The sequence below is a fragment of the Copidosoma floridanum genome, unplaced genomic scaffold (genome assembly GCF_036245765.1).
Source record: "Copidosoma floridanum isolate Cflo_tuat_1 unplaced genomic scaffold, Cflo_Japanese_pri ptg000029l, whole genome shotgun sequence".
Classification (NCBI taxonomy): Eukaryota; Metazoa; Arthropoda; class Insecta; order Hymenoptera; family Encyrtidae; genus Copidosoma; species Copidosoma floridanum.
Genome location: NW_028321906.1, coordinates 4,675,732 through 4,747,820, shown reverse-complemented (window position 1 = coordinate 4,747,820; position 72,089 = coordinate 4,675,732). Strand labels below are relative to the sequence as shown.

Here is a 72,089-nt window from a genome sequence, read left to right as displayed (position 1 = left end):
AGATTAAAGCTCGATTCCTTAAAATATATGCAAATGTATACCTTTTACGAATCCAAAGAAATTTACATAATTTAAGTAAAAAATAAAAAAATAAAAAATCAACCGATTGATGTGATGTACAGTAAACGTAAACATCTTCCACTCAATATGTAATACAAGAGGAGCGGTTATCAGTTGGTTAGATGCTGACCCGAGGGATGGGTGGTCTAGTAGGGCGGAATCCCGGCCAGGTCAACCGTGTAAAAGACGAATGTGGCTGGGATTCGTTCTCGAGACTTGAGGTTTAAGGGGTGAGTATGCAAAGAGGGGCACCAAAAAGGGTTGGTCGGGGACAGGGGTGATGGAAGATGGGGTATGGGTCACTACTCTGACTTGCGAGCACAAAAGAGTGGTTAAGGGGTGGAGGGTGTCTGCAAAAATCACATCACGAGTAGATGCACGAGTAGGAAAAATGAAAAAAAAGACGAGAACTAGAGAATAAGGTGTCTATATTACATATGTTTTGCAATTTACGAAGAAGCTTGTATTTTTCCCTTAGAGACATTAATTGCTGTACCTGCTGTTGTCATAGTTTGTGCCGATTCACGAGCAATTCAATGAGAGGAGGTGCCTAACGAGAGAGGAATCGTTTAATGAAATCACCCTTGTTGTAAAAACGAGACTCTAGATTACTGCACGCGCGTGAGGAGATTTTTGAAATTTTTGCAGTGAATAAAGAGGCCAGTATATACAATCATCACGCTGACGCCGCAGATTTCAATTTCAGAATTCAATAACGGCTCGTCGGCGAATCCCCAAGGATGATTATCCAAAGAGGATGAGTCCGATAACTGCGTAAAGATTGATGGATAGATTTCGCGCTCTCTCGTGAGCCTTTAGTCGTGATGGCCCACTCGAGAGGCAGATTATTATTTTATCGGTCTGTTATTAATTTAGCTTTTCCTGGCGCTTCATTTCCAAAGAGTGTCGATCCCCGCCTGTAACCTATCGTGTACAAACTACTGTCTATCAATTAAAAAAGCAATATACGTTTCATCGGCGAAATTTACATTTTACGACGCGTCCATTTCCCAGTAGACAACTGGTTTGTTTTTCTTTTTCCTACTTTTCTTCAATTTTACCCAAGAGCCCGTGGAATAATTGATAGTAAATACCTTCAAAGAATCTATACATACTTACTGAAATACAAAGTCAAGGGGGTTTTTAATTAAATTTTAAATAAATTTTCCTGCAAAAACTAATTTAATAAAAACGAAACAAAACAGTTTTATATTTTTTCTTTTGAAATTATTTCTTTTTTTTTTTATTTTGTAACAACAGTACATCTATTAAATGCACGAAAGAAGTAAATTTGAGTAATTCCATCCATCCAACTATTAAATCGTTCTCAAGATAAAGTAAAAAAAAATAAATAAATAAAAAAAAAGGATTTTAAAAATACGTACAAAAGATTTTGAAAGAAAACAAAATCCCCGTGTCTCTCAAGTTAGTATCATCTTTTGTTCTTTTGATCGTCGTAAAGCCGAGCGGATATTCGGTAAACCCGCAGCTCACGGTAATCGGATTATATAACAATATACCGTTCCATTACAAAGCAGTTACGAGAGCACAATTCATTGCATGAAAAAAAAAAAAAAAGAAAAAAAATTCCAACCCACACGGACGAGATAACGAAAGTCAAGCGAAGGATTGAAGCGGAGAAAACAAAACCACTTTGTTTGCCCTATACATGTATAAGACTCGCGAAGAGCTCAGTGCAGTAAAAAAGGCTCGGTGTTGGGTGTCGAACGTAGAATCGACGTAGCAAAACGAGGTGAGATGGAAAGAAAAATTTAACAAAGTACCCCGATGACGCAGGTGAAGCAGATAAAGGCACGTAAGAAGGTAGCGAAGATGGTTATGGCATTCGTGGCGGTGTTCGCCGTCTGTTTCTTCCCGCAGCACGTGTTCATGCTCTGGTTCTACCTGAACCCAAACGCCCAACTCGATTACAACGCCTTTTGGCACTACTTCCGGATCCTCGGCTTCTGCCTGGCTTTCATGAACAGCTGCATCAACCCCATCGCCCTCTACTGCGTCAGCGGCACTTTCCGCAAATACTTCAACAGGTAAGGGCTATATATGTGTGTGTGTGTGTACAATGCGCCATCCCCGTGTACGCGTGGCATGTATATACGCCTCCGTTTATATAACAATTATAGCGCCCCTATCCTCGGTTGTTCTCTCCGCGAGGGGGAATATCGATTTCGGCTCGGCCTGTCGATGCGGTAAATTAAATGAACACTGGCGGCCCGCCAATTTCAAAGGTAATGATCGAGCGCGTGATTGCCCTTCGGCTCGTTTGTTGTTTGTTTAGCTACCCGCTTTTTTTTTTTTTTTTTTGGTCTCGTTCTTTTTATTCGGTAATTAATCGGCCCATTGGCTGTTTGGGGTGTATTCGTTGGCAAAACTTTTTTTTTTTTCCTCTCTCTATTTCGTTTGACGATTGCGGGAAGTTTCGTTGGAACTGCTTTTTTTCGCGATTTTAATGAGGTTGAATAAAATACTCCCTGTATACAGGCCTTAATGAGTTTTTAAAGATACTCTATTGATTCGTTCGAGTACAAAGTTTGTTTTCAAATAATCTAAGCTACAGGCAGCACACGAATTTTAACGCGTTATGCTTTCACTTGGACCAACAAAGAATTTGTACGAAGTAAGAGCTATGTTGAATATACTATTTTTAAACTGCTGAGAAAACTTTTTTAAGTTTAAGGTGATTCAACAGCTGCTCTAGTGTTTCTAATTGATTTCTATTTAATAACACCGTATTCGAGTTACAACAAACAATGTAGCGCGTAGTTGTCCATGCATGTGTTATGGTGAAATTTTTGTTGGCGTGGATTTTTACGATTGAATATTATTACGAGATTGGTTTGTATATTATTTTAAGTTTTACAGTATCTCGCACATTCAACATGTTCAACCAATAACCTTTTGTGTCAACACTAATTGAGAGATGGCGTTTGTTTAAAATAGCACATTCAATTTTGATGTCAAGATGTTATTTTGGTCCCAAACAAAAATACTTGAAATTATTATGTCTATTGAATAACAACACATTGCCACACGGGTATTAAATATACTGGGTCGAGCTATTTAGATTTAAAATGGTGGTTGTTTTGTTTACAAGTAGTTTTTTTGGACAATCCTTACATCTCAGTATATTTGGAATAAAGTACTCTACTACTTTGACATTTAGATGGAATTTAAATAAACATTTATACATGTTTTATTTGAGATATCGCGGATATTTTCTTCGTAAGTAGTACGACAGTACGTATGGTCAGACACATTTTTGCTATCATACTTTTTATATATTTTTCAATAAGGTTATAACGTTGTAACATCAGTCATTTAATTTTCAAGAGTATATTTGAAAAGTTTTAAAAAAATGTAGTTAAACATTTTTTTCCAATTTCTGAAAGGAAAAAGTGTTTCCTTATTTCGTTTAATATGCTAACTTTTTTTTTGCAAAAGGAGCAAAGATGAACTTATTGTAATTAAATTATTTCAATATAAATTGGCTTACTTTTGTTTCCTTTTTCCCAAGTGGCTCCATCTTCCAATAAAAGCCTGTTTTAATTTTCTTCGGTGCTTTCTCGATTTTTCATTAAATCGATCGCTACGCTGTCTGCCCCCAGTACCTAAGGTCTTTTATTTTTTCAACAGGCAAATCTTGTTTTAAGATGCCTTTGCAATTAAATTTCACAGCTTACCAGTTTTGGAGACTCTCTGGTTTCAAAAACTTTTACGTTTAGAATAATTATCGAGTTTTACATTAAAAAAAGAGTATCGCTAATTTGTTGTTTTACCTGGAGAGAAAAGAAACGAAACTTTCATGCGATGAAAAAAAAAGTAACCATGTACTACGCGAAAAATTTATACGTCAAAAGAGCTTTTTCTTCCCTCGCGTACTCTTACTGAACCAACCAGATTAACGAATTATAATACTCCCGAATCAGGTGCGAAATTCGAGACTCAGAGAAAAAGTAATGGAAATGAAGAATCAACACAAATATTTAAAAAATATAGAAGTAAAGAAACAAAAACTTAAAATAGATGTACTGACGCGAGAAAATGACGCAGGAACAGCTATTAAAAAATGACATTTATGCAGGTGTAAAGTTAGTTTAAATTTAGTAGAGATATCAATACTTCTCTCTGTTGATCCCCCTGTTCTCTGCGTTAGTTCCCTACTTTATATTTAATTAATGTACATTAAAATATGTAAATAAATTGATTACAATTAAAAAAAAATTTATTTTGCAATTTTTATAAGTCAAATAGAAAGTAGTGTTCGGTGTTCTGAACGTTTTTCTTTTTTTATGTGATATTTTGATAATCTTGCAACACTTTTAAAAAATGTATAATCTTATGTGTCTATAAAAATGGTCGACTATATGTCATTATATATAGACTTTATGCATTCATATGTTATATTCGTCTGCCACCGAATTTAGGTTGGTCAGCCAGGAAAATCTGTCAGGAAATGTATGGCAATCGCTTTTATAAGTTTAAAACAACCAAGTGACATCCAAAGTAGCGCATAATGCAAATCTCAAACTATTAAAACCCAATTATGCCACAACCTAAACTCTTCATCTACATAACTTTGTAACATCAGAAGATACAACCTCATAACCTGTAAACAAAATTATTTACACGAATAATAAAATTTATACAAACGAGTATAATTACTTTCAAACTAAATTATGAGGTCAAAGAGCTTAGGTTACACTGTAATTGGACTTATTGAGCTTAATAACTTGAGATTTGAATCGCATGCCAATTTGTATGCCACATCCGGGAATATTAATACCAAGTCTGTTTAATAATCTTTAATATTTTTTATGCACGAGCTCACATTTTTCCTGCATCTACACATTAAGAATCAAGTAAGCTGATACTAAAGTTTTTAGATTAAATACAAGTAAGCATTTATACATGTTTTATTTGAGATATCGCGGATATTTTCTTCGTAAGTAGTACGACAGTACGTATGGTCAGACATGTCTTTGTCATAACACTTTTTATATTTTTGACAGTATGGGTACATAAAACGTTATAAAATCAGTAATTTGATTTTCAAGAGTATATTTAAAAAGTTTTCAAAGAAGAAACTAAACACTTTTTTCCAATTTTTTAATGTATTGCCTTTACCATAAAACATCATGGTGACTTTCCTTCAGCCACAATGTTTTCTCATAATTTTTCTTTTTATTTGTTTATTGTTTTTCAACTCTTTACTAAAAAAATATTTTGATTTCATTTATAAGGTATATTTGTCTTTTATAAAATAATTTTATGTTAAGCTAGAAGTCATTTTCGTCCTTATGCCATTTTCTTACTTGAATAGTAAAAGGTTATCGCAAACATCGTAGGTGTATCATGATAATTGCTTATGGGACTTATGAATACTCGTTGGTGAAGGCTAGCTCATGTTCAAACTACTATAAATTAGTTTTATAATAATTTTGTAATCTCAGCCATATCGTTTCTTTAAGGTATTATTTTTCAACCGGTAACAATGCACCATAGTCTAGAATTGCCAATATGTGTATACAGAATTACTTGAGTGAGATTGGCCTTGTATACACTTCATCCTTAATCAGCACCATAATTACTCTCACCTCTTCAGGATCCAGCGCTGGCTGCACACTAAATTATTTCCTCGTACCCCCTTATCCTGTAACCTCATGCTCGACTTTGCACCAACAGCTCTCCCGCTTGTTCATCTTCCACTTTTAAACGCCATCTTCGTACCCTCCGTCTATACTCATTATTAGCGTCGAATTTGCTATTTTGCTTAGCCTCGTATACTCGCGCAACCCGATTCCCGTGCATTTTACTTTGGAGATAAATGGTATCGATTTCCTCGTTGATTTACGGTCACGAAGAGCTTGGCTTTAACTTTGTTTTCTTCGTCTTCTTTCGTACTTCAGATTCACGTCACGTATCATGTGCACGCGTGTTATGCACGTCTAAGCGGATTTTAGTCGCTCTTCTTTATGGCTTGCAAATACAACACGTTTTCACTGATTCGAACTCGAATACATGCACATTTATCGTTTTGGAGACGCGAAATGGATGAATTTAAAATTCTTACGTAAATGTCTGTTTCCTTTATGTACAGTAACACACATGTATTTGAAAAATGAGATATAGTGACGTACATTGCACGTTTCACATTATTGTTGAAAGTATAAAGGCATCGAAAGTATCGACATTTAATTTCACGGCAAAAGCCGAAATTGATATATTCGTATCTGTTTATACCTTTTCACCTGAAATTGGCTTGGTCTTTATGATTATGCTTCTCTTCTTCATTATTTCATACGCATGGTGAACACAACTAAATCATAAACATCGAACATCAGTCACAATATTTAATATGTTACTGTAATGTACGAATAGTCCAATAACCCAAAAATGTCCTATATTATTAAATTTTGACCATTGGTATTTAAAAAAAAAAAAAGATTATCTGTACGTAAGGATATCTATAATTGCGATTTTTCATTTTAGTTTATATACACCACGCTACTTGACTTTCCTCGATAAACTTCTGGAAGATTGCTAGTTTGCTGAGCAAACATTTCCGAGAGTATCTTTTACGTAATATTAGAGAGTTCCAAGAAGTTAATCGAAAGAGGTAATAAGTACGTCTCAGTTGCTTTGGTAAATATACTTTTGTCACTTTCAAGGGATGAGTAAACACACAACTAAGTTCATAGACGAGATTTCACGTATTTATACTGGAAATTAGTAAGACACATGTTCCTTTTTACCATATAATTTCGTTACCTCAACTCACATCGAAACTCACACTACATACACAAAATCCTTCGGGAGATATCTCTTTCGGCCAACAAATGTAAAATATTGTTTGCTTCTCTAAAAATTGGAGATGAAATTTTCTTTTCTGGGCTGTCGTTATGTAAATTAATTGACCAGCAGTGTTGTATTAAATCGAAGTACGTCCACTCATGCATAATACATCATGGTTCCAAGCTTCCCGGATCATAACCCCGTTTTTCAATTACATCAGAAGACTTACTCTTATTGAGCTGTTTGAGAATTTAAATATAAATAAAATGATATTGATTAAACAAGTGTATAAGAATAATCGATTCCGTAGGCTAGATCAGAGAAATCCAGTCCGTATTATTGATTTTTATTTTCTCAGATTCTTCGGGGAGTACTTTACGCGTATGTAGCTCCGAGTGGTTGCATTTCTACGCATTTGCACCCCAAATTCCACAGTAATTGTGAAATTGTCGTAAAAAACTCGAGCGAACCGATCCAAGAATTAGCTAATAGCCATGCCCATAAGACACGATTTTTACGCAGGTACCTGCTGTGCTGCTGCTGCACGCCCACGCGCAGACGAACGTCGATCATAAACTCGAACCGCCGGTGCCAGAGCTTTTCCTTCACGACCTCGCGCAGGCACACCAGCTCCCGTCGTGGCCAACAGAGTGCCATTAACTTGCCGATTTGGAACCCTAGCAACGTCAGTGACACGCGCGGCAGAAGCATGCCCCAGGAGCAGGAGACCACCGTTACTATTTTCCAAAACGGCGTTGAGCAGCGCACATGAGGTAATCAATGTTGGTTTTCCAGGGGCTCGTATCTTGAAGTATTAATCGAAGGGTGTGTATGGGAGGTGCCGAAAATAATTGGCTGATGGCGTAAAATTTATCACTGAAGCTTTAAGAAATACAATAAAAAATTATTTTAAATATTTAAAACATTTTTTTAATATGTACTTTGCAAAGTTCAACTTCTGGTGCTTGCTGGGGAGTAAGAAGTGTTCCATTTTAGCTACACTATGCACATACATACACGAAATACATTTTTATGCACTAGTCCGCGAAGTAACAACTTTGCACATTAGTATATTTGCTCACTAATGAACGAAAAGGCCCTTGAAGTTGAAATCTATACAACGACGTGTGAAAAAATCGCTACATATATTTTTGTCTTTTATAAAAATTTTTTTTTTCGTGCTATAACAATTTAAGATGAAATAATATTATAATATTATTTTGCACGTAGATGGTTATTCGATCAAATATACATTCGCATAGATTATGTTTTATCACAAAAAATACGCTTTTTATTGGAAAGTGCATGATCTTTCAGATTTTTTTCAAGTAAATTTTAAATATAAATAAGTAAAACAAACAAAAATTGAATCTAACTTACAAGAGCTTTTATTAACCCGCAAACATAAATTTAAGTACATTAGACAATGATTGGATTTCAGGTCGGAATTCTCGAAACATTCGTTGGAGACAAGTACAAAGACACCATACAGAAATCGTTAACACTGTAGTAGAGGATAGAATCAGACTGTCGCCTCCACAGTATCAACCAAACATACAAAACGTGACAAGAGCAAAAAGAATCTTAAATAAGTGAACAACGGTGTAAATAAAATATTTCAGCTACCTTTTATTACTTGCAGTTGTAATACTTGAAAAAAAAAAAAAAAAAAAAAAAATTAATGAACCAAACAATAAGTATACTTGAGGGTATTGTCAATGAGGAAGTACTCTTGTTAAAGGAAGCAAAAAAAACCGTTGTCAATACAGTTGGAATACATTACTGAGTGTTATTATACAGTGTACATATGTATGTTACAAGAAAAACTGAACGAAAAAACTATGAAATATTTATAGTGATCAAAAATCAGCATCGTTAAATTTTTGTTGTTTCATGTTTTATATTTATACATAGATGTATGCGTAAATATACATACTTATTGTAATATTATCTAAAATGCAAGTGTTCATAACAAAAATTCAATATCACTTCTGTTTTCAACATTGAATGTAACAAAAAATAAAACATGTTTATGATATTTTTTTAACAAATTTGTGTACCAAATTATTTAATGTTTAATTTTATCGTGAATTTAAATGCAATACTTGGCTGACGTACGTTTTTTGTGTAGTCTATAACGCCAAAATTAACGGTTCTCGAAACACGGTAAGTAATGTTCCGTATGCAGATCCATGTGACAAAACTACCAGGCAACTTCATTGCTACAAAATGTCGACGAATGTTGAAGGTAATATTTTCCAAATCATAATTATTTTTTTTTAAAGTAATGAAACATGATACACAGTCAAATGTCTCATAGGGCTTCTGTTAAATGTTTTACGAGCTGAGGTACTTTGAAGGCGATTTTTTAATCGTGTAGTTTGGATGAATCGTATATGTTTGTGAGAGATAGATCGCGTATTGATAACTGCCATATCTTCGCTCTTAACTGATCACCACGTGGGTAGTATATCATAGAATTGAAAGAACGAGGTAAGAGAGGCAATTTGAATTATCATAAATGAGATTTCAATTTTTCTTCATATTACTAAAGTACACCAACACATAAACTTACGTTTACAAACACACATTAGGGCGATGTAAGGCTTTTGAAGAAGACTAGCAATGTACCGCGTTTTAAATTGATTTTTTTTTTACTCATAGAGAGATCTTATTGGTACATAGTCTTCGTTAATTAAGAAAAAAAAACATTATAATGTGAAAAAAATTTTTTTCACGCAATTTTATGAATATACGTTCATTGTTAAAGTCTTTATAAATTAAAAAATACGAAATCTTGAAATTATCGTCATATGCTTAAATACAGTGAAAAATAAATATGTACCTGTCGTGGAAGGATGCAATGAATTATAGGCATACTTACCAACACGCAAATGATAAATTTTTCAAATTTTTTGAACGCTTTGTATTGGATTCACAAGTATATCATAACATATATTATCAGTTACTTAAATTATCATTTGTCCAAAGGGATACAAGAAAGGTATGACAAATGGTAGTCAAGTACTTTTTATAACTCTAATTTAAAAATCCATCTTTATTAAACAAGGAAAAAAATGCACATACTATATTTACTAACAACATTTATCAAAATACTATAATCGTTTGAAACTCAGGTGTAATGTATAAATGCAATCTCACTTTCAGTATTTTCAAGAGGACACTAATGTATTGCGGTGAAATTATGGTAACATTCTGCGTGAATTCCGATTATTTATCCAAAAACATCCAGCTCCAGCTTTAAACCATATAGCCATTATCTACTAACTATTACAATATGATTTTATTTTCTAGAGGGGTCGAATTGGTATAATATAAACAAATACGTTGCAGCTGCACTTATTATCTGAAAAATGAATCATGATGATAATCGAATTCGTTTTTCTAAGAAAACTTTTTGTTCCCTATGTAATTTTTTAAAAACTTTTTAATGGAATATTAGATAACTTAGAAGGAATACTAACCGAAACGAATAATTTTTTGTCAATCGAAAAAACAGCCAAAGTTTCGAATTTCAGCTCTGCACTTCTGCATTGATGTGAAAATAATAAAATCTAGAAATAAATATTTGATATTTTCGTTGTAACTTTCTATAACTCATAATTCTTAATAATTATTGTCAGATTCTTACTTGATACGTTATGCGTCCGTACTTGGCATCATTGTTCTTCAATAAGCATCCAGTCAGTGTAGTTTGTATGCCCTTACTCTGTGTGATTATTTATAGTTTTGTCATATTTTCGCAGCAATAATATAATTAAAACATTAATTATGTATTACCTCTTTAATCGAAGAGCTTGCAGACTTAGTTAATGTTATGATCATGAGTAAAGTGTTAAAAAGATTTACCAAACACGGTATCAACTTATGTATTAAACTATTGGTATCATCGATACTATCATCTATCATATTATAAGAATAATACAACAAAGATGTGAAATACACGATAATGCATGGAAAGATTAACGGAGAAAAAAAATTTGCTATCTCTTGCGATGTTTTCATTAACAACATGTAAACTTTCTGCAATTTCGATATGGTCAAACATTGCATTTGTACAATATCATAACCAAAAAAATCAGTGCTTTCCGAGGGCATAGATTTATCAAAATTTTTTTTTAAATAGGTATTAATAGTTGCTGATAAAATTTTTAATAAGATAAAAATAAAAGTATATTGCACCACTGTGGCATCTATTATGATAACATGAATCACTCTTATTAATACAAATATTCGGCGTTTTGTGTTGGTATAGCAAAAATAAGCAAGAAAATTGGTGGACAAAATATTGTATAAAATGATAAAGTGAAGATTCCTTATTTCTTTTGACATCGTTTTTTCACTATTCACATTTTTTTCTATCTCTCCTATTAATTCCTTTACTGAGTTAAAGTTTGTAAAAATTTTAATGACTTTTTTTTGTTTGATAATATTTTGAATTACAATAAAATTGACTGCAAGAAATAAAATTGAGTAGTATAATACTGAATAGGCATTATCATACCGATCATTAACTGCAAATGTGGCCTGAAAATCTCGTAGGTAAAAGTGTTGCATTATAATCAAAAGTATTAATAAAAAAATATTGTAAAATAAAAGAGCATAAGAATAATGAAAAGACCAACGGTTGAAGCTGTTGTTTTTTAATGGGATTTCCTCGAAATTCATCGTTAAAGATCCGAGAATTTGATTATAAAAATAAAATAGTTTAGTGAATGAGAAGTTTAATTTGTTCGAACCAAGTCTTGATACTAGTTCAGTAAACATTGTAAAAATGGTAGTTTTTAGCTGAAAAAATTTAGGTAAGTTATTCAAGAAAAAGTGATTTATTTATTTTTTTTTTTTTTTATTGTTTACTTACATATTTTGCTACCTCAACTTGAAGATGGTTTATTGAATACAACACTTCTTTTTTAAATAATGTGATTATTTATTGTAACAAAAGTGGATGAACCTATTCTGGTATGGCTCACTTGAAGTTTCCAAGCTGACTAGCGGTGGTAGTGTTTTAAAAATTGAAAAAGTACTTCAATACCTTTGTAATTCTTCTAAATAATAAAAAGTTTATCGATTTGAAAGTCCATTACACGCTCCTACAAAAAGAAACAGTGAGATACGTTTAAGATACACGTAGTTAAAAGTATGAATGACACGTCATAAAAACAAAAATTCAGCCCTGCAATAGCTTGTCACTTTCGTTCATTGTTTACCTAATTACACACTGTATCTTGTTATTGAAGTATACAGAGGGTTACACAAAATATAAGAGGGTTCCCATTCACATTATGTTTGATGTAATCGTACAGTACGCTTTTTTGTTATTTTCATCATATTTTTATTATCTTTTGTTACTTTTCCCTGCAGACAACATACCTTTAAATAAATTTTTGTTTGGATATTATTTTTTCTCCTAGTAGGTAATATGTAGGACATCTCTCAGCTACTTTTGTAACAAACATTTATTTTAACTATAAAAAGAACTTGATCGATTTTTTTTATAGAGTATACAAAACATTACATTACCTATAACTAGTTTTATTATCCGGTATATGATTAAAAAATAAAGACTGATTTCTGGGAGGAAAACTATATTTAATTCCAATAACTTTAAAATTGATAATTTCTGGAAATAAAGTTTTTGTTTAAAATTTTTTTTCGCTTTACTGATTACAAGAAAATGGTTTTTCGTGTTATGTAATTAATAATATCTAATTTGGTAAAAAGTGACAATTCATGTATTCATGTTAGTTTTTTACTTCATTCATTTTTTAAAAAGGCTTATTACCGTCACACTGCGCATTGTTGATAAAACTTTAGATATGCCCCATTACTTTTATCATGGGAATTCCCGAAGGTAAAGATAGATCCTTCATTTGAAACATATTACGATGAAATACTATTAAAAATTTATATTTATTATAATTAATTTCTATTGAAAATCTCACTCATCGTAATCCCACAATTTATTACATCACCACTTTTACTACCAACGTTATTCAAGTTATTCAAGTTATTGCGTCCTTTATTTTACCCCTAATACTTATAAATCTGTCAACCAACCTCATCTCACATTTCATATAGTCCGTTTGGATTAAACGTGTTCTTTTTAGCTTTCTACTTTCAATAAATCAAAAATACGAATCGAAAGCTCCAATCCTAGCGATGAAGTCTGGACCATTTTTTGCCTTCAAAGACACAGAAAATTCAATCCTACTTTTATTTAAACATTCTTTAGCTCACCTTATGTTTCCTTAGAAATAAAGAACTAGTCTCCAATAAAAATAAAATAGTTTTAATACTTCATCTTTGACATCACAGCAAGCATCTTCTGTTTCACCTCACAGAACAAGACAATCTTCTTTAAACGAATTCTTTCTCGTCTTATCTTTCTCATTGAAAGTTTTTTCTACAAAATACTTCCTCGGAAACTTTTTCCCAGTCTCTATAAAAAAAAATAAAACCTTCAATTTAACTTACTTTTTTATTTTATACAATTGCATTTGCGATATTTATATGCTTTTTTCTTAATACCACTCGACTAATTACAACTTCACCAACATTTAACTTTTTGAATGAATATGTGTAATTTTGAAATTTTCACCATAATTCAAGATGAAAAATCAATGATTTCCGGCCGTAGAATTTTTGGACATTTTAACTTTTATCTCGAAGTTGTAATGTCAGACAATATTGTTATTCAAAAAAATTATTTTCTTTTATTTTTAACGAAAAAGTATTTTATGTACAAATCGAATTATTGACTTACAAAAGTTCTATCTTTCAATAACCCATCTTGTTAACCCAGGCTCTCTCTGCCCGTTCCTCGATCTGAACTTTAATTTGATCTTTACTCATTCAACAACATTTGCATAAATTAATGTTTTGACATGACTGTATGTAACATAAAATCTGAGCAAAAGGGAAATAGTACCAGAAAAAAGGAGCACCATTTAGCTGTTTTACATTTATGTTTTTATAAAAGTTTATTGAAAAACGCTAGAAATCAAGCGTCCATAGTATCACCATTCATGCAATTCTTTACCGTACAATATATGAAATGTTTAATGCTTCATGTAAGAAGTTCCTTATGCTTTACAAAATACAATATATATACATACAGAGATACGATTTATGATTTGATAATTTTCATGCAAACATTTTTATGGCAGTCTATAGGGTTCGTACTGACATTATTATATTATTATTGGTAATGTGTATATCTGTTTAGTGGGGATTATATTACTACCTCCTTAGTTTTTAACAAAATTTTTTCCAATTAGGGAGTATTACACAAAAATAATCAAATTCTCCGATCTAAAAACAGTGCGTGAACTGGTCCACAATCATAAAATCTTTAAAATATGTAGAGTAGGGGTAAATGGTACTATTGTTGACACCCTGACAGTGATTTCATATGAATATAATAAGACCCCATTTAAAAATACTCGGGCAGTTCATCACTATCTGTGTTGACAACAATTATTATTGTCAAAAAATAACTAATAACGCTCGGAATCAATACGCTGTGAGAATACGTTATCATAACTTGAATGATTTAAGCTTTTAATAGCTTGTCATGATAAAATGCGATACGCGTGATTAAGTTACGTTGAACTGTCAAAGAGTACTGTACTCAGCAACTAATAAAACAATTGAAAACCCTTGATTGATCCAAACACGAACATAACTCTAATGCTACAATATTATTGTTTTAAAAAATACATTATTCTGCTTTGGTAAAAATACGTAAAAAAAAGTTTTTCATTTTTGAAAGTAAATTTGAATTAGATTTATAAACAACAGTATTTTCCGTAGGCTGGTCCTTGATAGCTCCGAGGATGAAGTCCAAGTATGGTGAAACTTTGGTAAAGATAGCTGGCGATCCTTTTAACTCGAAAACTGAGCTGACTATTCCTACGGCAGTGCCCCGATGGAACACTACGTTGCCACTGTCTCCCTAAAAGTATTTATTCAAATAGTTTTTTTTTTTTTTTTTTTTTTTTTTTCATGACTTAAATTCGAGGAAAAAAAAAGTTTTTTAACGAGTGTATAAATAAAGATAATGTGTATACCATTTCTAGATGATAAGCTCAACTCTACTAACGAACGTGTATTCGAATTCAAGTTTTTTATGCCAAAAAGTTACTCATCATTAGTTAATGTGCTACACATTTATTGAACGATATATGGACTTGGTGATTGAAAATCATACATAAGTATTTAAATTTTTCAAAAACTTTTTTTGAAGTAAAAAATTGTTACTTTACGTTTTTTAAGAAATAGTCAAAACTATATACGTTTTTTAAATTATACTTTTGTAAAAAATTTCTTTTGTTTGGAGATTAGTTATATTAAAAAAAAATCCTACCAGCGGCGCAGTAAACGTCCAAGACTAAAAAAAAATCCCGGCTAGGAAAAAATTATTTGAGCACATATTTTTCAATTCTACAGTTTGGTAAATGGAAAAAAATTTAATTAATAAAGATTTGAAAGTAATGTGTGTGGTTAATAATCTGTACAGTTCTTTAAATACTGTTATTGTTGCTAATATTTCTGATATTTCTTAAAATGAAATTGTTGAGAATGAATGAAAAGAGTATATACATTTGAGCTGATATTCGGTTGAAAGTGTACCACTTGATAATATTTTGATTTTACCTTGCAAATTCCTACAAAATTTTCATTGGCATAATTAACTGCATATCCAAAGATCAAGTTTGGATATATATAATCATCTGTAAGTTGGATATTCCCATACCGCAGGCGTCCGTCCACTTTACCTTCAATGACATCATTGATTTTATTTTTTTTGCATGCATTTATCCCATACCCAGATAGTATTCCAACTTTGTTGTGAAATGTCTCGTCTTTGCTGGGTAACTTCAGTATGTCAAGATGAGGATTGTCTTTGATGTTCAGACTTTTTTTTAACTGTGAAATACGATATTTATGATTCACAATACCAATAAATTCTCTAAAACAAGGTACTACGTGAAACTGTCGTAGCAAAGGTTTCGTAACAATGAAAAGAGCTTTCTAAATTAAATACTAATGCAACAACTATACATTTTTTTGCAATACCATAATATTTTGTCTATTAAAAAAACTGTGCTTTAAAAAAAGAAATAAACAAAATACTAGTTTAGTATAGATATTGCGTAAATTTGAAATAATCATTGATTTTGATTAAATCTAATTATTCTCTAGGTAAAATGGCAAGATATTTTGTAAAAAATTAAATATATATAGTCCGTTTCTTCATGACCTTCACAGGACAATAATATGATATCAAAAGAGAAAGTTCAAAAAACACAACAATTTTAATTAGTATATTATCTTACAGAAAAATTTTGTACTACTGGTATTATTTGGTATAATCAGAAGACATAAACCAACAGTCGACTGAGGTATGGCAACTGTGGAATATGATTTCAATATTAATGCCAACTGAGTCGAGAAAAACTCTATGAAAAAAAATATACAAAATTTTTTTTTAATATTAATCAGAAAAGAGTTATAATTATTTTGGTATACATGCTAAATTACAACTCGAGAATTATAAGATTTTAATACACAATTAAATATTTAAGAATAAATTATTTGTATATGCAGTATTACCGTGCTTATTCGTATTTCATGCTTTCCAAAATGGGACACATTTTTTCAGTATTGATTATTCCAAAATATGTGTCGTTTTTAATTAAATATTTCATTGGTATTCACAGACACGTTTTATAGTAAAACAGTGACTATGCATTAAAACATGATGTCCAAAAATCAATTAAAAAAATGATAAAAAGACTTCTATGTTTTTTAAAATGAATTTTATGTTTCTGTTTTGACACAAAAAATTTCAGAGTATTGCGATCTGGTAAGACAATGTGAAAAATTTTATTTAATGGATCATAGTTTGCAACAGTGTCAGAGTTTAATTGTAATACAAAAATTAATATTAAGATTACATTATAAGTAGCAGTGTCTTTATTTTGTGTGCGGAATCATCTATAATTTTTTCGCCATGATTTTTCGTAAGTGTAGCAAGTTTGTAAAAGAAAATATTCAAATTTAATTGATCCTGCCTTTTTCGTGATATCGTGGCCTTTGATAATAAAAATCTCATAAGTAGGATTAAAAGCATTGAAAGTAACTAAAACTATTTATTGAGTAATAAAAATAGTTCATCCAGAAAAAATTGAGTGACACACAACAAAAAATAATTTCTGGAAAATAAGCTATGAAGTGAAGTCACCAAATCCAATTAATTTGGAATCATTTGTAAGCCTCGGTTAAAGGGTCAGCCGTTGTTCCTATACAGTTATTTTTTTCAATTTTTAAAAAATGAATAGAAAAACATCACTTGCGTCTATCATGATTTATTTTTCTGGAAGAGGTTGACGAAAAAAAATGTCATGATAAAATGTGTCAACTTAGCTTTTGAATGAAATTATAAAAGTTAAAAAATGATGGTTAGATCAGAAATAAGCACAATTTATTGAATTTGTTTTGGTTTGGATAGTATTTTTGATTTAACGAGTAAACAATCGTGTCATATCAGTTTTTTAAGAGAATTAAGATTTTTTTAATTCGTTAAATTCGTTAAATACCATAAATATCAAAGAAATAGTTCTAACGGTCTAAAATAACTCTCATTAATTTTTGTATTAAAACAATATAAAATTAATTTTTGGTAGAAGTACTGTAAATATATTTTACGATTCAATTGCCATAACCTACATTTTTTATATTTTTTAGTAGATATAGTTAGTACTGTTGTAAAAATTTCTTACCCGCAATACGGCTATATCATCAGCACAAAATCCTTTGAGAATTGCTTTGAATCCTTTGACAAAATAAATTTTGTCGATACTACTCTGTCTATCAGAATTAACCTCACTTGTTTTTATTGACCCACTAAAAACCTCATAACTTTGGTCCAAGAATTCTTCTTTGTCATAAAAGCAATGTGCAGCGGTTAAAACAATATTATCGGCAATCAGTGACCCTCCACAAATAAAATTACCATTAGCCTTAATGGCAACATTGTGCTTGAACTGATCGGATTTGGCAAATAAATTTCCTTCAATATTTTCGTACTCAAGAGCTGTCATAAAAAAAAAATTTAGAAGTGTAAGACTTAACATTAGAAAGTTTTGGTATAGGTTATTGGTAACTCACCGTTGGCCGTAAAAAATAAGCAAAACACAATAAAAGGATTGATACATTTTTTAAATGACATTTCGAATAGGATGTAAAATAAAAGTACAATTTCACTTTGTAAACCTTACTTAACTAGAAGGTATCTGTACGTCTGTTTGCTGAAAAACAAGAATTTAATTTATATTGTACGGATCTTAATTGCGTATAACATACGTACGAGCATATATATGAACTGTTACACAACTTTTTGATAATAATATCAAATTAGTCAAGCATAAAAATAAAATTTGAACACATGTCATTGCGAAATCTTTCCTTTTATGTATAATAACTTCTAAATGTAATCGTATATAATGAGGTAAAATATCATTGACTTTGATGTTTTTATTTGAGAAATCGGAAGGCATTACATAAGGATTGAATAATTTAGCAATTATTACTTTTATTTATCTTCAAAAGAAATTTCATTAAATCAAAAGATAAGATTTAACAAAAGGAAAGATGGAAATAAATTAACGGAAGTCACTGCTATATTACGTCTTTAACGCGACATAAAAAAATAATAATAGGGGCTTTTGTTATTGAATCAAGTATACAGATGATATCTGTATACAGGTTGAAGCGGTGAATGCATTATGAATTTTACGTAGTTCTTTGTTCGTGGTTACGAACTTATGTGTGGTAAATAGCAAATAATAGCGATTAAACTAAAGGTTATTTGACCATAAAATGGAATAAATCTAAGCTCCTCACATAAGAGTGAATAAACCTCTAAGAGTAAATACGTAAAACATATATATAAATATAAACCTACATCATAAATCTCGTGTCAATGTCGGATTTCCTGAAAAATCTAAGATCAAATCTTCCCACGTTTCTTGCCGTTGGCAAATTCAACGCTTTACCGCCAATTGCCCGGAAGTGACGACTGAAAACGCGAATCGATATTTTCGATCTCAAGGAAATAAATTGACATTTTCGAAGCCAGATTGCAGCGAACGCAAAGATTTCTAGTAACCCAAGGCAGACGCACAGGAGTACCGTCTATCAAATATGCCATAAATACTGAGATAGAATCACACTTGACGTTTGAGGGGTGAAAAAGCTATTACGATGGAAGTGAATCGCTAGAAGCACTTTTGGTCTAATATTTGTTGCCTATTTTACAATCATTTCAGTTGTCATTCTATTATTATTTCTTGCAGTTACGACACCTCAGTGTGTCTGGTATTTTGTATACCCATTAATCTGCATGTAAATAAAATAAGTATTCAAATCTCGTAGTATATTCTTTATTTTAAAAAAATTTTATGTCTATAATAATATTTAGTGTTGTTCACTCAACAAATATTTGATTAATACGAGTACTCTTGCTAATGTATAAGCGTAAATTTTTTTTTTTTACATTACTTTTAAATCATGGATTTCCTACATTCTTTTTATTATTTTAATCTGTAATTGAAAGTAATGTGAAATAATTTTTATTTATACGCAATAACTTGTTTTAAAAATAAACTTGATTTTTCAAATTTACACATTATTAAGTATCTTAAAAACTATATTTGTTTATTTCGTTAAACACTATGTATGGGCTGTGAGGTCTTTTAGTTTACGGTTTACACTTATGATGCCCAGAGGTGGTCACTATTTGATAAACTTGAAATACTCTAAGATACTATATTCGAAGTTTTAATTAAAGTTATGTGAACATTCAATTACTTTATTTGAATAGAGTATATCTAAATAAAATACTTTTTTGCTATTGTATTAAAATAGTAGTTTAAATAAAATTATGTAACAAATTTTTCGTTTGAATTAAGTTATTTTTAAATGTACACATATGAACGTTTATTAACATTATTAAAGAAAATAATATTTTAGATTGTATTATTTCAAATTAAAAATTAAATACATTTATATTTTAACACAAAAAAGTTAAATACAATTTCTGAAGAGAAGTATTTATAATACTTTATTTGAAATATTTTAAATGAAATTCTTTTGTACTTAAAATACATTATTTCAAATTAAATTATTTAAGATCAAAGTATTTTAAATACTTTGCTGAAATAGTACTTAAATAAGTTATTTTAAATATTTCAATAAAAGTACATAAAAATATTTTCATTAAATACATCATTTTTCAATTCATTGGCTAAATATAATTGTATTTAAAAATTAAAATTTTTTTTTATTGAAAATATTTTATTACAAATATTTCATACTGTACGTGACAAAAGTATTTGGATTTGAAAAATTTTGCTTTGTATATTTCAAACATATTAATAAATATGCTACAGATATTTATTAGAGTACGTATCAACTACAATTTAATATGGCCGTATTTTATTTAATTAATAAGATAAAAATTTTTTTAAAATAACAAGTGTATCTTAACTTTTTAAATGATAAATACGATTTGGCCCAGGTCTGATGATGCCATATTTTTATAACCCAATTCAAAAAATTTTTCATTATTTTATTATATGTATGGTATTGATTATCAATCAACATTTGTCTTTGGCTTCGAATCGGCCCTTATACATATATTTTTTTCTAAAATAACTTAGTGGCTAATCTGTATTCATTTCAAAAGGATTCTAGTATCTGTACTTTTGCTCGATGGCTCTACCATTATGTCTGGATTTTTAGTTTTCTTTTTTGTCTTTATACTTTGAAGTTTCCTGTTACCATCAATGAGTTTTCTCCGTGTGTTTGAATGTAGCTAATTCTATTTTATATTCGAGATGCTAAATTTTTTTTTTATCAGAAGTTATGCTGTGATTCTATTACATACAGTTAGAAAGTCAGATACTCATTTCAAGAGTAATATTTCCGAAACACTGTAGCTAAAACTGTATGAAGTAGTGAGAAATATAAAATCTGAAAAGATCGATTGACATGTTACTGAAGCCTTTTTATTTGTTGTAGGATTGGTTAAGACAGGTCACGTGATTTGTATGGCGGTGCTTTTCAAAAAATGAACTGAACTTAACTGAAATAATATTTAAAATAAAATAATTTTACACCGTAGCGATGATCTGGTCTAATGCAATTTTGTTTATTTATCCTTTTAAAAGAAATAGTTAGAGGTATTCAATCGAGGTAAGGAATCACAAAATCTAGAGGCTGTTGGAAACATTTGGGAAATGGAGTTTGCAAAGTAGGTGTTATTGGTCTAACTAATGATCAACCTTTGATACAAATGTCTCAAGCCAAACGAGCATCACACTTAAATTCTGCTTTGAAACATAATGTACCTACGACCAAAATTTCCTTGGAGTCCATTGATCCCACAGTGAAGGACACACAAATTCAATTTTCTTATTGATTAATTTGTATTAATTTTTAGGTCAAGGAACAAATAAATAACAGTGCATAAGCTTCCATTAACCGGTTTTATTACACGTTAATTACCACTTACAGTAGATCTAATGTGTAAGTAAAATAATTGTCATGATCAATACACGTTACAGCATCAAGGCAATGTTTAGATTAACATTGTCTCTCCGGTTCAGTGACAAAAGACCCGAACGAAAACAATAACGGCTTTGCACTTGAATCCAAATTGTATAATAACATACAAATAAATACACGAACTTACGTTTTTGTTTTGTTTTTTTTTCTTTGCCTTACGTTAAGAGCTTAGAGTATCAGAGATTCTTCACAATGACAGTTTCACATCTTTATTAATTATTATTATTATTATTATTATAGTTTTTTTTTTTTTTTTTCAAATTACTTTTAATTATGTGCATTTTCTCTTTCGCTCTGCTTCTTTCTCTTCCAAATAAATTCTACTGCGCTTCTCAGAGAGCAAGACTCGTTGCAGCGGCGAGCTTTTGTCCACTTTGACAGGTATATCTTAAAAACTTACAAACACCCTCTTCGGCAACGCTCCAACAGTATCGGGAATACACTGTTTCGAGTCGACATCACCAACGCTGTTGTCATGAAATCCCGGCTACAATCCGTTGGATAGGCTAGATACTAGATTTTTGTTTTTATCATTTTTTTTTTTTTTTTTTTCAATAAAAAATCATTAGTAAAAATTGCGATTCGTCAAACTTTCAAGTTCGAAAGTCTCGATCGCTAACTTTACGTATCATCTCTCTAGCCTGTTGCTGTGGTAACAACAGCATCTTGGAATGAATATCCATCCAATATTGACAGTGAATTTCAATACTGTTGCAACGTTGCCGGGACGTGTTGCGGTAACGTAAACAAAACCTCGTATTCGCAACAAATGCCACAGACAAGCCGTGCTATCTAGGCAGCATCTCGTAAATGCGCGTAATAACGTTGTTTATATTAAATTGATGCATATCTGCGTATATTCATATACATAACTATTTATATATATATATATTTATAATTAATCATTATCTCTTTTACAATTTTCGCTTTTTTTTTCTCTCTCGCCTTTTCTTCGAAAACAAAACAAAAAAAAAAAAACAAAAAAATCATACCGTCTCTGTGTCACAACATAATAATTTCATCGACTTCGGGAGGTCCCACTCATCAGAACTTTCTCGCCATTAAATCGACACTCAAGTATCATTATCACCTGCCCTAACGCGTTTTCCGGGGCGCATTTCCAACTTTCGCTCTCTTACCCTGTCCGCCACCAATCGTCGAACTCGCCCGCGCGCCCAGCCCTCCGCAGCAACAAAATTTCACGCGTCACGTTTACAGTCTCGGTAATGCGACACGTGTCACAATATTGCTGCAATCGAATAACAAAATAAAACTATGTCTATAAATATATTCAACGTTACAACAGTCAGCAAGCGAAATTGAGTTTTGCACCGGCAATATAGCTCGCGTTTAGCTTTTAATATTATTAATCGTCTCTACGGGTGCACCTGCCCTCCCCCCAAAATCAATTGCCAGAGGTATGCGGTGTTTCGAGTCTCTGGGTACAACGCTAATTTCGTTTTTTCCGTTCCACACCTCCAATAATATTCCATAACAATCACACACTCGATATTTCGATCGTCAAGATCGGGATAAATCATACGAACGTCTCCTTGACCGAACATTAAAATAACGAATTAAGAAAAGTTTACACACGGTATTACACAGCCGAGTGGTCCTCGCAATGTTCACCACGTGCAAACTGTTTCGACTAGAAATACATGACATACTATTTATTTCCCTCGAGTCCCATCGTAGCTCTATAATAGCCGACGAGCCATCATAGGTGGGGCTCCTCAACGGGAGACTTTCAGAGTAACCGTACCATGTACGCTTCGAGCCAACAGGGGTTGGACGTGCATGGTCTTTCGTTCCTTTCCCTCTCGGTGTCGGTGACACGGAAATACACGTGGGTATACGTAATCCAAACAAACAAAGCGTAGCCGTCGAACACAACGTACATCAGAGTAACTCGACACGAATGACCGTGGGCTCGTTTCGATTCGGGTGTCTCTGTTTCGACTTTCGAAGCTCTCGAGGTGGCATCGCAGGGTCAGATCACAAGCGAATCATTCGTCATCACGTTTTATCAATTCTCACTTTCATGTCATACCAATACAACACCGCGTGAACGTCCTTCCAGTACTTCCCGTTTGCTCTATAGCCTCCGGACACATTTGTCTTTTCTTTCGGTCCCTCGCTTGTCGTGCTACACGCATATATACTCACGCACGCACATACTTTTCTTTTTTCTTTCTTTCTTTCCTTTTTTTTTTTTTATTTCTATTAATTTGGTTTGCTTAATGCATGCAAAGAGAAGCTGCGTGTACTCTACAACTAGAACGTCAAAGGGACAATGTACGGTTTCGTTTGAAATACCAAAGCATACGAATAGGGGATTGTTTTTTTATTTGTTTCTCCTTTGTTTAATATCAATGGGTTTGGCTCGCAAGTTGTATGTATGTTTTTTTCTTCTTCTCGAGATTCTTTGGATAGTTATTTTTTTTTTTTTTCCATTCCACGCACTCGACTGAAAACTGAAAAAATTCAAATGCGCGCAATTTTCCTTTCTCGCTCTCTCACTCTTTGTTTTTTTTTTTTTTTTTGTTTATTGCATAAAATCATTGTCTGGAAATCCCGAGATTTTATCGCGACTCACTGGCCGGGAGATTCATGCGTCCACGAATCAAGTGTCTCTCATCGTACCATATTTTCGCCCTCGCGTGAGAACACATCTCTTCCTCCGTTTCATCGCTAGGAGCAGAAAAAAAAAAAACCAAGTACAACGACGCGGATCAAAGACGACGAAGACAGTAGAGAGACCAGGCGGTGTTACGAGCGGAAAAGGCTGTTTGGAAAAGCAAAAACAATCGAAAGATGAAAGGTAAAAACAAAAGCATGAAAAACCTCACGAGGGTGCGCAATGAGGCGACGACTCGCTCTCAATGTTCGTTTCGCGACACTCCAGTGCGCGCAATCTTCTTTCTCATTGCCATGTATAGGGTCCTGTGTGGCGCGTGCGCGAGATGCGATGGGTTGGGTGTGGGTGGCTCTGCCCGAACAATTGTCTAGCGTTTCACATCGAAACGCCCAGCGAGCCACAAAAGGACGCCTATGGATCTACAAAGACCCATAAAGCTGCTTGGTGAGTGCAGGGAGTTCGTTGGTGACCAATGGTTACACGTATACGTATATATAGGCGGTAGTGGGTGAGTGTGAGCGGTGCATCACGCGGGTGTGGGTGAGTGTTGAGTTTGTGCGGCTCCTCTGAATTCACGTCAAGGATGGTTGATCAAGGCTACATTAACTTTTTATGTGTATGCGTGTGTGTGGTCGATTGGACAGGAGTGCGCACACGTGTTGGCTGGGCGCGCGCCCACTCCCCTCGCCGTCGACCACCTCGCCCCTCGCCCCCCCCCTTTTTTTGTCTCTTCTTCGTTGGCCTTCACTCGAAAATAATCGGAAAGCCAAATTTGCAGAAATTTCGCGACTCGAGAGCAGAGTGCGAGCGGTTCAGTACGCTCCTCGAGACTTTGGCTACGGCGCCCATCATCTCGGCCAGCGAGTCCGCCACTCACTTGGCTTGGGCCTGGCTGTTCACCGGCCCACCTACCGCTGTCTGTTGTTGCTGCTGCTGGTGGTACTGTTGTTGTTGTTGTTGCTGTTGCTGCTGCGGTGTCAGGCTTATGGAAATACCCGTCAATCCTGGACCCTTGCGTGCGAGCTTCGACCTGAAAAATTTAAATTTAAACGTGTTTTTTTTCTGTTATTCTTGTAGCTCGCTTGCAAAATTGTATCTAACGACAGCAGTTTATACTTTATGTCAAAAGGTGAAATTCGATATGTCGTATCAACAGTACTACCTTACAGAAAAAATATTTTGAGACGCGATAATGAACGCTATCTACTTTAAGTAGTACAAGTTTAGATGTGGTCAGACGTGATGATCAACGCAATCTATTGTAAGTAGTACGAGTTCGGATGTGGACAGACGCGATGATCAACGCAATCGATTGTAAGTAGTACGAGTTCGGATGTGGTCAGACGCGATGATCAACGCAATATATTGTAAGTAGTACAAGTATGATGTGGTCAGACGTTATGATCAACGCAATGTATTGTAAGTAGTACAAGTTTGGATATGGTCAGACGTGATAATCAACGCAATCTATTGTAAGTAGTACAAGTTTAGGTATGGTCGTACGTGTACTGTAGTAGGTTGTGAATTTGGAATTTCGTTTGAAGAAAAATGCATTGTAATGTAAGTACTCTATGTAATACCGGCTAATCTGTATAATAATTAGGTGCCGTTTGAAGCCGTGAAAATAAAATTCGGGTTTTTTTTTTTTATAACAGTAAAAAAAGCTCTGTCTTTGTAAACGTTTTAAAGCGGTGCCATGTATAATGAGAAAAATCCTAATTTCTTTTCATACACACAGTTTGGGAATAGTATTAATACTAGTATAAGCGACCAAAGTTGAAGAAAATAATGTCCAAGATAAAAAGATACCTCTATGCATAGAATATGAAAAAAACACTTTTAGAACTGATGAGTCATGATGGAGACAAAATATGTAAACTATGATTATACAAAAAAAAAAAAGTATTATTTTATATCAAAGACGTAAAACTACTTGCCTGATCTGACCAGCCAACAATGGGTTGATCGCGTACAGCCAATCGTAAACTTCCTTATCACCCAACGTTTGGAGGAGATAACCTCGGTGTTTCGTTACGACGCTAAAAAAATGAAACAAAATTTAATGTCATGCTCTACAAAAAATGAAAAATACAATCGACACCTACCTAAATGTATTAGGTACTTTGACCATAGCTAACTGGTCCTCTGAATATTCTACTTGAGCAGTGGCTAAGTTAATCAGTGCTCTCTCGACGGGGTCTTTTTCGTCTCGGAAAATAAAAACGTACGGTCTGCGAACCGACTGTAAGTGATTAAAAACGAAATTGAGTAAAAAGAAGCAATTGTAACACGAAGAAATACAAAATATGGAGCTCTAAAAACTCACCACCCATCGTTTCTTCCAGCCATTGGTCTTGTGCTCGAGGACGTTGAGGTAACCCTTGCGAGCGATGACGGGGCTGATGCGTATCTCCTCGACCTCGGGCACGTAGAGCACCAGGTGTTCGCTGTTGACGGGCGAGATCGAGCCAAGCGGGGCTGGAGCCACCGAGCCGTGGCTCGCCGACTCGCCGGCCATAATACTGTCCTGCAACTCCTGCAGCCTCGCGCGCTCCGGCGAGCTCAACCTAAAGATGCACGACTTAGACCTGCTCGTCACTATTAATCCGCCGTACTGCAAGTAACACACACCCTCTCCTGTACAACCTGAGACGCGTTTTCTTACTGCCTTAATTTTCCTCTGTACTCTTTCCTCGTCAACGCCTCCTCTCAGCGAGGATTCTCTCTTTCTACTTCAGCGGTTGTCTATCGTTAGAGCAAGCGTGACTGATGATAATCATCCGCACTTTTTTTTCCCTTACCTCGATCTCGAGATTTAATAAGTGTAAGGGTGAAAAATTGTGGTTGAATTAAAACTTTGTGCTCGTGATTTCGAGTAATTTTTTTTACAATAGCGTGCGATTACTCTAAGCTTTTATTGATGAGTTTTTTTTTTTTTTTTTTTCAAGTCGAGTTGACGAAAAAATCATTACAAAGCCTAATTTGCAAGGAAAGTGTCAGTCTTGGGGATCTCGAGTTTTTAGTGTCAAGACGTAAAAAAGAATTTTGACATTATAGTGGGTCATCGAAACAAATGGAAAAATCATTTTTAATGCTTGGATATCAGCTATATGGCATTGAAAGGATCATTTATTGAACGTAAATAAAAATAAAACTTAAATCCCGTCAATGAAACATAAGTTTTCTCGTTTGAAATTCTCCATTTGAAGACAAGCACCAAAGTCTACGTTAAACGTGTGTTTATAATACTAATGCGTAATCTTTTAACTTTGTTACAAAGTCTTTTTTCATTTGAAGTTTGACTTTAAGTTTGAAAAACCATAAATATCCACGTTAGAATTAAATGTTCAACTGATGGTATGCTATTGGTACTACAAGCGGCAAAAATACATAGAAGCACAATCTACATCTTTTGATGATTTGCCACGTTTTTTAAACAGCAAGGTGTTGAACGATAAGAAACTGAATTTCATTCGAATGTTTTGATAGGAAGAAATATACTTTTAAAAGTTTGACTAAAATCTACAACCTGCAATTCTGACACATTCTTTGTCTCAAAGATTTCGAGTAGCCTCGTTTCAGGTCCCCGTTGCATACTTTTTAAAATCTTGAAAATGTAAATCTAAAGTTTAAATCGGTACACATCGATCAATCTATCATGAAAAGTGTCAAAGTTGCTGTTCACGTGTTTTATATTTCTTTGTGCCAAAATATGAAAACCAAATTGAAACTCCAGATATGGATAAAAATTAATGTTGTAACTTGAAGGTTTTGTTAAAAAGTGACGAAAGATTTAAATCAGCTGGCAAAATCCATGGCAAATCTATTCACGGTTTTACATGTGTAAATTTCACTTTAGCTTTTATTAAAGTCCGTCCAAGTCATTTTACTAATTCCATACGGTTGAAATTCAAGTACTCGAGATACATTCAATACGGTTTGATGACCACAACTTCGGAGCAACAAAAACATACAATCTTATAAAGTGCCGTCAAAAAAATGTTAATAAAAAAAAGTAATATCCCAAAGTTTGATCCACATCCCTGCTGACACTCCCTTTATCAATTGATAGTTTCCAAGCAATGTAAGGTGATTCGTGAAAATTTGATGGGCTGAACTACAAAAGCTGCTCGAGCTGCTTGCCACCACAAAAAAAAAAAAATGTGCACAATAGACATGTTCACCAAGTAAGTAAGATGCAAGCTGACACGTACGTACGTGCCCAAAATTAATGTGTGTATATAATATAGCGCATCGACCATAGACGAAGACAACCGCTACGGGGCGTTTCAGGCCATACGAGGATTAAGTGTCCTTTACCTGCTCGTGCTCGATTAACCGAGTGTATACTGACTCTTGGGACGAGGAGGATACGACCGAGGACATCATCGAAGCGCTCATGTCACCCATCGTGTCGTCGTTCGGCGAAACGTCCGACAGGACGATGGGCTCCTTGTTCGGTATTCTCCCTTGTATCAGCTTGACGTACTTGCTGGTCAGCTCCTTCTCGCGCTCGGTCATCTCCCACGGCTCGTACGTGTCCTTGCTGGGCGCCTTTTTCACCTTTACCGGACTTGCGTGGGACTCGTTTGTTGCCTTTGCCACCATGTTGCAGACCTCCTGCGCGCGGCACAAGTACGCGTGTTTTCACCAATCACAAATAATTTGATGAAAAATTGGGTAACCAAATATTTATGTCAATGGTATTCGCCACCTGCAGGAATTTCAAAACAACGCCATCCGAATGGGAAACGCGACCCTTTAACTAATTATGGCCCCCAACAATAATGTGTCTTTGATTTAGTGTTTGGTGTTACTTTTAAAACAAAAAATACCTTCCTTGCAACAAAAAAAAAAAAAAAAAAAAAAAAAAAAATGTTCTTATAACAAAAAGAACGGCAGTTTATCCCGTGGGTGGCGCAGATTGAGATCACTGCACCGAGCGAATAGTATCGCAGAAATTTGAAAGTTACAAGACAAATCAAACGACAGTCATGTACATTAAACGGCGCAAAAACCGACCTTCTCGCTTTTGGTGAAGTCGTGGGTGGCCTTGTTGCAGAACGTGTTTTTGTCAATGCCAAGCTTTTCCCTGAGAAGTAGGGTGTGCCTGACGCGCTCGACCTCCTCGAGCCTAGTCAATTTCTCGAGTTCCCATTGGTGGTCGAATATGAGGCTGTCGCCTCGAGGTCGCCAGCCGTCGAGGTTCTCTTCGCCCCTCACGTAAGTCGAGCTTGTGTCGAGCACGCGACGCTGTCGTCTTTGCACGCCTGCGAGCAACCGCAACCAAAAACCAACTCGTCAACCATTATATGCAATGTCCCTTACTTATGGAAATAATTTTGATCCTTTTTTGGTGTTACTTATTTCCGTACGTGTATCGAGAAAAATTGAATAGTAGCAACCGTTGCAATCCATTTTCACAAAGTTTTGTTGAAAATCAAACAAACGGATGACTTTCAAAAATAGTATTTCCATCAATATACACATCAATTAAACGATGAGAAGGATGATGGAGGGCGGATTTGGCTTGAAGGTTGTCAAACGACGGAAAAAAGGATGCATGAAAAAAAAAAATCAGCCCCACGCAATCACAACACCGATGGCTAAACTAGTGTGGTCGAGCTTACCTGCTTCGGAAGAGCGACGCAACACGAGCTCGTAAACACCGCTGAGCCGATTCGCCTCCTGGTTGCGGTAGCTCCCGCTAAACAGATGCTTCAGCGAGCGCGGCCCGACTCGCGCGTCCCTCCCGTAAATGATCATGCTGAGGTCCTTGGTAATGATGGCCGGTCTGCCGCAGTTCTCCAACTAGAAACGAACACGCAGAGTTAAGTACTCGCAACGAGGGGGCCAGTGGTATTCTCGTCACACCGTATACCTCGAGATAAGCAGAGATGGTCATGAATATTTGCTCGCCGTACGAGGTGACGCGGTTCAGGAGCACCGAGTTGTGGAGCGAGCTGTCCCAGGCGGCTTCGAACCTGAACATGCACCTGTCGTCCCCGGGCACGTCGAGGCACTCGCCAGGGAACAGCCCAAGTGACAGCACGCTCGAGTCGTTGTCCTCCTCCTCGGGCTCGGGCGTGTTCCGGATCCTACCCACCACGAGTTCGCGCACGTCCTTCCAGCGCAGCTCGGACGCCTGCTCGTGGACAATGGTGACGCGGATGCGCCGCTGTATGCCCTGGTGGAGCATGAAGAGACCCCGGCAGGGCAGGTCGTCGCTGTGGTCGACGACGCAGGGCACGTACTCGCCGTTGGGCGCCAACTCGCAGATTTCGAACCAGACGAGCACGTCGTACTTGGCGTGCACGTGCGAGGTGCTGGGCGACGGCAGCACGCTGCTGAACTTGGGCGAGCGGACCGGCTGGCTTATTGGGATTGACGGTGGTAGCATGCGCTTCGGTGGCTGGCGTACGCTATACGTGGACGATTGTTCATGGGTAATGGCATGTGTAATTTTTTTTTTTTTTTCAAGCAGCAGAATTTGTAAGGAAAAATGTGGTAGAATGTCTATCTTTTGTTTTGTAAGGGATATAACAGTTTAGTATAAGGGATTTGGATGGTTCACAAGAGTGGTATATAGATAAACAACTGATTGGCCTTACTATTCGAGTTTGGCGTCCTTGTGCAGAGGATGTTGTTGATAGTGGCCAAAGACCTCGAAGACTATCGGCTGCGTCTTTATGTACTCGACAAACGATTTGGTAACTGTGACGGTAATCTAATGGAAAAGAAGACGTAAAATAAGATTACTGGGGGATTTGCTCACTTTGGAGGGTCAATGTATCAGCTGATGATGCAATTACATTTTGTACGTGGTAAAAGCCAGGGGGATTGCCTTTGCCGGTGTTCTTGACGGGCTCGGTTGAGAAAGCCTCGTCGTGGCGATGCAAGAAACTACAATCGATAAAACGAATTTTTAGTTTTTATCAAACGATCAACTCGAGTAAAATACAATCAAAGAGCTGAGTCAAGTGCTTTGTATAGATTTTAAATATAGATTTGCACGTAGATTCTACGTGGATTTCGCATAGACTGCCACATGATTTCCACGTAGATTTCACAGGGAGTTTACATAAAATTTTTACGAAGCGATAAAAGTATCGCTATAAGATACAAATATGGAATAGTACACAGAACGTAGATAACAGAGAAACCAAATTATTTTGTATTCAGAAAAAAAGGTCTTTTCTAGGTAATCTCTGCGCCATCAACGTATCTGCATGGTTCCGTGGACGGGAAAAGGCTTGGAGTGAAGAAAAAGCTCACTTGAATTGACAGAAAATATCAGCGTATTCGGTAGCAATGCCCACGGCCTGGAGAACCGTCACGCGGAAGGTGAACTCGACGCCCGGCTGGAGGTGCTCAGGCGCCTCCTCCTCCTTGGTATCGCTGGCCACGGAGCTGTCCCCGCGGCCGCTGTCGGTGTCCCCGACCTCCTCATCCTCCTTCCCCTCCTTCTCGCTCTTGACCTCCTTGTTCTCCGAGTGGCCCTCGATGACCCGCTCCTCCGCCAGGATTTGATGCTGATGATGGTGGCCACCTTTCTCCATGCCCTGGGCGAGCAACGCGTTGCGACGGTTTTGGCGCTGAGTCGCGCTGCCGAAGAGGTCGTCGTCGAAGGAGATCCGGGCCGACTGTCTCACGCCGCACGAGTACTCACTGTTTTCCTCTTCTGGCGGAAAGTGTTCGTTAAGATTGGGCTCTTTTATATCTTTAGTTTGCTTGTTCGGTTCAATTCCAAAGGGTCTTTCATGCACCCAGGAATTAAAAAAAAAAAAAAAAAAAAAAATCATGTGTATCAATACACCGAACTAAAATCGACCGAGACGTACCCATGACGGCTTGAACGGCGACTCTGAGGTACCCCTTGACGTCGCCTTTCTCGTTGACAATGGCCACTTTGTGGATCAGAGGGACGGGATACAACAAGTTGCTCAGGTATATGAAAGATCTGCAAAGTGCCATTATTTTTTTTTTTGGTCCCTCGTCGGTTCGTTCCCACGAATATGGGATATACACATATATGAGACTCCCAAGGAAACATCGAATTACCTGCCAACCATACGGAACCAGGGGAACCGATCGTAGAACGGGTCGCCACCCGTGATGCTCTCGATGTTGTAGTCCGGCGAGGTTGGCGACAGCTCGGCCTCGTTGTGGTACATCTCGCGCATCAGCTCCAGTCTTTGTCTGACGGAGACACGGAAAACGTTAGTTATATTTTGATGCGCGGCTCGTTTTTGTGCAAGTACACCTTATTAATTACAACACGATAAGAGTCAACACTGCATGACATGCTGACACAAACGCTTCTGCGTGAGAGGTATACATTTCGCATCGCGACGTGAACTTATTATCACGGTGGTACACGTGCGTGAAACGTTTCTTGTCCGAACGCTGGCCTGTATATTGAAATCGTAGTGATATCGGTAATTCTGCTGATTGTTCGCAATTTTTTTTTTCCCCTCGTACGGATGTCATATGATACATGTTAATTATTTATGAAAATTGGAACTTTGAAGAAAATCACGCGTACAGGTTTAGTGTAACTAAAGTGCGATTGAAACACCCTGGATCATATAAAAAATCTTACTGTATGCCTACTACTTTATGCACAAATAATTATAGAAAAAAATCAAACAATCACGATTAAATCTGCTCGCTAATTATCTTATATTTTAATTCATACGTTGTGCGATAGTATAAAACGAGGGAGCGTGGTGAGCCTAAAAAATTAACGATGTTTCTATTTTAAAAAAATCATCATCAATGAACAAAAGCAAGCTGAACAGCTTGGGGAATCGTGAGTCGGATCTTGACAAGTAAAATGAACAAGTAGTACAGATAAACGTTTGGTCAGACATTCCGTCGTACGGTTATCGATAGCCATAGTAGTTACAAATGTCATATCATCAAAAAATGAATGAGCAAAGTACTTTGCAACGATTTTAATGTTTCTCGTAAATTATCAATTGGAAATATTTTCACTGAAAATAAAACCTCCAGGTCTACTGAAATCTCCATGGCAATTAATACGGAATACTGATTGTACTCTGTAGTGACGTTTATCCGATGGACTCGGTATTATAATTAATACTAAAGTTTTTAGATGGTCTAATATCTATTGCCAGTGAAATTTCTAATGTACATGACAACTAAATAAAAAAAACATTGGCACTTAAATTAAAAAAAATTGTTTTTGCCAAAAACACTAATGAAACAGGCTATTTTTTGCCACGTTGAGCAACTATGCGCAACAGCTTTTCAGCAGAAAATAGCCAATAGACTTAGCTAGACATTTTTTAGGATTGATAAAAGTTGACGAACGTTAATTTTTGTAACTAACACAAATAACGCAACCACACACCCGTTGATAAAGTTACCAATACAATAGAACAGATGTACTTGAAACAGTTTAAAGAATTATGTTTCAGTCATGATTAAATTTTTAAAGGAGAATTAAAATGTTGGTTCATTCTTTACAAAAGTTGTATCAAAATTTGGGAGTACAAATTAGGTTCCATTTATATAAAATTCTGGGTTATTTTCTTTTGTCCTGACTTGGGATATGCACCGAATATTATAGAAATGGTAAAGTGACTATGAGAGCTCAGCACTGAACTCAATCGTGTTACTTAAAATTCATGCAGACACATTGATACATGTCAGATATAGATTATAATCCTATTTAATGAAAAAATTAAAAGGTAGGTAAATATTACCGTCAGTGATAATATAATACATGACAATTTAAAAGTATATTATTTTCATACTACAGAAAGTAAGACCAAACTTAATTTTTTTCTCATTATTTATATAACTATTTGTGGGTACTAATCCCTGCCTAATGAGACCATTTTATAGATTCATGTGTATTTTTATAGTAAATCAGCAGAAGCTTCTTAACTTGTGAAAAAAGTTCAGACTTGAAGCACACATTTAATGTCAATGCAGAAAACAACAAGATTTAAATGCAACAACGATTCCGAGTAATTCGCATGAACTCGTGACATTGCAATTTGTCGGAAAAATGTTCAACGTCTCAGTAAATAGTTCATGTAAAAGCATAAAAGTCTTCTCCAAAAGACATGTAAGCAAACTCAAACATTATTTACGTTCGCGTTGGCAACGGACTCATTCATATTTAGAAATCCAAGCAATCGATGGCGATGCAAGCGACGGGACATGGACTGCGCAGACTTGAAGCACTTTATCTTTTTTATTACTGATCTTGACGTTTTCGAACACTTTGTATGATTACTACATTCGTTGAGAATTTCATGATTTTGCGAAGAAGCAGTATTTGGATGTGAAAATTTGAAAAGACAAATTGTTTTATTTATATTTATAATATATTTACAATCGAAAAATGTCATAGTTATTTTTAAATTAGATAATACGTAATAATACTAGAATATTTTAAAAGTTTAATTTTCAAATTCACTAATTTATTGTGATACGCAAGTAAACGCACTTTAATGTTGTTGTCCACGTATTATTCCAATGTAGAAAGTAAATTAAAATATGATAATCAGAAAATAGTATTGCTTGGATTTTTGGCTTGATTAATACAGCTTTAAACGCAAATGAATAGCATTTCGATTGAGTAACGGGATAATATGACATTTTATCCGAGCAGTAGCTGTTGTCAAGTAATTATAGTACTCAATTAGAAAGACAAAAATACTAAGAGCTTGGAAAAAACGTTCTCGATGTACATTTCAAATAAAAACGATTTGTGTTAGACGTGAAATAAAGTTACAATGAATTCGTGGATTCTTGAACTGTAGGCATACTATGTGAAGAAAAAAAAGTTTCAATTTTAAAAAAATCATGAAAAAACGTTTTATCAATTTTAGTTTTGATCTTTGAGTATTACTCCCGGGTGTACATAATACTATTGTTAAACTGCATTTGTATGGTGAAATCAACGACGTGTTATTTAAACGTGTGCTCAACCATTGATGAAATCAATGAAAACAAAAAGACCGTGATTTAGGTTGGCCAAAATAAATATTGGTGATGGTGGTGGAATGAGATCGAAACAATGGACAAAGTGCCAAGCGGAAGCTGGAAGGTACTGGGAATGACGTGACACCGATATGTTATTGGCGATGAAGTGGACGATGGCCGTCCAAGCGGACTCGTGCGCGGGCCGAGCACCAACCTCGATGGCAAGAGATTTGCCAGTGATGGTACGCCGGCCGGCGCGCCTGCATTGCCGGCAATGGGCTTTGTGGTGCAACAACCAGCCTCCGGCTCGCAGCCACTCGAGTCCTCGTTGTACGTCGGGCGCATCAGTTCCAAGCGCTGTCTACAAAGCGAACGGCAGCAACGATAACAACAACAAATAACATATCTGCACCACTTTTTCAAACACAAGTGCAACGATGCCCGACTCCGAGGCTGTTCATGTTTCGTTCACTTTGCTATTTTTTTCCCTCTTTTTTACTAGAACAGTTTTTTGCTCGTTTTTTGCTGCTACCACTACTATTACTAATTTGAGAAATGAATAGATGCTGCTGTGTTGCTTCGGTCATTGTTCAGTTCGTTAAACTGTCATCGGTGCAAAGTGTGCACTTACTAAATCTGAGCCTTTTAACTTGCAAAAATAAAATTCAAGCTTGCACGAGGTATATTTTTTCCCTCCGGGGAATGTACAAACTGTACGTGGATTTATTTTCCCCGCGCGAGTTGGCACTGCTTACCTGAGCTTGTCAAGGGTCCAGTAGTGGGTGGCGCCGTTTTTCAAGTCCTGCACTTCGACAGCGACGATCGTGCGTGGCAAAGGTCTTTCCTCTTCGTCCTCATCGTCCGCGGTTGGTAAGAGGTCCGGGGGTAAAGGCGAATACAAAGTGTCGGTGAGCAGCGTAAACTGGAATTGGACCTTTGACCAAAAAACAGAGTTCTCTTAAACCTGTATAGCTTTGTAGGGAAAGAAGGAACAATCGTTTTCCAAATGTTGATAAAAAAATCTCATTGGACCAAAAAATTTTTCGTTACAATTCAATGGACAACGAGTGTTGAAGCTTCAGTCGATGCGGTTTGTTTTTGGTTGGAAAATAAGGTATACCAATGCTGGAAGTGCCTCACCTTCTTCTTGAGCTCGACAGAAATGGCGTTGGCTTCCTTGAGGAAGATGGCGTTGCCCCACAAATCGTCCCTCAGACTGGTGAACTGGTGGTACTTCCACTTGCGGAAGGCCCAGCCGGCCAGCTGGAATTCGCGCTCACCCCAGTTGCTCTCTGCGTCAAACAATGGGTTGACTGAAATGCAACAACCGATGGGCGAAACAATCAGATCAAGCCAAGCACAAAACTCTTTTGTCACGGTAACGCTGCCACGGCGCTAAGGCTCGAGGGGTTGATGAGCTCGTGGACAATATGTATACAATGTGACGTGGGATGCTCGTTTACAGCCGGCATATCGAGGCTTCGTGTGTGTGTGCGCGCGTAGTTACACGTGATTGCGCGTGGGTGCTTAAATAGGCGTTGTTGCATTCACAATCGGAAATCAATAGATAACAAGTGCACTGACATACTCTGTTCCACTCCACAAGCTTGTGCTTTTGCGTTTTATAGATACCCAAGCGATAATTATACGTCCCATTCGTTAATGAAATATAAAAAAATATTAAATTACAATAACAAATAATTGAGTCCAGATTTTAAACTATGATAATATTTAACTTTCTTATAAAAATTACTTTTTTTTTTCTGTGAATTTTGAAAGGAAAAATTTAGTTTTGTTTCCTCATTAAATCACAGCAACAAATCATTTTTATGAACAACTAGTAATAATTTGTAGAAATTTTCATCAGTTGCTCAATAATTTTTTTAAGCAATTAATAATAAACAATAGATATTATAGACGATTAGTTTCAGTTAATTTTAATTTATAATAGTTATCATCAGTTATTATTATTTTTTTACCATCCGATAGGTCACTTATGACGAAAATAAAAAATAAAAAACAACAGCTAACAATGACAGATATTAAATTCTCTTCCTCAATAACTAATAATGAGATTTGTTGAATTCTCTTGTCAGTCTAAAATTTGGACTTAATTATTTCACCATCACTTCTCATTAATTATTGATTTTAATTTTCGCTTGGGTACGAAATTGTGTCAGCAAAGTAAATATTTTTGTTTTCAAAAAACGTGGCGAAGATGATTAAACTTGAACAAGGAGCAATGAAACCGTGTAGGAGTACATAGCAAAACTGCATGCTGCGTGAAACATTACGACATAGTTCGCATTGGGATACAAATCAGTAACTGTGACGAAAAAAAAAAAAAAAAAAAAAAAAAATGCGCAACTGTGTAAAAGTGTGAAAACATACGCTGAGACAAGGAAGCAATTAACAGGACTCACCAAATATGTCCTCCTCGGTGTTGTTAAAGTCTTCGGGCGTGTAGCTGCTGTACATCGACATGGTCATGCTCTGTTCTTCCACTTGCTTTTGCAAGGCGTCGATGCGGGCCTCGTAACTCTGAAAGCGAAGATAATCACGTTGCACGATAACATCCGCCCGACGAATAATAATATTTTATATCGCAATTTTCAGCGGGGGTGGCGTACTTTTCTTTGCTCCTCGAAGAGCTGGTCCGCCTCCTCCTTCTCCTTGCGAAACTGCTCCTCCAGGACCAAGAGCCGCTTGTCCATCTCCACCTTGAGGTCGATGCCCTGCTTCTCCAGCAGCTCGATCTGCGCAAAGTTCCAGTCAACCGTCTCGCCGGTTCCCGGTGTCTCGGCTGGCGAGTTCTTCTCGCGTCTCTCGCGAACTGTGGACCAACGCAATGTCACCTCTTTTTTTTTCGTGTCTATAGCTAAATACGTATGTTTGTGCCGATCTCAAAGAACATAGTCGAATAAGTAGCATGGCTTGCAAAGTATGGAAATAAATGTCAAATACTCAGGTACGTGGAATTCACGGCTTTTTTTTAGAATCCAATTTTGCACCCTTACGAGTTGCGATGACGCGGGTTATTGAAAACTTGGAGTGCAGTGGCTTTTTTCGACCAAAATATACTTTTATCCATACGCGTTATAATAGTTATTTACGTAACAAGTACGGAAAAGACGATTTCCCGCACGATTCGTGATTGACTTGCACGAGTGGCTGGAGTTGACAGGAACGAGTGCCAGTTGATCATTGATCGCAATGCTCGAGTTACCGTCACCGGCCACGAGTGCGGGAAATCGCCCCGCACGAGTTGCGTACAAGTTTTTTCCGCCGTCGGGTAGTTTTGGAAGCCTGGAAAATATTTTCCGCACACTTTTTCCGCACACTATGTGGGAAATCGATTTTCCACACTAACATCAGTGCGGAAAACACCTATTTTCCGAACACTATTGCGAAATAGTAGTTTTCTTACGAGTTTGAAAAGTCTTTGTTTGTGAACCGAGAGGTTTGCGGCCCGAGCCGAAGGCGGGGTCCGTAACGAGGTTCGTAAAGGAGACTTTTCGAACGAGTTCCGGAAAACTGCTTTTTAGCCCGAGGAAGTACCAGCCTCCCAAAACCACCCGAGGGCGGAAAAGTAAATTATAACGAATACATGACAATGAAGAATTTCGCAACATGTTGATTATGGTTATTGGGAAAAGCCAATGAAATGAAAAAAAAAAAAAAAAAAACCAATTTTGTGACAGTGGTAATTTTGAAAAATATGTATCGCTTGAATGACGATATGGATTCCGTAGGTACATCTAAGATTTCCGAAATTATCCAATAATTGTAATATAACTTAATATATCAATGATTTACTTTGTGACAGTATATATATATTTGAATTACAATACAACTTCAACATTTTATAGAACTGTGATCATGTACGCGATACATTATGTTGTACTAGCCAATGGATATTCATGATCTTGATTTGATGATTTTCATTAATTATTGTTACAAATTTAGTTACATTAAGGGAGATATAGTTTTATTTAAATCCGAAGTAAATATTCTAGTTAAATGATATTTAGGTCTTTACTCTGCAAACCAACATTTGGGTGAGTTTTTTACGTTTTCTTGGACAAAAGTGCGAGGTGCCCGTAAAAATAAAAAATAAAACTAGTCATACAACTAACTAATAACTTTTTACACCACACTGTCAAAAAAATTTTTAATAATTATATACTCAATTAATATAGCAGATTAAAGTGTAGTACAACCATTCCAAAAGTCAAATCTACTGGGTTTTGATAAACGCTTGTTGTAGGTGCGGATATAATATATATTAAATGGAATATGCCAATATTAAAAATTCAAGGTGCGGTTTTGATATTCATGAAAATCATTACTTTACTTGTAAGTGATATATTATTAAGTGAAATAATATATTAAAAGAAAATTGCAGCAGAGACTAATAGTAGGAAAAAAAAAAAAAGTAAGTCACAAGAGTATATTGGTTTTCACCCACAGTAGTCTCGGGATACGCTTCCCTCAAAGTCACAAGAAGCATCTCGCAGGTTTCTTTAAACATGCAAGATTCCTACCATCCATTTTATATCCATATATACCACGAGCTGCTCACACTGGTTGCCGTCGAATTAATTTTTTTCGCTTCGTAATTACAGTCACAGTACTTGAGGGCAAAAAAAGCGGTTTTTTCCCCCATCGTTAGGTAGATTTTCTGTATGTTATCAATTTCAAAGAGAAATTAAAAGTAATGAGACTGATGGACTTTTAGCTTTGGTTCAACTTAAATAGGAAAATTTATAAATATTTGCAGGTATCGAGAAAATTAATGCAAGCAAAAAAAAGATAGCTTTACTTGAAAAAAATTTTTATAATTTTTCCAAATGTAATTTAAGATCCAAATACAGAGTTTTAATGTCGATATTAAAAAAGTATCTAAATTAGATGTGTTTACATGTCTACTTACTTGAAAAAATATGAACAGTTACATTTTTTATACAAATCTATTTAAAAGTGAAGTTGCAAAAACAAAATATTGTAGTAAAAATTATCAGAATAAAAAAGCTCAACAGCAAACAAGAAAGGGGAACCACCATTAAAATATAAATATTTATATTCTATAAAACTTTGGTAGAGTAATTTAGATAGAAATACTAAAAAGGATTAAATACATCATCTCCCAATATACAGCCTAGGTCATTGACAAAATAAAATTACTTGTTATTGTAAACACAATAATCTCTTGTTTTGTGAAATAGAGTATTAACAATTACTACAACGAGTTTGGTATACAAATATTGAAGGAAGACTAAAATTTTTATATCATGGTACAACTACAACCTTTGGTACAATTATTTATTTATTTCCGTTAATATTTACTTCAACTTTTTCTAGCCAACTATACTACCCCACAGTACGGCCGATTCCCAAAAAAATTACCAAAAGTTACAACTAGGGGTTTCCTGGGGTCTTTAAGTGCAAATTTGATGTTCGATTTACGAAAACTTACTCCCCTCATCCCTTAGTGACCATCCCTTGGCATAAAACATCGCCTATTTTTCTACATGCGTAATTGAATCACATTTTACTTTTGAGGTCATTCAACAACTATTGATTAATGATTTTGTTAATTATTTAAATTAAATACTGTTTAAATGTTATTAGTGAAAATTGTAATAGTTTTTATTTTATAAAACTATTTGAAAATAAATTCCGTCTTGTTAGTTTTACGCACAAATATCATGAAATCGATGTTAAAAAATCGGCACGTAGCTACCCAAAAAATCGACTGGTGTATTTTAAACACTTTACTTCAGGTATTAAATATTTATGTTTTATTAATCTATCAGTCGTTTTAAGTTAAGAAAAAACACCCAATACCATAAAACTTATCGGGTGTGGTCAAAAGTACGTCGACGTTAATATTGAGAAAAAAAAATATAAACGTTCGCGGTGATCAAGAAACTAGGAATTTTGTAATTTGGTGCTACATTTTTTATATACAGATGATGTCACTTGTTCAAATAATGCACCCAACCAGTAGTTGATGCACATCATGCTGGAGGCAACATAAAAATTCTCCCCGTACTCATTTTTTTGATGCTTCATAGTTCCCTTTAGCATCTGCATCAGAATTAAGTACCAACAATTGGGGTCATAATAACAATTAAAAATGAGAATTTCCAAAATCCAAACAATATTCAAATTATTGAAAAAATGGTTCAATGATTACTGTAATATTTGATAGCATACAATTCCCAAAGATTTGTCAAGATTGTGATGACGCATCTAGGTGTTCTTCTTGTAAAATAAAATTAAAAAAAAAAAAAAATTGAAAAGAAACGAGGCAGAATAAGCTTGATTGTTGGTGTGTATGGTTCAAGTGCTGGAAACTCGACAGATAAGAGCACACACAGCGAGAAAAGGGCGGCAATCCGTGCTATCAGCAACGTTCCAAGTGTTGTACTCAGTTAGGAAAAAATACACAATTGGGAAAGCCGAGAAAATTCGTACGAAACCGAAAAGGTGCAGGATTGTGTCAAAGTAAAGATTTTGTTCGGTTTACCTCGTGATTATGCAGATTTTATTGACGGTGGGTACACAACGTATCGGTTGGCGGATTCTCTTGGCGTGTGCTCGTTTTGATGCGTGCACGACGGGTGTTTCCGGATTGGGAGCAGTACAGCACGTAGTTGTGCCAAAATGTATATTTCGTTCGGGCGGTGCAGGAAAGGGATGTACAGGGAAAAAAAAACAAAAAAAAACAGAAAAGGACATAGTACAAAAAAAAATAATAAACAGTAATAAGGAATAAAGAGCGCGCGCGCGCATAATCAGGTGATTCCCCGTTTTTCGATGACGTCCGACCACTCGCGACGACTCCTCACCACGAGCCCCAGGGAGATTATCGCGAGACTACTGTACACTATCTGCTTTATTAATCGCTGTCTTCTGATTGCGGGAAATGGTAAAAAATACAAAACTACTGTTAAAATTATGTTCCTTTTTTTTTTTTGTTTGCCACAAAAGTAATAATGTAAACTTATTAAAAAAAAAATCAATAAAGAGCGGTATACTATTGCACCAGGATTACCGCGACACTTACCTTGCTCGGGATGATTGAACCTAAAGACGTGGTTCTTGCCGAGGATGACACGGGAGCCAGTCTTGAGGATCATGGGCTCGGTGATGACGCGCCCGTTCACGTAGATGATGGCGCTCTTCTTCGGTATGAGGGTGATAAGGCCCTCGTGGTTTTCGAAGACGCAGTGCTCGCTTAGGATGTGCGGACCGGACAGTTGTATGTCCTGGGGCACGTTCGCCTCGGCGCTGCCGACCCGCGTGAAGCCATCCTTGATGTAGTAGATGAGGCACTCGGACATAAGCGGGTCCTCGTTCAAATTTACCAGGTGTGGGGTCTTTTTTGGGGAGAACACCCCGACCGTGACCCCGTCCTCCTTCACCGCCACGCCCATCTCGGCGAACACTGCCTCGCGCTGCACGCGTATCGCCTCGGTGCGCTTCAGCTTTTCTTCCCACGTTTCGTTTAGCTCTGTTTTTTTTTGTTTCAATCAATTTTATTTATTTATTTATTTGTTTGTTTTTTTCGTCAACTAGTAAATTTTCATCATTTATGCTGAAAATATTATCGTATAGTCTTCGTCACCTGCTATGAGCTTTTCCGAGGCCTGGAGCTGCTCGACCGCTTCTTCGGCCAATGTTGAAGTTGGGTGGGAAGGGATTCTCTGGCGTATTTCTTTCGGATCGTCTTCTCGTTTTGGGTTCCGGATGAAAGAAGATACATCTCCTGCGCAAACAAATGCAATGTTTCTTGTGAAATATGTGCGTATAAGTTATCAAACATTGAAGAAGAAAAAAAAACGTCCCAAGCGGTCGTCGCAAGTGCACCAACTCTGGTGGGATCAACAACTCGCATTACCGCGTGCAAAGTAATAAAATCGCTTGCTAAGGTGTATCATGAATATTTTTCATCTTATCAATTTTTTTTTTTTTTTTTTTTTTTTTTTTTCATTTACACAATTATGTACAACTTGTACTTGGTTCACGAAATCTCACGTTGTCACCACGTTCTCAACGCTGAAAGTGAAGAACAAGTGGATCTAGAGTATTTATGGAAAACAAGATGTTAATAAATACTTATTTGGGAGTATTTTACAAGAATAATAACGCAGATTTCAATTATCAGTGGATAAAGATTAATATATTTTATAACATCTTGCTCTCCAATACTCCAAATGGTATTTTGTTTGGCTTGGTTATTTTTTTAAATAAAATGTACTGCTCAAATTTAATGGGATATTATACTTGATTCGTTAAAATACAAATGTTCCGTGTGCCGATGAAACATATTATTATGGTTATCTCATTGGTATTTGAGTAAATTTTAGAAAAGTGCAGATATCCTTGAGTACGTAATAATCCACCAAATGGTAAAGGCAGCAACCATTTTAATGCAAAAACAATAACACATTTTATGGTGACATGAAAAAAAAGCTTTACGAGATGATGGATTGGGCCTCAATCGAGTGCTAGTTGTGTAAAATCCACTTAAACAACAATGGTGTAACAATGAAAGATATTTTATGGGTACGGTGAACTTCTGTTTAAAATATTCTCTTAAAGCTTTGAGCGCATATTTTGCACGCAAAGTCATCGAAAGCAAATGTGGACGGCAAACTTGCTACTACAAAAGACTTTAGCCATGCAATGTACTCATAACTTAATTGTAAGCACACATGATTTCAAATTAACACACTTTTGCAAAATTGCGTATACGAAATCAGCAAAGTACTATTTCTTTTCTAAAAAGGAATTGTTAATTACAAAGCCAAACGTGATAAAAAGGCAATTATTATTATTTTTTATTTTCACAAAGCTCAAGCGCCATCAACTTGTAACGAATATTTTTTCCACACATTTTGTCTTTGTGATCAATGAGTAATTAATTCTTATTGTGTAAAAAATGTTTATATAAAGTTGTTCATACAGTTCCGTAGTTTGATGAAATAGATCTTATCGCAATATATTCTGTTAGGGGTGCTATAAATACGACCAAGGCGTAATTTTTTCATTGTTCTTGTTCATTAAATATTATCACGCAAATAGTCATTCTGAATTTTATGGATCCTAATACATGTGAAAGATAAGGTTTTAATATTCGCACGTACGCAAACGCGATTGCTGAATATCGCTATCGAGATATATGTACAAAAAGAAAAAAAATCAGAACACATGTGCCATGAGAAAGAAAAGCAAGTAATAAGCCGTGGGCAAAAATAAAAAAAATAAAAAAAATAAAATTAACAGCAATATTTTGACAATAAAAAGTCAAGGCAATGTTTTGTTGCGGCTTGCTCATGTTTATTTTTCCTGTTTTGTACTTACTAGAATCTTTTTTTTCGTAAGTGACTTTGCCGTCGGGCCCTAAATGGTCGGTGCGTTTAGAAAAGAAAAAAAAGTGTCAATCGGTTTTTCACTTTACTCAGCTTTTTCAGATAAATTGTATTCTATTAGTTCATACAATTCAGTTTTTTTTAAGAGAATTAAAATTCTTGTAACAAGTAAAAAAGTCTCTATCTTAAGTTGTGTTGTACAGTAATCAAATCTAAATGACAAATATACAAGTAGTAAAGCCAAAAAAAATTTATCAATCGGAAACAAAATTATTAAAGGTTAGTTAACATACAACTAATGATAGTAAATAGATGGTAAAAAAACTGCGATCACAATAAAATTTTATTACGATAACTTTTCATGTCTGTTTTTTCGTATGAATTATGTATTTTTATTTCTTCTTAAATCACTAGTAACCTAATACTAAAATTTTCGCCCGAAAAATTTCAAATTTAAATTAAACCTTGTCTAGATTCTATGAAATAGAGTATTTTTATTTTTATTTTAAGTTAAAAAAGGTGAGGCATACTTTTATAGTTAGAATTTGGAATTTGATTTTTTGTTAATTTTCGTCAGATCGTAGGTTGGTATCCGTATGCGTATCCATTCGTAACTAACAGAACGTCTGTTCTATTTGTAGTAAACAATCAACGAAATCACTAGTCTGATTTTCGTATTTTGATCAATATTGTTGACTAAAATTAAACATACGCTCTGTTGTAGTTAAGTAGGAATACTAAAATCTGCAACCAGACGAAAACCTACAGTAATACATATATTTATTGTTTGAAATTAAACAATAAATATTTAACATAGTTAAAACAAGTCTCTAAATTGTATTCATATAGTTTTCAAGTCAAGTGGTACGAGGGGTATACCCCAATGTATACAATATGTATATATTCAAAAAGCAGGTTTCCTTAGTCTGGCGTCTGATGGTCACCACCTTGTAGGCTCACACCAAGCATAATATATAGTTTCACTTTTGGCTTAGCAATAAGATATAACTTTTTTAATTTGGATGTCAAAAGTATATTCAAGTCGAAGGTGGTTTAACTCGAGGAACAAACAAATATATTTTTTTTAAACCTAAAATATGGTTTTTATTTGTTCCCCAAAGGAAAACTTACTTTTTGTATACCTCTCGTATTTTAAAAATTACAGGCAGAAATCTTAGTTGTAGTTTACAAGGAAACATTTCATGAAGTGGAAGATTCAATGAATTTCACGTTGGGATGTACATAATTATACAAACACGTCAACTTACTAGTCGTATAGAGGATTTATTATACATTATACAGAGTAAAAAAACTTGTTGGTTCGGATGGGGCGAGCGAAAATTCGAGCAATAGAAACCTAATTGAAAACATAAAGAAGAGCAGCTTACCCTCTTGGAAGTCGATGCCTTCCTGCTTGAGCAGCTCACGGAGCTTCTGTATTTCTTCCTTGAGCTCGCGGATGATCTTCGCGTTTGCATCCTCATTGACCACAGCTTTGCACACGATCTGCTTGGCCCTGTCCGCGTATCTGCACAACAAATTCATGTGTCTCTAATGCTCAATCAAACAAATCTCAAGAAAATTTCATTCAGATGCGTTTACTGTGTATCATTTAAAGGTGGAAACATCGAATGTCATCATGTTACACAATTATCATCATTATTGTAAGTGAAAAAAGGTTCGTAAAATTGAATTTCCATAAAACAGTACTGCTAAATGAATAGCTTTGTAAAAGGTAAAGATAAATTTGTAAAAAAAAGGAAATTCAAAAGCATAGTTCAAATCATACAAAGTGAATAATTTTCTATGGTAATTATTACCTTAGTGTGGAGAGAGTTTCGTCGTAATTTATGTCCGCAGGACTGATGGCCGCGATCATAGCCGTTTTCGAGTTGCCACCCAAATTTTCACGTAACAGCCAAGTCAGTACTGAATCTCGGTAAGGTATGAAATCAGCTTTCTTCTTCTTTTTGTCCTTTGAAGCCTAAAAAATATATTATTCATGCATTGACGATCAAATTTTTAGTTGTGAAACTCATCTTTTTTTTTCTCTGTACAATGGATAAAAAGCTTATTTTTTGACTTCACACCCACTGTACAAGGCAGTGTAAAAGTTTAGGTTCTTATTCCTCTTTTTCAAAAAATATATCTACACAAATACGCGGCAAGTTTCGTCTTCAAGTCATATCTAGCTTCAGACCCATGCAAGGTAAAACCATTAAAACTGGAATACGTTCGAAAACAACCAGTACTGCCCCTATTACAGAGAATAAATTTTTTCCGAAATGATCGTTACATAACAGAATTTACACGTTACATTAAAAAAAAAAAAAAATAAAAAAAAAAAAATCAATCAAAACAATAAATTCTATGACTCTATTAAAAAAAAACTAAATTTTTTACAAGGGCTCGAAAGCCTAATATTAGAGTAGTTTATTTATAGTCTTGACTTTTTTTTTATTTCTTAAACCTCATTGTCATCGTTGCTAATTGTAGCTTATTTTAATGTTCAATATTTGTAATAAGACGATATAGTGCACATTTATCCGGATTTTAAGGTATATTAGCAAGTGCTCGATTGCAGGATACAGGAATTCCAAATCACAACAATTTCCAATTCACCTGAAATGGAACACGATACTGTGTGACCCAAAACCCACGTAACATAACTAACCTATACGAAAGAATTTTATGAAACTTATTTACGCCAAGAATTTAATGAACTGTAGATTTTTACAAATAAGTACAACAAATATAATCTTATTTTGATGGTTAGGAGTTAAATAAAAATGCACAAATCGCTACAAAACTTTAAAAATCTTTTTTTAGAGTATCTAAAATAACCTTTTATTTTTCAATAGTTCTTTTGATCGTTATTTAGAGTAAATAAATGTTAAAGTAGAGCTCTTTATACCATGTCTTATGAGAGTTAACCTCCAATTAATTATTTATATTTTATGAAATTGTTGCAAACAAGATATTACTGAAAAAAAATATTAGTTGATAAATTGTAGTTTCTAAATTCAGTTTTTTTTTTAAATTTTGCGGTATATTATAGTGTATTTCAATGAAAACCAACATAAAACAAACAAGGTATAGAGTTTGTAGGTTATGTCAGAAAAATGCAGGATAATACTCCTGCGCGGGGTCAGGGGATCTCTATTATTCCTATCTCTGTCACATGAACCCTAACTATCCTAAATTTACTAGAAGATAGAATGTAACGAAACATCGTATCACTGAAGAAATGAAAAGAACTTACCGCCTGTGAACAGTCGAGAGTTTATCCAAGTATAGTAGCGTATAAAGAATAAAAAAATAGAGTTATTTTAATGGTCACGATGGGGACCCCAAAAAACTTTAATTTTGTACTGATGATATCACTAATCAACCGATTTCAAACCAAAAAATCAATGGATTCTGGTCTGATAGTTAGCCAGGAAAAACAGTGAAAAACGAAAGCACTTACAATTTCAGCCAGGGCACTGATGACCTTGCCGAGGGTCGTCAGGCTCTTATTGATGTTAGCGCCCTCCTTGAGGCGAGTACCCTTAGCACCAGTGGAATCAGCACGTTCCGAACCTGCGAGATCGACCAGTGAGATTTTGGAGACCTTTTCTGTGGCCAGACCAGTCACTGTGTCCTCCTTGTGCTGGGTGAAGAATATGGTGAATACTGCATGTGACCTGCTTGATGTCTCGTTCATGTTTGTCGCCGCCACCGTTCTGTTGTTAATAAAAACGATTAAATAAACCATTAAAAAAAAAAAAAAAAAAATAGATGCAAAAAAGAGGGTGAGACGGCGAGTTTGATGGATATGCTTTTATGTAGATGGAATAAGAAAATGACATTAATAAACTATAGCGTAACTTTAGTCTCACACTTAACAAATGATAGTTCGTTCGTTTATACCTGGCCTTATTTCCCTCATCGATGAGATCGTGGATGTCCTCGTAGGACATAACAGCAAGCTTAGATAGGTCCTCGACGTAAGGCCCCAAAAGAGGGTGTTCACGGACACGTAAGTTCCCTTTGTTCTTCGGATTGAGGAGATCACGCACGCGCTCGCAATATATCTCCATGTAGCTGACCTCGACCGAGTGTTTCATTTCCTCGTTCGAGCTGTCGCTGATCCTGCGGAACAGGTCCTTGCAGATCTGTGGTATGATGCCCTCCTGGCCCTCTTCCTGCTTGCCCATCATTGTGTAGGACTTGCCGGCTCCCGTTTGCCCGTACGCGAATATGCACACGTTGTAACCTGTTGTCGGTTCGCATGGAACAGCCAAATTTTATTTTTGGAATAATGTTTGTTTGGCTTAATCAGAGTTTTCATTCATTGATAATGAAAGGAAAAACATTTCTTGTTGTTTTGTTGCACAAAAAGTTCTGGGCTGAAAACCAGTTTATTTACAAGAATTAACTGACTTTGTGAGTCCTGTAAATTTATTGAGATTCAATAAAAGTGTAACTAATAAAATATGTACCCCTTATAATTTAAAATTCCAGCTTTGCTTGACAGAACTTAGTGTTTTAGAATAAAAAAAAGCATCAAATATGGAACATAAAAAATGTTATTGATATTGTATAACGATAGTACACGACTGTAGATGTGAACTACGACGTATAATGTGTACCACTTCATGCCAATAAAAGTATGCGAGACTACGTAAGCTGATTCGTGTAGGTAAGTGTGTTTTATAAGTATTTACGAGCACGTATAACTCCACGACCACTTCTACCTACCTTCGAAAGCGTGTTCCAGCATCTCCTCGCCAATGTCCTTGTAGACCATAATTTGGGAGGAGTAATTGTCTTCGTTGGGCTACAAACAAACGAACATACTCGTGAAAATCCCCAACTCATAAATTCCTTTTAAAATACATATTGGGTATAACAATGCGAGGGGTGTACAAGTCGACGAGGCAAAGTACTGAACTTAAAAAATCGTCGCACGAACGGGAAAGATAATTACATCATCCGAGCGTTGCGAATTCATGACTTTAACGCTTACTGGGGATAAGGGAAGGGCCGGTCGATGTTCCGGTCTTCGGGTATCTCCGGTAATATTTTCTTGAATATTTCAAAGGGGCCGCACGCGCTTGGAATTTTTTTTTTCCTCAACACCATCGACCTGATCTGGCAATTTTCCGACTTGCCTCGCTATATCAACTACGCAACGTACGCGCCCAAAGATTTTGGACACGTTGTAATCTGCTTTCACCCGTGTTTTCTGTACCAAAGATACTTACGTCCATAGAAAAGTATGAATAATCGTAGTTGAAGCTTTTGACGGCGTCCTTTGTTCCTGGAGGTGCCTTGGGATTGGCTATTGCTGTAACAGAGAAGAAAACAAACTCCATCATCTTTTGTTACAAATTGTATTTGTATCGTGGCAATGTTTTGTTGAATTTAATACCAGTCGAAAGTTCACGATAATTAACATTTCACATCGAGTACAACAAAGTTTCGGTTATAAAGTGCTCGTGTGGTCTAAGCCACCAAAACGAGATCACTAAAGTAAACCAGCGCATGTGCATTTAGGCGCCGTTTTAATGAATAGGAGGAAATAAATAATATTTCGTGCTCGTAGAAAAAGTATGTAGGTCGAACGAAAAATGTACGAATCTGCTTCATTTGAATTATTTGCTACTACTTGTGCATTACCTGTTTACATACTTGAATAATATAGATACGTGCGATTGAAATTACGCTTTTTTGTCCACGACATTATTTATTCTACTAAGCTATTTACCGTTTTTCGAAAATCATTCCAACTCCCCGCAATACTTCCAGACACATGTACTATCACACCGAAAGGACTCATAGTGGAACTTAGATTTTGTAAGCTTGTGACCAGCTAAGATACCAAATTCAAACGTTCTTTGTTGACCTAACGTATAGCTGGACTTACATCAGTGAATGCCGTGAAAAATATACCACACAGGTATAACTAATATTGTTCATACACGAATCTCATTTCCAACCGTAGTAAGTCACATCAAACAAGTATTAACAATAGCCCATTTGCTGTGTCGCTAACGAAAGATTATTCAAACAAGTTGCCATAAAAGCCTCGGGCACCGTTTCGAAGTTTATACTGGTGTATCAGGGCGTGACCAATGTACCTTTGAGGCCAGTAAATCTAGTCGTGAAAAGCCAATTGGTGGAGCGAATCAACCCTTACCATACAGTTTGGGCGTTGCGTAACTCTTTGAACCAAATTGCACGTCAACAAATAGCTGACTGTCGAAGGCCAAAGTCGAAATAATAGGACCACTTGTCATTGTAACAAATAACACAGCGGATAATAATACATTAGGTACACGTATGCTGCACCTAATTTATTTAGTAAAGCATATCACGAGCAAAACATTTTATAGTTTTAAAACAACAAATTTGCGCATTGTTTGCCGCACACCATTGAGGATCAACCAATTGTAATTTTTAATTTACATATTATTTTGAAAATAAAAAACTAAGAGTAACAATACGAGTTTATGGTGAAGTTAACAATGATTGTTGATTATGCGTTTGATGTTGGTAATAAATGCCACTTCAGTTTTTCAACTCATTGCCAGCATCATTGGAATACGTAGACTTGTTATAAAATGTCCCTCTCTACCATACTTTGACAAAAATTGTTGCCATCATAACGTTGAAAATTGTATAATTCATGCATCACAACTTCCATTTCCACGTCTCCGGAATACGAGACGACATAAAAGAAGGAAACTGTAAAAGAGCGTCGTTGAAAATGTGTACATACACATAAAATATAATGGCCCAGTCCCACGCACGGGTGTAAACTATATGTAGTCTGTACCAAAGTGGGGTAAGTCTTGCACGCACGTGTCCACTCGTTCTGACGTCATGTGAACTCCCCCCATCATCATCTCGACGTGTAACACGTGTGCGTACGTATGCGAGGCAGTCAACTATGCTATGTGTTCATTGTCCGTATCCATCGGAAACCAATTCTCTTGGACATCAAGGTCTATAATACAATGCTGAATTGGTCCAACAAAGATGAGGTAAATTGTTTGTTTTTTTTTTTACGCTGCAAGAGTTAATTCATGACATCATGTTTAAACAGATATGCTTAAATGCTTACTAAACGCATTGAGATATATTGTATAAGAAATCGGAAACTTCCTGAGCTCCATGAAACCAGTACAAAGTATGGACCCTGAGACCTGACGGGATATTTTGAAAAGTATAAAAGTATATCATCGCGTAACACATCATTTCGATTGTGCTGATTAGAGTTGAAGAAAGCTCATGCTTGGGTTCTTTAACAATTACTTTTTTTGAGATGGATTGGATCCCTACTGATAGTAGTGAATATCACTCTTTTATCCGTGTTGAAAGGATAATTCAATGACTTTTTGCTTTTAAGGATTTTAGTTAGAACCAGTGATATGACACATTATGGCGTTTCCTCAATTAAACTTTGAACAAATGACGTCGGATAATTTTTATCCATCATCGTCTTTCTGAGTGATTCAGTTTTTCTTTATGATCAATAATAATAACAACAAATCAACATCAAATAAAACATTCAATAAAAAGAAAAACATGACGTTTGTGGAACTTTAATCTTCAACTTCAATTTGAGCGTTTCAGGCGTGGGAAGTACCATTAGTAGAACTTATTTGCACAAATTAGAGAGCCATTGAAGGAACGCTATGCTCAGTAAGCTCTTTTAATTTTATTCAATGCAAACTTTGCTCTCTTTGAAACTTTTTTTCTGCTCAATTTGTGAGGTTTTCAAAGGACTGCAACGAAAGGGGTCTGTACTTTCTACAAAATAAAAAGAATTTGATGAATGTTGTGAATAATTCATTTAGGAGTGAAATTTTTGCCTTCTCGAGTCCTTGAAGAGTTTTGTATTGTTTCACGTCTCATTTTATACATTTATTAAGGTAATGATGTAAACAAGAAAGATTAAGAATTTTGATTTCAATACACGGTTTCCCTCAGAAATCAAATGAAGATAATTATTTTAATAACTTTTCTCCTAGTTTCAATCTAGCATACACTCGTAGAGTTTCAACTATTTATGAAATTTGACACTTGACAAAGACTCTTTCAGTTTCAACAGTCAAGATTCTAAACATAACTACTTATAAAATCTATGATGCATTAAATATCAGCTTTACTACATTATATTAGCAACAATAAAAATATTTCAAGTGCGTCCAATTAGCACTTGGTGCACACGTAACGCATCCATGCGTAGCATCCTACGGATACTATAGCCAGAAATTATCAAATAGAGTTGTCCGGAAAGGCAAACAGAACCAGCATTCAGGATAATGTATCGGTTATTGCAGTGTATCGTTGTAGTACATCGGAAGCACCAGAGAAATCATTATCAATATCAACAGCGCATGCTGCAAGTGAATCGATTGGGCTAAATAGGATGTCTATAGTGTTATGTTCATGATGATCATAATATAAGTGATGTACGTTATGTACGTGTTCACAATATTTAGGATGTCCCGATTGCGTGAAAAAGTGAGAGCCAAGTATGTAGTTACGATGTTTATAAGTTAACGAATTGCATTAGATTGAGTCAATGAACTGTTAAATGACCATTACATAAATATGTTTAAAGGTATTTACATAGTTTTACCGAATATAATCTTTCTCTGGAAAAAAATGGATGGATGAAGATCAATGTAGGATACTTGCGATTGAACAAATGTTCCATCTTTCATTATTATTTAATACTCCTCTACTATTCTGCTGTTAGTGTTTGATGTTTCAATTACCATATTTTCATTTTATTTTTTAATTAAAAGAGTTGCAAGAAACATGTCAAACAACTTGTGGAAACGATCGTCCTCATATTTTTTACTAACTCGCGATTTAAAAAATACTCAAAGCCTCTGATTTACATAGGAAAATATTAAACTTTTACTCTCGATTCAGCATTCTTCCAATCATCCATCGGGAAAAATAAAAATGGTCCATGATCGGAACTTTACATCGATGTGCTACTAACGTCTTATGTGATACTAATTTATCTACCAAAAGTAACAACGATTTCCTTGTAATCACAATTCAAAGACTCGTTATACAACACACTAGATGAAATAAGACTACGAGCTTGTCGTTATCATTTGCGGAACAATAAGGTCTTATTCAAAGAAGAAACCTTTGATGAAATATCAGCTGGAAACCTATCTGTACTATTCCGGAAATTTACCTAGATCAACTAAAAATTAGCATATGGATCTGCTGAAAATTCTACCTGCATCGAATTCAAAATCTTCGTTAATCGACTGTAAGAATGCATTTGGATCAATTTTCTTCCTTGAACGCATGTATCCGCCATCGACAATCCGCAAAGTTGCAAAACATATTCACTTTGCTAGAGTTAATACTTCAGCAACCTAGACGAAGCATTATTATTCGAGTAGGTTTCGATTTTACTACTGTAAAATGAAAAACACATCAAACATCTTCCAAGATTAGTGCAAAAATGGCTATAATCTAGATGCGTGAAAGAGACTTCCACCTATCCTTGGTCAAAATGAAGCTTCCTGCATGATGGAACCTTCAAATCCAAAAGACTAGTCAAAACCTCAATCCCGAAGAAAGTTGTGTTCAGTCTCGTGTGTAATTTATAACGATAGCATTTGCATTTAAGATCTGGCAAAAAAGTAAAATACGTATGTAGGTGCAAATGACACATCATCAGCTCCTGGAAAAAAGAGAGGGGCTGCTCAGTGGCTCGAAAAATCCGCAGAGGTGCTACGGTATGACTATGGGATACAAAAATGGAGAAACAATGCCACACAGACAGAACGCGTGGTCATCGGTACAATAAAGTATGTCCCGATCAAAGACGTCGAAGCCAATGTCAAGTTGACTGATAAGGTCAAGTATGCGGTCTCTAAAACAATAGGTGCTCAACTTTAAAGCAAAAGCCAAAACCAAGTAAAAAAATGTCTATTGATCTACAAAACGGTAAGAATCATACAAATCTACGTAGACACGATGGGGATGGGTGCAGGGCTCACATAAAGGATAATTCACTATAATTTCAAATAAGTTCATCGAGTAATTAACACTTTGAGTATTTTGTTGAGTGTTGCATGATTGTTCGTAACTGTTTGATCACAAACATAAAGGTAATTTGCTCTTATTTTTCTTATAATCCAGAAAATAACAGCAACATCTGTACCAGCATCAAATACATCACAAAGAAACGACAGCATCATTTGAAGCTGATAAATTCAATTTCAACAAAGTTACACGATATTCCGAGACTTTGGTCGATGATAATGCATGTAGTGCCACGCAAAAAGTACCACTCGACTATGACAAAAGTATAAAGAACAGACTGAAAGAAAAAGAATGATAAAGAGAAAAGAGGAGGATGGTGGAAAATCCAAGTCTGGTTAATTAACCGTAGAAGGGTGCGAGATAGAAGGAATCGAGGAAGGGGAGACTAAATAACGTATTGACTATATATTTATGCCCTCGCCCACTGGTAAATAACGTGCAATTTGACAATATATAAGAAAAAATGTTGGATGGAGTACGTGGAACGGTCGACAAACCTATATATAAGCATGTTTGGGGTGTCCATGAATGAAACAATGACTATTTGTTGGGGAAGGAGAGTATACCGCGAGGTGGGGAGAAGAAAATATAGCAAAGAGCCGCGGTATTATATACATATAGAAGCAGTATAGCGGAGCCAGCGCGTGACTCATGAACTGCGGAGTATTGATCGGCAACATGGCTTCCCGAGAGATGATCCGGAGAGGCTCTGCCGAGCTATACAAGCGACGCGATAAAGACAAAGAAATTAAAATTACCATCACTTTGAGTCTATGCATTGTTCGTGTGTGTGTACATTTATGACTCCATTAGCGCCTATACTGTCATCCCCCACAAGCTTCCTCGCAGGTATGCGACAGCAGCGAACCCCACCTGACTCACTTTTTGCTTTCGCCCCGCTCGTTCGGCCAAAGACGGCGGCCCCGACGTTTGCCGGCGCTCAGCGTTTCATTGAGCGGCCAATCACAACTTTGTCGCAACGAGTTTAACACCTACTCTGGGTACGAGTTGCTTACTGCCCGATGCAACTTACGACTTTGTCAAGGTTTTTTTTTTCACACCTCGTTTTTATTTTCAAAAATAGAGTTTTTCGTACGGAGGATTTTACGAGTACCACAGGGCAACGTTGGATTTTTTTTTTTCATAGACTCGTATGGATAAGAAATATTTTTCGATGCACAACATCCATTGACGAGAGGAGTTTGTCAAACAATAATTGTAGAGGAGTATACAAAACAAGCGACAAATTTTCATCAAAAGCATATCAAAATGTGACTTTTTATTAAAAAATGTAATTTTTTATGAGAATACAAAACGAGAATTAATTCACCCGAAATTCACAAATTTTACATTAATTTGAGCACTCAACACTTTGTTTGAAATAACTAATGCAAGACTGAACATCCTACTGGATTAATTTTTTATCATTTTAATCGCAAACAAAATTAAAAAAAAAAAAACCTTTTTTCTTAAAAGCTTTAAAAGAAATAAAATGAAATTTAATGCTCCAATATATATGCTATTAGTTGTATTTTTTTTTTATACATCACACATTTCAACTGTTGTTGAAAGCACTCAGAGATATGCCGATAAAAAAGTACAATCATCTATTTAAAAATATTTAAGTGTCACACACCCACCAAATAAACGACTATTTGTCTCTTCTCGAATCCATTAATACATACTTTTTCGAGAGGAAAATAGTATTTATACAAATTGAAAGTGCTGTGAGCTCGATGAATTGTACCATAAAGAAAGACTGATGCTAACAGTGGCACAAAACATTATAGTTTTTATTTTCCATATCTACTTACATGTGGTTTTGTCGATCATTTCTATAATGCACTGGGCCTCTCGGTTGATCTCCCTCATGTTGAAGGGACGAACCCTCACGGCTACCTTCACCGACGACATTTTCACGGTTTTGTAGCTACGGCTGGGTCCCACTTAGTATCCTCTCGGCTCTGCAACATCAACCATAGAGAAAAAATATGTTATTGCCATCTTAATTAACATGTGCTTGTGTTTTTTTACACTACGTTGTGACCTAATGTTATGGTAAATTACGCTCAGAATCCAGAGACTTTTTTAAATTTCTTATCATCACTTGAGACGTGTTATATTTATAACATCAATTTATTCAGCTTCTCTGATATTTCCATGTAGTACAATAACGTTTTTCAAGTTCTCTAAAATGTTATGTTCCGCAAAATATCACAACCAATTTTTAGAGAAATAACTTAAATTGTACGTGCCATAACCAAACGCAAATGGGATGAGGGAAATATTTAATCGATATTCTGTGAAAAATGTATTCATACTCTTTATTCCTCCTTTGCTCATGTCAACTGATTTATCATTACGTTGGTCACACGCGAATCAACTGTGCATCGACAGCCTTTGATTAATACACTTTTCAAAGTTTAACCCACAAGTCGACATTGAGTACAGCCTAACAAAAGACATTTCAGAATACCATGAAGCTTCAAAGGTTTGTTTACAAGATTGATACAAACCATTAAATGTAAATTGACTATTATTGGTAAAATAATCAACGAGTTCGTTTAAGAATCGAGTTTCTAACGTTAGGAAACTAACTGTCCTAGTATTCGAACAAGTAAGATTCTAGTACAGAAAGTGCTAATTGGTAACGAAAGAACTAGCAAATATTGTCGTACATTCGAAAAACAGGAAAATTTCCTTTGTATGTCATGGAGAGAAATGAACGTTGGATTACGTCTATGAGCAAAAAAGTACTCAGAAAGTAACAGAAAACATGTGCACTTCCAAACAAATTAGAACCTCGAAAAATATAAATATAAAAACTAGACGTCTTCAAGAATCTTATGTAACAATTTCCATAAATTTATTTTGTACGTTATTATTGTATCACTAGCAAGTGGAATTATCCAAAGCAATGTCTGCATCTTCAATGATTTACTGTTAAAGCATTTTCAATTTGTTTTTCAATTCTTACATAAGCATCAGTACAGTATGTACACATCAGTCACCCAAATGTACAAAATTGTCCGTTCTTATAGTAACGTAACACCACAATAAATGTAATTTGCTATACGAACTGGTTCAATGGGTGGAAGGCTCGCCAAGGTAACGGTCATAAAAATAAACAAGGGTCTTTCGTCCAAACGGCATCGGATTTTTTTTCGACATCCTTTTTACGCAAGACAATGGAATCCAATAATGGATATGGGCAACTAATTAATGGACGCTGGAATTTTGCTGGGTAATTGGGCACAATCGCAGGTAGAGAGACAGGAAGGAAGGGAGGCCAGAGCCTGGAATGCATAATTAATCGCGTTGTTAGTGAGCTGCTTAGTGCTGGGACTCCCGGGCGTCTTTATGCGGTGGAATGGCCCTAGCTTTGTTTCCCGACCCTTAATCTCACACTACCCCTTTTAGGTCTCTATTTTACCTACGATGAGTGTTTTATACCTTGTAGGCACACAAAAACAGAGTATTACTTTTACATCTGATTTTTTTTGCCCACAATATTTATCAATAAATAAATAAATAAATAAATAAAAATACTCGAGAAACATAGGATTTTTATTGTGCTGACAAATTTTCTCTCTACATTTTAAGAACTTTTAGGATAAAAATCATGCTTGGTCCCCATTGTGTGTATTTTCAATCAAAAATTGTTTTTGTTGTAAAATAAAACCTCAACGAAATGAAATAAAAGATCAAGTAACAAAAACACCTCGTTTTTAAAATTTAATTGAAATTTTTAATTTTTGATTGACAGGTGAATAGGAAAATACCTTGGGTTCAATCTTTTTGTTTTTTGTTTCATGAATATGGTAATAATGGAATTTCTTTCAATGATTCATTCATAATAATAATGAAATTCTGCTTCTGAATCAGAGAGAATTTTAAAACCTTTGCTTCTTTGTTCCAATCAGGTACTGAACAAACAACGAAAATCTCAACTTCGTGACTAAAGTGTAAAAAGACACAAAGATCACTTTTTCGGTAATCTGGGCGCAAGACTTGACCTTTCCGCCAAAGTGGGACTCTTTACACCTTCCATATCAAAAAATATCATACAACACATGGTCATATGGTGGTTTCATCATTTTTATAACATTAATCAATGATATACTCTGGGAAAACCAATCAGTGCAAATTTCGGAAAAAATAGAAAACAGTTGAAACATTTAGGAAAAAATAAGTAAAGATGCATGTAAATAAAAAAAATAAAGGCATAAAAATAAACCTAAAAACATTAGACACGTGGAAGATGAAATATACGTAGGGACGTTCACTAACTTTTGTATATTGTAAGTTTGATATCACTACAGGTTGTCACTCGAGTTTATAAAATTTTCTAAAACGTAAAACGAATTTCATGACACGGTTTGGATGAAAAAACCTCTAGACTGAAGTGCTATAAGGAGACCACATCTTAAAGTAGGTATTCTTCAGTGATGTGTAGGGAGAGATAAGAAATTCACGTTTGACTGGAGCAACAGACTGACTATTAGTCGAAGATACACGAATGAAGAAGAGGCATTGGACTTGACACCACTGCTCGTGTGTGTAGTCTAGAAGGAGGGCAGAAACCTTATAGACAAAAGCGGTTGTCGTCTCGGCTTTCTCGTGTACATGATGTGATCAGCGGAAATTATTTAATGTGCGGTAGAAACAGTTGTTCCATGTCAGAGTTGCAACATATGTAGACATATGCATACAAGGATTGGTTACACGCTTGGGGTTGTTTTTGCTTTTCGAAAGAGGAAACATTTTATCGGGTCCAAAAACTAAATTGTGTAATATTTTTGCTTGTTTCACTTTTCTGAGTATAAAAATTTATATTGAGAAAATGTATAATTAACATTACGTGCAATTTTGATTTCATACAAAATTATTTTGGGTCAAAGAATTTTTCCGAACCTCCATACACACGTTCCGCTGAATAATTGATTTGCAGCTTAGGTAGAAATGAAGCTCTTTATTTATCTTTGTATTCCATTTTTCCACGTAAATATATACATTTTCGAATGTTTATAATATACACCCCTTAATTATGTAAATTTTTAAAATGTTGCTTATTAACAAAAATAATAATTTCTTTCTTCTGAAAAAGTTTACGTGATAAATTCAAAAACGACGATCTGTTGAAATTAAAATGCTATTTCTTTTTTAATCCCTTGAAAATATCATTTCGTCGTCACTATTAATCTTATTTGTTGTCGAGTCTACAACTCCGAGAGGATTTACAATTTTTAAAAGTAACAATCGATGGAAACACTAATCTCTTACACATGAAAAATTTATTGGAATTTGTGATTGACCAGATATCTTATTTGAATTTTAATAATTAGGAAACTTACGGCACCAATGATGAAAAAGGCATCACGACTACCGAGAAAGCATTGCATGGATTTCAATAAAATTCCACCATATCCGCCATAAATGAACTATTATGCAACTGCTGATCATGAATTTTTATAATTTAAAATACTATGATCTAAATTTTATATACGTTTTTTTGTTTATGATTCATAAAGAATGATACATTCTGAAATTATATAACGAGGTAGATTACTTAACGAATTGCGATTGAAATTTTTTTGTAATCGATTAATCTGAAAAATTCTCAATGTAACAGTTATTTTCCTACTTTAGGCGTTTTTTCCTTTTGGACGTTTACTGCGTCCTCAGTACAAAAAATAGAGTTTGCACCTCCGGTGCGCACCCAACCAGGGAAAGCGCGAGAAGTCTCTTTTAAGCATCGAGTAACAGGTACGAAAATTCCTCTTGTCGTGAAAACCGTCACGAATAGTACAGTGCAAAAAAGTATTTACTGCTAAGAAAAATTGGCGCTATCTATTCGTCAACACAGGCAGAGCGCACAGACAGAGAAAGAGATAGAGAAGAAAGTATTTCCGCTCTGTGTCATTTTTCTAGAAGAAAAAATAAATACGTATTCGTTTTGCGATTCACGTGGTTTCCTCCCTCCACAACCGAGCTAGAACTTTTAAGCTACGATTTTATCCTTTCCAAATCAAAAACACATCCCGTTGTACAAAACGCCAAAATGGAGAAAAATATGTTTAAAAAAAAATTTATTTCGAGATTACATATTGAAATCCAGGTCTAGAATATAATACATTATAATTATATACTGACTTATAGTGTGTGTAACATCTTTGTTTCAAAAAAAGTCACGTAAAACTGTATACATAACATATAGTGCCCCCTGACGCCCTGACTGTTACGTAGTACGTACACACAAAGAACAAAGATTCTTTCCCTTTACAAATACAAACATGGTGTAGGTTCGGCCTTCACTCGCGTGGTGGCGTGACATCACTCGCTTAGCCGAGTGGCGGCGAGTGAACTTCGTTACTTCGAGCGTTCATCGAAAATTCGGGGGAAGGAATGAAGGAACTACATTCACTGGGATTTTCTAGTGAACGCACTCGTAGAGCCGAGTGATACCTAATTAGATATTGGTATGTGTGTATTTATGATGGGTACACAAGAATGTTGAACTTGCATATGGTATAAATATTTTGAGGTTAACAGCTACTTAATCTTACAAGCTTATTATAAAAATACAATTTTGGGTCAGCAGTAAAAAAAATATATTTATAAAAATTTTTAATATTTTATTTGACAAACTACAGTATTGCTATGACAAGGCAAAGAGAACTTGAGTGTAAAAAGTCATGATATTTAAAATTTTTTTCAAGTCCTTGGCCTAAGAGCAAAATATCACAGTGACAAAATACAGGTACTCGATGGGAGTGATTACAACTACTACAGCCAGTGTGGCTGAAATTTTATGCAGGTAAGTTGACAAAAAGTTTTTAAGTGCTCAATTAACTTGTGGTACCCAGACAAGGGTGCACAAAAGGATTTTAGAGCTGTCAACATTGGTTTGTGGGACTATCCACAACCTCACTAATCACTGTATAAGCCAGTTGTAGGTATCTGAATGTGCATACACATCTAGACCCTAGAATACAAAACCAAACTGAATACAGCAACTATTTAATTAACTTTACTGGTCCAAAAGCTACATTGTCATGAATTGAAAATGCATTTACACTGCTTTCCTAAAGATAATGCTAGAAAAAATTGCAGTAACCAGTTTAGTGTGATGCATGGGTATATAAATATTCAGATGCGTGCAACTGGCTAATACGGTGATGAGGGAGGTTGTGGGTGGTCTCACAAACCGATGTTGGCAGCTCTAAAATCATTTTTTGTACTCTTATCTGGGTACCACAAGTTAATTAAGCACTTTAAAACTTTTTGTCAACTTGCCTGCACAAAATTTTAGCCGCACTGGATGTAGCTGTTGTGATCACTCCCATGGAATACATGTATTTGGTCACTGGGATATTTTGCAGGACTCTCAGACCAAGGACTTGAAGAAAATTTGAAATTTTATGACTTCATTGTTACACACGAATTCTCTTTACCTTATCCCAACTATCAAAATAGTATGACAGTTACTGTCATCATAAGAAAGGACATAAAATTTTACTTCCTAGCTACAAATTCCAATCTCCCTTGATCGCTATAGCTACACAACAATGTAGTCGTAAGTGAGCTATATAATATTACAAACATCGATGATTTCAGTGGAGGTTAGGCTGTCACTTGGCTCTACGAGTACGCCACCACGCGAGTGAAGGCCGAACCTACACCATGTTTGTATTTGTAAAGGGAAAGAATCTTTGTGTGGACTGGCTGAGTAAGTTGTTTCAAATGATTCCTTTGTTAGTGGTGCTCGAGCAGTTGCACAGAGTATACGGGTGGTCGTACAAAAAGTTGTTTTTTAATTTTTTGGAAAAAATTTAAAAGATGGTGGATCGCATGGAATCTCCGTTCGATTGGGACATAAGTGAAAAGTTGATGGAAAATTTTGACGAAAGCGAATTGCACAACGAGGAAGAAGTGCCTTTGATGAATTTAATGAACAACTTGATATTGGCCTATGTTTACGTTTTAAAAAATAATTACAACAAAGCCAGGAAAAGCGTGAAAATCGCGGATGACATTTATAACTGTGACAAAGAGTAAGTACACGTATTTTTGTCTCAAAGAATTTTATCAATTCAATTTTTGATATTTTGATTCTGTTTACTTTTCACTATTTTATAAAAATTAAAAAAGCGGTTCAATTTAAGCAAAAAATACAATTTTTACATCTCAGACACGACTGCTACGCTATTTACGTATTAATTATTAGAATTATTTTATTTAAATTTATGTATAACGTACGAAGGTTTTAATCATTTCTGCGACGCACATCAATCTCTTTCTCACGTAACATACGTCATTAGCGATAAAAAAAATTTTAATACAAATGTATTTGTAAAAAGAATTATGAATCAGATACAGTTGTATTTTTTTTTTATTTTTGTAAGTAAAAATTTTGTACCGTAACATTTATTCTGTTACTTTAATGTTTGATCAAAATAATTGAAATCTCTGATCATATAAGTACACATGCAAATTCTTATTTCAGAAAAATAAAGAAAGAGAACATCTGTATAGATGTTGTGAGATACGTAGTACAGGCTACAAAGTATCGCGTCCTCGCGCTGATTAAGGATAACGTTGATGACGATATCGACGAAGAAATCAAAGTACCAAGTAATTTGACGCTTATCAACAGCAGCGGGCCTCGAGGTACTTTGAACGGCTGCAAATGCGTCGCCTTTTCCGCTCTTTTTGATTACACCAAAGCCGTACAATATGCAGAAATGGCTATTACCGACAGTCCCGACTGCCCACTATGGCATTTCATTCTGGGAAAAAATTTGCGGCGCATCAGGCGCTCGGAATGGTTCTTGTTTCTCGCGAGTCCTAAAGAAATCAGTTGCTTTGAAACTGCGTACAATACATCAAAAATATCGTATGTGCTGTACGGGATCTATTTGGTCCAGACGTATGAAGAGAGCCGCGATTTTACATCAGCCCGTAGCTTGGCTGTGACCATACAACAATTGTATCCAACGAATTTGAAGGTACAACTGCGCTTGGCAAGGCATTTAATTAAAGCCAAAAGTTTTGGGGACGCCAAAGTATCCCTGGATTACGTGAAGGATGGAGGTCTCGAATCAGACATGTTTTTTCATCAAATGGGAATATACCACATGAAACTGAAAGAGTACAAGGTTTTTGTTACATATTAAACATTTTATAGGCAAACTGTTAAATATAATTAATGATGAAACGTGTGTGCTTTATTTTTTTAACATTTATATTTATAGGTAGCTGCAGATTACCTTAAAAAAACCGCGAAAGACAATTTTGGTGCGATACTACAGTACGGCCAATGCATGAAAATCATCGATGAAGACTTTAGTATCCTGTTTCATCTATTTTTGATGCTAAAAACATTCAAGAAACATAACAATCAACAGCAGCTTCTTATACTTGTTGGTCTTGAATATCATCACAAGGAAAATTATGAAAAATCTTTAAGTTACATGGTGCGTGGAATCAGAATAAACCCAAGGAGCCCAGGGTTAATGGTCAGTTTTACTCGGTTTCATTTACGTTTTTAAACAACATTTACTTAATAAAATTATAACAATTTCATCACCTAATTTTAGAGTTTTGTGCGTATAGACAACATAATAGTAAACATATTTAAATTGATTGGTGACGAAATATTGCCGATGTTGAAAGAAAAAACCGAAGGAATCTCAAGCAAAGACATAATAGAGTATGATACTCTTCGTAAAATGGCACTGTCTAAAGAGCAAGCAATTTCAACTTCTACCTGAGTATCCATGTATGAGAAATTGGTATCATTATTTAACATTCAATTAGTTTTTAAATCTTAAAATTTGCGTCACTAATTTTCACTCCATAACGTAATCAAATATTGCTACTTTTGAATATAAAGTTTTGTTTTATCAATATGTAATTTAAATCAAACGAAGAATGTATAAGGAATGCATATGTTTATATAAATTTATCTGCATACCGATTCATATAGCTATTACTCTCACTTCTTTCTTCAACGACTGTGCAATTTTGTTTTTCATCCAAGTTTTATTGTTGTAATTGCAAATGTTACTGTATTGTTGCAGATAATGATAACATTCTATAAACCGGTAACAAAATATAATGTAAAAAGTATAAGAAAGTCAGTTCATTTTGTGTCTATTGATTAGATCAATTTTGTGCATTTAATTGTGTAAAATAATAAAATCACCATCTAAATTGATTGTTTTAATTTAATATAAATCATTTTCATACGGATAACTATCAACATCAAGTACTAGAAAAATAAGTTCTTCAAATTAACCTTCATCGATGTACTCTTCGTACTTTGTCAGGTTGCGAGTCTGCTAAAGGTGTGTAGTATGTGAGGCGATGCATACGCAGAGTAAGGATGAAATAAGGTTTATTACTCAGGGGTCCATCAAATATAGCGTTACAAGCCCGACTAGGGACTGATTATGGTAGAAGACAAAGTCTGGTCGATCCCAGATCATATCCTCACTTGACTTCCTGCTCGGGCTCGGGTTTGAGGAGTATCAAATATTTAAAAAAAATTTGTATCGTGATTCTTTATTTAAGTACATGTGAATGTGACGTTATAATTGTTCTTTTGTCTTATTTAATTTTTAGTTGAATTTGTCAAAGCATTTCTAATGCTAAATAAATATGCCAATCGGTTTTATGCCCCGTAAGTGCGAAATTATTATTAATTTTTTTTTTCTATACTATGCAGCTTTCTATTTTTTTCACAATTTCCCATTTGCTGTTCATAATAAATGGAAAAAAAATAAAAAATAATAAAATTAAAATCAGTTATTTCAGTACTATAAATTAGAATAAATAACTATTAATTTTCATTTAACACGTTTTTTTTAGTTGGCTTCCTTTTTTTTCTTGTATTAATTTATTATAGATTGTCACACAACCACAGAGGTGCTGTCTACGATGCGTTGAATTTTTGTAAAACAATTGTACGTGTATCTGCTATAGCCTTATAAAATCGTAAAGTACAGTTTTTTATTAGAATACGTAAACTTCATGGTACCTTAAAAAAAAAAAAAAACTTATAAGTGAACAACTGTATATGGAATTAGATATTTTAAATCCCAAGTACTTTGTTAAAAAATTTTTTATCAATTTGTAAAATTACAAGAATATCAAGTCATGTGGAACAAAATTTGACACAGTTTTATAAAATTAAATTTTTAGCACTGAAAAATTTTTATCCCAGCAGTGATTGCTAAGCAAAAAACCACAGTAAATGTGTTAAATATTATGTGTAAATTGCATGGGACAAACTGAGAAAAAAATTAAATAACTAATCAATTATTATAATTTTTCTGAATTATCACTTTTTTACACATTTAGAACAATTGACCATTCCTAATGATTAGTTTAGATAAAAATGAATTCATCAATAAATTTCTGTAAGTTATAACTATCAAAGATAAAATTTCGTTTTAGTTTCGAAAAAATTGACATTTTGTAAATATTTTGCGATTTATGGTTCCAAACAAAAAGTTTCAGTAATATGACACATCATTCAGGATGATTGTTAAATATTATTCTTCATAATTATACTGCTTCACTATAAACATGTTATGATTGTACTTTAGGGTAAGTATATTATTCTAAGAAAAGATTTTTTTTAGGTAAGTGTTCTGATATCAATGATATTTGAATTCAATGACATTTAATACAATAAGTTAAGTGGTAATAGTATAAAGATTTTGCAATATCAAGTTGAATTTCCAAATTTATTCGCCAGACTTGGAAAAAAAGCAAAGATTCACCACACGAAACTTCCTTTTTTTTTATTACATAATTTCACTGTTTGAACATAATATGCAAAGCTGGGGTAATCGATAAGAGTTGATAAACCATATTCTGCGCCATCAGTAAGCATGTGTGCACATACAATAATTGTATCCTACAGTAATGTAATAAATGTCACGATGGAAATATACATGTAGCATATGCAGATGTGCATCGATTTTCTTTTGTTTGTCCAGTAAAATAGAAGTTTCATGATGAAAGTAATCGTAAACTATCGATCGATGCACCTTTATACGATAAACATGGCAAAATGAACTTTTTTTTTTTTTCATTACTTTAGCGACTGTAACGATCATCATCGCAAATTAGATAAGCTTTCCGTAAAAAGAAAAGCTTCAACTGCCCACCGAAAAACGTGCAAAATCCATACACCAACTCTTTGTACATTTTTCATGATTGGCAAGCCCAAAGAAAACCAAACCGGTGCGATGCACAGGACAAGTGGGTAATTTGTTATTCGAGTCGCCAAAAGGAGCGACAAATTTAGACCCACCGTCGAAGGGAGGGAAGAGGGAGGTGAAATAAAAAAAAAAAAAAAACGTCCACACCACGACGAGTAGACGGACCTGACTGCCGGGGAGGAGGGTAGGGTATGAGTCAGCCGAGCGAGTGGGCGTCGGGGGAGAGACGACGCGCCAGCCTCGACGCAAAAGGCCATTTCACCGCCAACACATACACCACAGCTGGAATAAGACATCCCTATGCGTATGTGTGCATATTCGTCTTCTATTCATTTTTCCATGATCCGGTGCGCATCCACTCCTGGTACTTTTGTTTATGTGCATAGAAGTACGGGACAATATCGGCAAGGCATCGCAATTCCATCGTCTGGAGTTCCCCCTGTTGGGGGCGAAATGAAAATTCCATCGTTGGTATACGTTGGAGATGGGAGGCTGTGGCTTTTTCCATCCCCGAGCTCACGTGGATCGGGGTTTTTCGCGATCTTTTCTACGAGCGACCAAACGAAACTTGTACCCATCCATGCAGTCACACTATTTCGATTCCACGACGAACCCTCGTTGCCTTGACCCGATGTGAGCGCGCACCCGTGGATTAAAATGTATCCATTTCAATTGGGTTGTATGTACGGGAAGATTAAGATTTTCCATGGAACGTGTCGGGAAACGCGAGGGGTGCGACACTGTCCTTTTCGACAAGCCAGAATCCACGTGGACAATCGTCATCGAGTCATCCACTTTTTCCGTGCAGTAGATAGTGCGCGTCAAAAGACGCAAGGTCACCGTTTCGTGAAATAATACGTGTCCATTACGGCCGAGTAAACACTAAAGGGGAGAAAAAAGCTTTCTAAGGCAACCATCGATTGTTCGATAATGAAGGTAAAAAAAAAAAACACATCTCCGATCGCAACAGGATAGACTTGAATCGATTTTATTATTTCCGAACGTGATGGAAAACAACCCCCAACTCCGAGTGGAAGGAAGAAAAAAAGCTCCTCGAGAAAACAAGACGTTTCCGCTTCTTCCTTCTATTTATTCTTCAATAGAAATTCGAAGAACCTCCGCCTACGGTAACACGCGTTTGTGGATATTGCAGCATACCAGGCAAAATTTTCATGTCAAGGATGTAATTTTGTTCGACTGGCAAACAGACACTACTGTTGGTTTAAAAAAAAAAAAAAAAAAAAAAAAAAAAAAAAAAAAAAAAAAAAAAAAAAAAAAAAGGTTGGAAAGAGGGAGGGAAAATTTAAGCTCGAGCCAAAGAGGAGGAGAAAGGGTGAGGGTCGCCAACGTCTTAGACGCGTTAGCCGCATTCCAGTCTCAAAGACTAATTTTTTCATTCACCATTAGTCCCTTTTTCGAAAATATACGGTACGTATACGCGTGCGACAGCTGTAATTTTGATTGTACGACCATTGTGGCATGAAATAGACAACTGGAAGCAACTCCGAAGCTTACCAGAGAGATCGATCAAAACATCATCACCATCATTAATTTTATTGAAACACACAAATAGCTCTGGTACTGTATTCACTGCAGCAGAGGTCTCCGATGAGCTTGTAACCAGTTGCAACTGGTTCGGACGGACGAAAAGCTCCCTCCCATGGACAATTGCAATACGAAAAACACGGAAAACAACAAAGTGGAAAAAAATCGAGCCACCGAAGCAACTTACGGCATGAGTATATTATTTACAATGAATCATCAACACGGACAAAAACCAGGGGGCTGGGTCGTACACGAGAGGGCGAGAGGAAGATGAGGGCGTATCGACGTTTTGTGTCTCTACTACTTCCCATTTCGTAACACGGACCGCGAACACCAGCCAAAAGGCTAAAAGTAGCGCGGAGGAAGGCTGTACAGGTCGAAGAGAAAAAAAAAAAAACTCGAACCCCCTGACCGTCTGATACACACGAATGCGAGCATCGTCAAGTTACCCTTGGATATGCAGAAAGAAGAAGGAGTGTAGAGGACGAGAGAAAAAGCGAGGCGATTGCAAAGAGTCAAAAGGGAGCAGCGCGTGCAGCTGTCGAAGAGGGACGGAGAGGAAAAAAGCTCGCGAGGAGGGGGGGGGTGGGGCAAGCACAACATGGCTCGTGGAAAAGCTCGAGCGAGTGGTGATCGATAAGCGCCGAGGCGGCAGCGCCAAGCAGTCGGTCTGTGTGCGAGAGGGAGGGCGCTACTCGACGCGACAAGTCACACTTACACACGCGCAAAATCGCAGCTTTCGTACCTGTTATATATACACATAGGTATTCGTGGGAAGCATCGATTTTCAGCCCTGCTTTCCGCGCAACGGGGCACGAAACATCTTCTACCTTGTTTATGTGTTTTTCCCTCCCCGGAGCTTTTCGCGACCCCCCCCCCCCCTTTCATTGCCCTGGAGCTTGCGAGCGAGGCACCTCCCTCAACCGAGGACTGACGGGTACAAGGAATGGGGCTCACTTACCGAGCTCCTCCGAGTACAGTCGTGTCGGTGGCCCGACGTGCTAAAAGCCACCAGCAGTACTTTTCACTCGGTACTTATCGCACTGACGTCGACGCGCACTGGCTCATGCACGATATCGATGGGAGAAACAATGAAATGGAAAGAAGAAGGAGGAAAAAAAAAAAGGGAAGAAAAGTCGTGGTGGCTAAACACTTCACCGAGCTAGACGCACTTTACTAATCAAAGACGGCTGCCGATGGGGCACTCAGCTGGGGCCCGGTGGCTTCGCCGCTCGCTGCCGCCGTTGTCGTGGACATGGTCTGCCCAAAGGTGCCCCGGGTACTGTTTGTCAACTTGTTTCGAAAAAAAAGGCAAGACGTGTGCGCCAACCTGGTGCCTCTGTCTATCGTGTATTATATATATATGTGTATATGTAACGTGTGTGAAGACGCGCGCGCACGCACACCTCCGTCGACGTAGCCCGACTGCCGTCCACTCGCTCGCTACCCCCGCGAACGTCCTCCAACAACCCCTACGAGTGCGCCGGCGCGTATGCAGTGGTTGCAAGCTCCGCGGCGAGCCTCGACTCTGGGAGCGCCATCTGGTGGTCTGGGCTTACGCGGTGGTAGCGACACCCACCACCGGTGAGGGGGTAGTTTCTAAGGATCAAGGATTCTGGTGCTCCGTTTTTCTCTGGCATGTGGGTTTATGTGTTTGCGTATCGGCGTGCGAGCTTTCACGCCCACGAATTTGGTCGCTTGACAAATCTATTGTTTTTCGTCGTATATGGTATACGCGATTGGGGCGACTGTAGTACTTGGTGATAAGGTGTTCTCGCGTGTCTTCGTTTGGGCTTGGGTTTTAAGGCCAGTTGGTAAAGGTGACGATTGATATTCGGGTCGGAGGGTTATCAGGCTTATAAGTTGGCAGTTGGGCTCCGAAATGGGAACTTGTGTCTTATTTTCTAAGCCACGATGCTAATTACTTTTTTTTCGGGGGCAAAGTTCAAAGTTTCTTTCTTTGAACTAGAGCTCAGTTGTTCCTTTCTTTTTAATCTCAAGCAATGATGCGAGTGTTTGTTGATGTAATTTATTATCATGGCGGGAGATGAATGTAGAAAATATAACAGAGATCGAGACTTGAGCTCATGGTGTCGTTAAAACGTTCTCCAACTTTTTTTGTAAACATATTAAAATTAATGTATAGGTACATGCGTTACAACCACTTTGTTGTATCCCTGCAATGGAATGTCGAAATCATCACATTCATCAAGCCAACAATTGAAAAAAAAAAAAAAATAATAATAATAATTTACTGTGTTCGATGCGAACGTGTGTTCACAATATTTTTATTTATTTGTACAATTTATAAATGATACGTACTGATTTTCATTGATTTAAAACTTTGCTCGTTTCATCGATTTTCTTCTACTTTCACAAGCTTCTATTTAACTTGGATTCCAGTCTATTCGTCTACTTGTCTATTTGTCTACTCGTATTTTGTCAAGGATATATCTGGCGATCAATTTTTCGTTTACTTCCTGAACATGATAAAATTTTGCACCCACTTTTTTTCGAACCAATGTAATGCAGTATGATTGATTCTAACTTTATCTCCACATCTCCCATGAAATTTATATCAAATAAAAGGGGTAAAGAAATAGGAAGTATAGGTAAAGTCATAACATATCTCAAATACTGGTCCCAATAAGATGGTGTAACACCGATTTTTCCATAATCTCCTTTGAATCGGTTTTAAGTCACAGGATTCTATGAGCAAAATAAAATAAAGTCAATCACATAATCCTTTATCCAATGGGGTGGTTGCCACGACGAATTATCCTTCCACAACCACCCATCTGAATATTTATTATATGTTAACAAATCAAATTAGTATGATATAAGCAAAGAGAGTTTCTAAAATACGTGAGACTTTCTATGAAAATTGCATTAATATTTCGCTGAAAGAATAAAAATTACAATACAGATTTTTTAAAAAGCGCACACTAGTTTTAGTTTTAGCTGGTAATAATAAAACATGGTCTCAAGAAGCACGCACGTGAGATGACCCTCTGAGGCGAAGCCGATTCGATTTAATTTATTTTTTACTTTACTTATTTACTAAATAAATGATAAAAGTATCGAAAGGGCAATCTGATAGCACGAGAGTATTTTATTCCGTTTGTATCAATTTGGTATTCACGAAACTGCAGCGAAGTAATCGATACTTCAACGATTCAGCCGTCAATCACTCAAAGTCACACATTCAATAGGCTTACTGACTTTTGGGCTCTAGGTACGAAAATCGAATTGTACCTCTACAGTATTGCAAAAAAAAAAAAAAAAAAATTGCCAATCATACCGTCAGTAAGCGAACAATCAATTTAAAGCTGAATTTCATATACTCGTGAGTAATCGAGCGATTTTACTTTTTTTTATCTTAATTAAAAAATGCGTAGATAAAAAAAGGACACTGTTACAAAAAATGTCATCTAAATTGTTTACAGATCATTCAAAAGTGCCAATCAGTAAATTAAAATCAGTGTTAAACTCACTATTAACTCGAATAATTGTTGATGAATCATCTTAAAAATTAAAAAATATTCCCCAGATAGTGCCGTTGTTTATATCAGTTAACAAAAATAAATAAATGTCGTTGTTCAGTTAAACAAAAATTATAAATTCTGATTGTATTAAATACCATTGCTTTTATCTACAATATCTGTGATAAGTTTCGTAATAATTTGTTTTGCTCATTAAATATAGGTTCATCACTTACAAAAAACATTG

At 35.5% G+C, this 72,089-nt stretch overlaps 3 protein-coding genes across 7 annotated transcripts in view; 2 read left to right on the top strand and 1 right to left on the bottom strand.

Moving 5' to 3' along the window:
* LOC106644717 (neuropeptide CCHamide-1 receptor) overlaps positions 1 to 7,642 on the top strand; it is a 22,675-nt gene extending 15,033 nt beyond the window's left edge. The window contains exons 5-6 of the mRNA XM_089596083.1: positions 1,858 to 2,108; positions 7,393 to 7,642. Of these exons, the coding sequence (XP_089452209.1) occupies positions 1,858 to 2,108; positions 7,393 to 7,642 (501 nt within the window). The remainder of the gene's footprint in view (positions 1 to 1,857; positions 2,109 to 7,392) is intronic.
* Positions 7,643 to 21,427: 13,785 nt separating this feature from the next.
* On the bottom strand, positions 21,428 to 69,730 carry unc-104 (kinesin family member unc-104). Of its 4 annotated transcripts, none has more exons than XM_089596005.1 (28): positions 69,533 to 69,730; positions 56,397 to 56,546; positions 49,758 to 49,840; positions 49,252 to 49,330; positions 48,421 to 48,766; positions 47,978 to 48,233; positions 46,329 to 46,492; positions 45,897 to 46,036; positions 44,501 to 44,539; positions 42,762 to 42,902; positions 42,201 to 42,647; positions 37,759 to 37,961; positions 37,552 to 37,669; positions 36,269 to 36,441; positions 35,884 to 36,062; positions 32,228 to 32,365; positions 32,008 to 32,126; positions 31,442 to 31,847; positions 30,979 to 31,069; positions 30,778 to 30,893; positions 30,048 to 30,588; positions 29,797 to 29,977; positions 29,189 to 29,436; positions 28,487 to 28,786; positions 26,493 to 26,780; positions 26,272 to 26,408; positions 26,104 to 26,205; positions 21,428 to 25,196 (listed from the first exon to the last, which is right to left on the bottom strand). In XM_089596005.1, the coding sequence occupies exons 2-28, from the start codon at positions 56,494 to 56,496 to the stop codon at positions 25,040 to 25,042; spliced, it is 5,292 nt and encodes a 1,763-aa protein (XP_089452131.1). In that variant the 5' UTR covers positions 56,497 to 56,546; positions 69,533 to 69,730; the 3' UTR covers positions 21,428 to 25,039. The 4 variants fall into 4 exon arrangements, with proteins under 4 accessions (XP_089452131.1, XP_089452134.1, XP_089452132.1 ...); XM_089596008.1 differs by having other exon boundaries at positions 26,493 to 26,733; positions 28,521 to 28,786; XM_089596006.1 differs by having other exon boundaries at positions 36,269 to 36,420.
* On the top strand, positions 62,247 to 64,456 carry LOC149373703 (uncharacterized). 2 transcript variants are annotated; one of them, XM_089596010.1, is made up of 5 exons: positions 62,247 to 62,311; positions 62,422 to 62,636; positions 63,089 to 63,740; positions 63,837 to 64,100; positions 64,182 to 64,456. In XM_089596010.1, exons 2-5 carry the CDS (start codon positions 62,422 to 62,424, stop codon positions 64,353 to 64,355), a joined length of 1,305 nt encoding a protein of 434 aa, XP_089452136.1. In that variant the 5' UTR covers positions 62,247 to 62,311; the 3' UTR covers positions 64,356 to 64,456. The 2 variants fall into 2 exon arrangements, with proteins under 2 accessions (XP_089452136.1, XP_089452135.1); XM_089596009.1 differs by lacking the exon at positions 62,247 to 62,311 and having other exon boundaries at positions 62,348 to 62,636.
* Positions 69,731 to 72,089: the final 2,359 nt, after the last annotated feature.

What these genes read in the sequence shown, in the direction of transcription:
- unc-104 (XM_089596005.1), bottom strand. Translation starts at nt 56,496, where the DNA reads ATGTCGTCGGTGAAGGTAGCCGTGAGGGTTCGTCCCTTCAACATGAGG. An exon ending in GCGTCGCTCTTCCGAAGCAG is followed by an intron (nt 29,437 to 29,796) that starts GTAAGCTCGACC and finishes GGTTGCTCGCAG; the next exon opens with GCGTGCAAAGACGACAGCGT. An exon ending in TTGTTGGCTGGTCAGATCAG is followed by an intron (nt 25,197 to 26,103) that starts GCAAGTAGTTTT and finishes TAAATTTTTCAG; the next exon opens with GTCGAAGCTCGCACGCAAGG.
- LOC149373703 (XM_089596010.1), top strand. Translation starts at nt 62,422, where the DNA reads ATGGTGGATCGCATGGAATCTCCGTTCGATTGGGACATAAGTGAAAAG. An exon ending in TGAAACTGAAAGAGTACAAG is followed by an intron (nt 63,741 to 63,836) that starts GTTTTTGTTACA and finishes TTATATTTATAG; the next exon opens with GTAGCTGCAGATTACCTTAA. An exon ending in CAAGGAGCCCAGGGTTAATG is followed by an intron (nt 64,101 to 64,181) that starts GTCAGTTTTACT and finishes ACCTAATTTTAG; the next exon opens with AGTTTTGTGCGTATAGACAA.